The 72,089-nt window shown below is 41.8% G+C and overlaps 4 protein-coding genes and 1 pseudogene across 4 annotated transcripts; 4 read left to right on the forward strand and 1 right to left on the reverse strand.

Moving 5' to 3' along the window:
- Nucleotides 1-336: 336 nt before the first annotated feature.
- Nucleotides 337-1,260, forward strand: LOC117469012 (odorant receptor 131-2-like). The gene has a single exon (XM_034113407.1). It carries the CDS (start codon nt 337-339, stop codon nt 1,258-1,260), a length of 924 nt encoding a protein of 307 aa, XP_033969298.1.
- Nucleotides 1,261-8,355: 7,095 nt separating this feature from the next.
- On the forward strand, nt 8,356-30,233 carry LOC117469013 (annotated as a pseudogene).
- Nucleotides 30,234-31,202: 969 nt separating this feature from the next.
- diabloa (diablo, IAP-binding mitochondrial protein a) lies at nt 31,203-33,565 on the reverse strand. Its single transcript, XM_034113262.1, has 6 exons — nt 33,266-33,565; nt 33,014-33,140; nt 32,761-32,886; nt 32,296-32,406; nt 32,052-32,148; nt 31,203-31,791 (listed from the first exon to the last, which is right to left on the reverse strand). Exons 1-6 carry the CDS (start codon nt 33,400-33,402, stop codon nt 31,589-31,591), a joined length of 801 nt encoding a protein of 266 aa, XP_033969153.1. The 5' UTR covers nt 33,403-33,565; the 3' UTR covers nt 31,203-31,588.
- Nucleotides 33,566-47,787: 14,222 nt separating this feature from the next.
- LOC117469014 (odorant receptor 131-2-like) lies at nt 47,788-48,717 on the forward strand. Its single transcript, XM_034113408.1, has one exon. The coding sequence runs from the start codon at nt 47,788-47,790 to the stop codon at nt 48,715-48,717; it is 930 nt and encodes a 309-aa protein (XP_033969299.1).
- Nucleotides 48,718-65,739: 17,022 nt separating this feature from the next.
- LOC117469016 (odorant receptor 131-2-like) lies at nt 65,740-66,654 on the forward strand. The gene has a single exon (XM_034113410.1). The coding sequence runs from the start codon at nt 65,740-65,742 to the stop codon at nt 66,652-66,654; it is 915 nt and encodes a 304-aa protein (XP_033969301.1).
- Nucleotides 66,655-72,089: the final 5,435 nt, after the last annotated feature.

Consider the following 72,089-nt stretch of genomic DNA (forward strand, 5'->3'; position numbering starts at 1 on the left):
TGTCCTCTTTGTGTTGGACAACTTTGAAAAAACAGGATCAACTAAATACAATTTAAATCTGGAGTATATTCTAGTTCAATGTATAGAACTCTTTCCAGAATAGCAATGAAATGAAGGGGATTAGCAGAGAGGGATGATGACGACACTGCCGAGCAGAGATTGGTTTCATTCTGGGACGGTCTTGTCTTTAAAGTCATCTGGATCAGCCCTCTGTCAGAAGGCTCTCAGATCAGCAGAACATATTTATTTTTTGGAACAGCCTGGAGGGTTTTCAGAGAAATCTGTTTCTGTTTCTAATGATGGAGCCTTAAGCTCTTTGTATAAAAAAAACAAAATATGACCAATAACAGCTCACTGGTGGGTGGTGTGTCTTATCAGCAGCAGGTTTACCGGATCATTTTTGTGCAGATCCTGGTGGGGATTTTTGTTTACATTAACTTTTTGCTCATTTTTACCTTTTTTAAAAAGGAGTGTTTCTACACAAACGCACGCTACATCTTATTTGCTGTTACACTACTATCTGATAGCATGTTGTTGATCATTTCTACTATCACTGTCATGTTTGCCTATTTCAGGTTTGATATACAAGTTGGCCTGTGTATCATTCTCTGTATTATTTTGTCTCTGTACTCTTTTGTCACACCGATTACTTTGACAGCAATGACTCTGGAGCGTTATGTTGCCATCTGCATGCCCCTGCGACACGGAGAGCTGTCCTCCACACGCAGCGCTGTGCACTGCATCCTCATCATTCATGGCCTCAGCGCTGTTCCCTGTATTATGGTTCTCTCCGCCTTCTTTGCAACAGCCTCTCTTAGCTTTTACACAAAAAAAAGGACGTGTTCAATGGAGACCTTCAATGTGTACATATGGCAGAGTCATATGTTGTCAGCTATAAACCAGTTGTACTTTTTGCTCATGTTAATTACTATTGTAGTATCTTATGTTAAAATAGTGAAAGTGGCCAAAGCTGCATCAGGAGAGAACAAGAAGTCAACATGGAAAGGGCTCAGAACGGTCATTCTTCATGCTTTCCAGCTGCTACTGTGTCTCATCAAGCTGTGGGGCCCGTTCATAGAAGCTGCTTTACTTCCGATTGATTTACAGTTATATATTGATGTCAGGTACAATAACTACATAATGTTTATACTAGCTCCCAGATGTCTGAGTCCTCTCATCTATGGCCTCAGGGATGAAACATTGTCTCATGCATTGAAAAGCTACGCTTCCTTTGGCTTGTATAAAAAAAATAGAATTTGACAAAGTATTTTTTTCTTCAAGAAAAGCATTGTACTAAAATTTAAATTATTTTATTGAAACATATCGAAAATGACTAAATCTTTAATTCACTTTCACAGTAGCTAAGATTTGGACGGATGTTCAAAAAGTTCTAATTCTGTTTGTTGTTATAAACTGGAATTTAACTACATTGCTATACAAATAAACCCCACAATATATATCATTATTGCAAATACACTGAATGTTAAGCACTACAGAAATTACAGATGCATATTTTTTGCTTAAAGGTGGGGTAGGTAATTTTGGAGAAACCAGCTCGAGATCGCTAGAATTTGAAAATACACAGCCGGAGAAAATCTGCCACTTCCTTACAGAGCCCCTCCTCCAACACACACGAACGCGCACATGACCAATGAGGGGACGAGATAAGTTTGTGCACAGATGGAAGGCTGACAGGCAGGTCGGCCATCCAGTTATTTTAGCCGGGCCGGCTAAAATGATTGGTCGTGCTTTTTACAGTACTACGGCTTCCACAGATGACATTTTTTTATGGATTTTTTGTCAAAGCACTTAAGATATTAATTGCTATCGGGATGTTAAGAGCATTCCATGGAATATAACAAAAAGTGTATCTCGAGCCGGTTTCTCAAACTTACCTACCCCACCTTTAACTCATCAATGTTTGTTGCAGTATACCCATTCTGGTCATTCAGAAGGTTTTTTTTGTTGATGCAAAGAACATTCCTTATTTAAATTGACATGGCAATTTTGTATTTAGATTTTAGACGAGTTTGACCTAAATCAGTAGCTTTTAACAACAGCTGCTGTTGCCATTATATGATTCCCATAATATCACAAACTGCATACAGTTCACTTATGTCAAGAAAAACTTGAAAGAACACTCAAGTATATTAAAATGTAAAGAATTATGTGGTTTTAGATTTTTGATCACAAAAGGAGAATTGGGACCTGGAATCCATTTGAACTAACACAAGTTGAAAAGGGCTTTATTTTATTCTTGTGCTATTTGTTGATTTTTACCAGACGTGATTTGACTTTGTTCAACCTAGTGAGTCTGCTTGTGTCTCATCATGGCAACTATAGCAGCACAGCTACATTGGAGGTTTTGAGTCATTTGTCCATCTGTTTTGGTCCAAGCGGCCCTTTCCGCCGCAATTGCCTACTGTCTACGCAAATGGTAATATATAGTTCCTTATTTTAAAATGTATCGAAAAATTGTAATCTCCGGTTAAAAATCCTAATTTATACACAGGGTATCGGTCATCTGATTATTTTAGAGTAACCGTACCGTGTCCTTTTTTCTAGTTTCCTAAAACATTTTCCATGCATTTAATTTTTCCCCAAACCTGGTAGTAACCACAAAGCCACATCCTCTTGTTGAGGATCATTTAATATGACGAAAAATATGTGAAATGTGGTTGTGCAATGTGTCCAATGCAAATAAAAGCATTACATTTCTTTCTTTTTCAAAATCAGTTCCATATTCCTGCTGACATTTACTATGAGGTTAAGTCCCTTGCGGCTCTTTACTTTAGATCCTCTCTTTCTCTTTCTTATCCATCTTTACCTTGACGAAAAGCTTACAAATACCTATAAAAAAGATTGGACTATATAAATAAAAATGACTTGATTGAGTGACATGAGAATGAGGAGACTGTGGTCCTGTAAATGCATAAAAGTATAGTTTTAGAAATGTTTCTTCAAACATGAAAAAATAAAATAATTATTAATGATATACAGTGGAGTTAATCAAATATGCATCTAATAACTGCTTTTGCTGATTATTTTGATATCTATGATACAAATTATCACATCGGGCCTTTAGTCTCGGGTTAAAGTTTGCCCTACCAAATGTCCTCTTTGTGTTGGATAACTTTGAAAAAACAGGATCAACTAAATACAATTTAAATCTGGAGTATATTTTAGTTCAATGTATAGAATGTTAGGAATCGTGGAAAAAGGTAGGACCCAAATGTAGACTACAAAAAAAACGTAAAAAGGTCTAGAAACAAAAAGCGAGCTTTATTTTAAAAGCTGATTAACAAAAACATGGCATGAAAAACACAGGTACTGTAGCACAAGGTAGCAACAGCACAAAAACTGACCGTGACCAACATGGAGGGAGACAGGAAAGACAATGAACCGACAAGGAACACAGGGGAAGACAAGACTAAATACAAAGAGGGGTAATCACAGGACAAGACTCAGCTGGGCAGGGGAGGCAGAAACACAAGGGCAACAGGTGAACACAATGAGACAATCAGACACGGGAGGAAAAACACAGGAAGGAAGACAAGAGACAGGGAGAACAGAATAGCAAAATAAAACCCACCACAAGACAGACAAAACTAAACCTGTGACATAACACTAAGATCATGACAGAACACCCCCCTCAAGGGACGGATTCCAGACGTACCAAAAACAAAGTCCAACACTTCCAAAAGGGTGGGTGGAGGGGGTCCGGAGGACGGGTCTGGGTCGACAGCCCAGAGGCAAGGCAGAGGAACAGGAGGTGGTCTCGGGCGGACGGCCCGGGGGCAAGGCAGAGGTACAGGAGGTGATCTCGGGCGGACGGCCCGGGGGCAAGGCAGAGTTCATGGAGGGGGTCTCGGGCGGACGGCCCGGGGGCAAGGCAGAGTTCAAGAAGGGGCGAAGGCCACAGCGGGCAAACTCAGGGGGCCGGGCATGAGGGCGAAGGCAGCGGCTGGAAGAGTCAGGGGGTCGGGCTCGAGGGCGAAAGCCACTGGGGAACTCAGGAGGCCGGGCAAGAAGGCGGCGACGGGACAGCTCCGGATGACGACGTACGCCGCAATGGGACCCCTCCAGTGTCAGCTGGATTGCCGGAGCACTGGGATCGAGAGCAGGTGCTGGTGGGACCCCTGGCGGGACAGGCGTAGACGGGACCCTGGACGGAACATGGGCTGGTGTCAGTGGGACCCCAAACAGGATAGGACAAGGTGTTGGCTTGACCCCCGCTGGAACAGGTATTGGCGGGACCACCAACAGGAGAGGACAGGGAGTTGGCAGGACCCCCGGCGGAACAGGTGTCGGCGGGATAGTCACCGGTGTTGCCCGGACAGGTGTTCCCGACGAAACAAGGGCTGGTGTCGGCAGGACCCTCGGCGTAGCACGTGTCGACGGGACCTCCAACAGGACATGACATGATGTCGGCAGGAACCCCGGCGGAGCAGGTGTCGGTGGAATCACCAACAGGAGAGGACATGGTGTTGGCAGGAAATCCGGCGGAGCAGGTGTCGGCGGAACCCCCAACGGCACAGGACATGGAGTTGGCAGGACCCCCGACGAAACAGGTGTCGGCTGGACCCCCAACGGCACAGGACTCGAGAGGGGGACTTGAGGAGGGACTTGGAAAGGAACTCGAGAGGGGACTCGAGAAGGGACTCGAGAAGGGACTCGAGAAGGGACTCGAGAAGGGACTGGAGAGGGGACTCGAGAAGAGACTCGAGAAGAGACTCGAGAAGAGACTCGAGAGGGGACTCGAGAGGGGACTCGAGAGGGGACTCGAGAGGGGACTCGAGAGGGGACTCGAGAAGGGACTCGAGAGGGGACTCGAGAGGGGACTCGAGAGGGGACTTGAGAGGGGACTCGAGAAGAGACTTGAGAGGGGACTTGAGAAGGGAATTGGAAAGGGACTCGAGAGGGGACTTGAGAGGGGACTCGAGAAGGGACTCGTGAGGGGACTTGAGAGGGAACTCGAGAGGGGACTCGAGAAGAGACTCGAGAGGGGACTTGAGTCTTGAGTTGGCGGCACCCCCGAGTCGGCGGGACCCCCGACGGTGAAGGAGCTTGAGTTGGCCGGAATGCCGACAGGACACGAGGGGTTGGCGTCGGCCAGAGAGCCAACAGGAGACGGGGAGCTGGAGTCGGCCGGTACGCCGACAGGACACGGGGAGCTGGCGTCGGCCGGAGAGCCAGTACTGGGGCCGGTACTGGAGCCGGAACCATGGCTGCTGGGGCCGGTACTGGAGCTGGAACCATGGCTGCTGGGACCGGAACAGGAGCCGGGACCATGGCTGTGTGGGCCGGCACTGGAACCGGAACCATGGCTGTGTGGGCCGGCACTGGAGCCGGAACCGCTGGAGCACGGGCTGGAATCCTGGCCTTGCGTCTCTTAGAGGTCTTTTGGAGGATCCGTGGACCTCCAAACGCCAGGCTGGATCCCGAGAAAGGGTCCGAGAATGGAGACTGGCCCTCAGAGCCGCGCGAAAAAACTCTGAGCCATTCAGGCAACGAGCTCCTCAACCATGGCATGTTGGCCACCTCCATTTGTGCCTTTTTGAGGACAGCCTCTTTGTCCCTTCTAGCCGAGGTTCTACTCCACTCAGCATGATGACACCGAAGAGAGTACTCTAGATCGAACAGATCCATGTCAAGAAAAAAATCCGCTGGGTCCATAGTTCGTCGGTTCATTCTGTTAGGAATCGTGGAAAAAGGTAGGACCCAAATGCAGACTACAAAAAAAAGGTAAAAAGGTCTAGAAACAAAAAGCGAGCTTTATTTTAAAAGCTGATGAACAAAAACATGGCATGAAAAACACAGGTAGCACAAGGTAGCAACAACACAAAAACTGACCGTGACCAACATGGAGGGAGACAGGAAAGACAATGAACCGACAAGGAACACAGGGGCAGATAAGACTAAATACAAAGAGGGGTAATCACAGGACAAGATACAGCTGGGCAGGGGAGGCAGAAACACAAGGGCAAAAGGTGAACACAATCAGACAATCAGACACAGGAGGAAAAACACAGGAAGGAAAACAAGAGACATGGAGAACAGAATAGCAAAATAAAACCCATTACAAGACAGACAAAACTAAACCCGTGACATAACAGTAGATGCGTTCACACCGGAGTACTTTGGTGTACTTTTCCCACAATAGTTCATCAGAACTACGATATATTTGCGTTCACACCAAAAAGCCCCAGGAACTAAAGTAGCTCAAATTAGTTCGTCCGACCCGCTTTTCAGTCCCTGCTAGAGAGCAGGGACTGTTGTGGGAGAAAATAGTTCGTACGTCTGATTGGCTGTGCGGAATGCAAACCACGCCCGTTTGACTCTGAATTTTTTTTTGGAAGCGGCCATTGTATTTGCTCGCTTCGGGCAGCGTACCCGAAGAGATTACTTTTGTGAAAGCAGTTATTATAGCAACACTAAATAAATCATCGGAGCGGTGGAATTGATGAGGATGTCTCGGCGCTTCTGGCGATTTACTCGGAGGACGCGAAGCGCCGCATTCAGAAGCTTCTACTGAATGCAGTTTCCGGGCTCTGCAAAGTTAGCAGACCTGGCAAAGTCATGTCGGGACGACTACCAAGGTAAAATAAAATACATGCACTGCACTGTTTTAATCTGCACAATACTGGTCTTAGATGTACTTTTATTAGTGCGAATGCTGTGCCACAGCATTCCACTATAGTACTTCAAATCTTTATTAGTGCGAATGCTGTTTACAGCATTCCACTATAGTTCTTCGAATCTTTATTCTTCCCCTTATTATTATTATTAGTGCGAATGCTGTGCCACAGCATTCCACTATAGTTCTTCGAATCTTTATTCTTCCCCTTATTATTATTATTATTATTATTATTATTTCAGCCAATACTTTAGCACTCCATAGCACTCCACTTCAGTTTATTTTCAGCTACAGAAACCATTCAAATATTAAACTATTCAGTCTGTTCAGGAATCGATGGGAAACCTTCAACTTTTTAAAAATATTTTATACTTTTTGAAATATTCAGCTTTTTAAACTCTTTTTTTTAACATTGAAGTCAATGGGAGATGCCTTCAAATCCTCTTTTCCTACACTTTGCGCCAAATGCTACTCCTTCCACATACTTTCAGCTAGACACTTCATTCCAACTTTCAAATGATCACAAGACCCTCAGCTATTCAAAATAGATTTTTATTTTTGATATCTTTTACACTTTTTGAGATAATTAACTTTGTTTGGAGCTTGGCAAAGAGGCTTTCTTCAGATTTTAACATTAGTGTGGATGGAGCAGCTCGTTAAGTCTAGAGTGCTTTGATCTCAAAACAGAGTGGAGGGGTGCTTCAATTTCTCCTCAAAAAATGTTTTAAACTTGCCATAATTCCCAAACCCTACACTCTTCAGACATAATTGTTCATGAAAAACGTAGGAAAAGCTCTCCAAGGTTGGAAAATAAAAAAGAATTAAGAAAAAATATTAAACAAAATGCCTCTTGAGGGCATGAAGAGACAAAAAGTCCACCTAGCTCCCAATTGATTCCCATGTTAAATCTTTCCGGAACTTTCTTCAGAACAGAGAGAAGTACACTTTAGACAAACTGCTCCCATCTCCACATTTTACACACAAAACCAAAGAAAACAACATATATCAGTTAATTGGGGTTCCCTGATGCTCACGGTCTGGTCATTTTTTGATAGGAGCCATAGTTTTTTAACAGGTGGCAAAATTGTCAGATATAATCCTCAATGCATTCTTAATGGCACTCAGTGCTGCAGTTGGAAAATCGTCATAAGTCGTCACCATGGTAACCTTTCATCTCTGGGTTTACACACACAGGTGTTTGTAAACATTCATTCACTACTACTTACATTTAATGTCTTTATTTAACTCCTTCAGCCTAATTTCAGCTGCAGGAACCATTCAAATATCAAACTATTCAGCCTTTTCAGCACATGATGGGAAACTTTCAACTTTTTCAAAATATGTTATACTTTTTAAAGTCTTTTTTTAACATGGAAGTCATTGCAATGCATTTAAGCTGTAACAATTCACAGACAGACAGACAGACAGACAGACAGACAGACAGACAGACAGACAGACAGACAGACAGACATCTCTCTCTTCTCTCTCTCTCTCTCTCCTCTCTCTCTGATCTCTCTCTCTCTCTCTCTCTCTCTCCTCTCTCTCTGATCTCTCTCTCTCTCTCTCTCACACACTCACACACTCTCACACTCACACTCACACTCACACTCACACTCACTCTCTCTCTCTCTCACACAGACAGACAGACACACACTCTCTCTCTCTCTCTCACACACACACACACTCTCCCTCTCTTCACAGGACCCTTCAAAAGGAAGATGAGGGCGATCAAGAGAAGTGGAGAGAGGGTGATAGAAGAGTTATAGGGTGATCAGAGAAGAGAGAGGGCGATCAGAGAGGAGGGCAATCAGAGAAGAGAGAGAGAGGGCGATCAAGAGAAGAGGAGAGAGGGCGATCAAGAGAAGAGAAGAGAGGACGATCAAGAGAAGAGAGAGAGGGTGATCAAGAGGAGAGAGAGAGGGCGATCAGAGGAGAGAGAGGGCGATCAAGAGGAGAGAGAGAGGGCGATCAAGAGGAGAGAGAGTGGGTGATCAAGAGGAGAGAGAGAGGGGGGCGATCAAGAGGAGAGAGAGAGGGCGATCAAGAGGAGAGAGAGGGCGATCAAGAGAGAGAGGGCGAGCAAGAGAAGAGAGAGAGAGAGAGAGGGCGATCAAGAGGAGAGAGAGAGGGCGATCAAGAGGAGAGAGAGTGGGCGATCAAGAGGAGAGGGAGGGCGATCAAGAGAGAGAGGGTGAGCAAGGGAAGAGAGAGAGAAGAGAGAGGGCGATCAAGAGGAGAGAGAGAGGGCGATCAATAGAGAAGGGAGAGGGCGATCAAGAGAAGAGAGAGAGGGCGATAGAAGATTGAGAGGGGCGATCAAGAGAAGAGAGAGAGTAATGTAACCTCCTAATGTTAATGTATAACTCCTATGAAAATGTTTCAAAAAGTGCTCAAACTTCACATGTGTGCTAACAGTCCAGCCGTGAAGACATCTACTGGACAGTTTTGAGATTTCTTCAAATGCCGTTGCCATGGCAACACAATGCTCACCATGAAACAACGGTTTTCTCATAACTTCAGTGAAAATGCTCGAAATGGCCCAAAACTTCACAGGTTTGGTACGATGCAGCCATCAACACATCTAAGCGTATTATGGGGTGTCATCAAATGCCGTTGCCCTGGCGACAGATAATTCACCATCAAGTTAGTTCAAAAGTTTGTAGTTTCAAATATTCTGCTGCTTTTCCAGCCTTTTTACTTTCTTTTCTCATCTTAATACAAATTCATTCACTACTACTTACATCTGATATTTAACTCCTTCAGCCTATTTTCAGCTGCAGAAACCATTCAACTATTACATTATTCGGCTATTTCAGGACATCAAGGCTATACATGTTTTTTTAAACCTTTTCTTTTAAATATTAAGCTTTTTCTGCATTTTTTTTTGCTAAAAGCAGCTACCATTTAGCTAATAACATATTCAGCTTTTTCTTCATTTTCAGCTAAATTAATTCACAGTTTACAGCATTCGCACGCATTTTCTGCAGGAAATGCATTTTCTAGTTCTTCCCCTTATTATTTCAGCCAATACTTTGGTACTCCATAACTTCAGCTTATTTTCAGCTACAGAAACCATTCAAATATTAAACTATTCAGCCTGTTCAGGAATCGATGGGAAACCTTCAACTTTTTAAAAATATTTTATACTTTTTGAAATATTCAGCTTTTTAAACTCTTTTTTTAACATGGAAGTCAATGGGAGATGCCTTCAAATCCTCTTTTCCTACACCTTGCGCCAAATGCTACTCCTTCCACATACTTTCAGCTAGACACTTCATTCCAACTTTCAAATGATCACAACACCTTCAGCTATTCAAACTTGACTTTTATTTTTGATATCTCTTACACTTCTTGAGATAATTAACTTTGTTTGGAGCTTGGTAAAGAGGCTTTCTTCAGATTTTAACATTAGTGTGGATGGAGCAGCTCGTTAAGTCTAGAGTGCTTTGATCTCAAAACAGAGTGCAGCAGTGCTCCCCAAAAAATGTTTTGAACTTGCCATAATTCCCAAACCCTACACTCCTCAGACATATTTTTTCATGAAAAACGTAGGAAAACCTCTCCTAGGTTGGAAAATTAAAAAAAATTAAAAAGAAATATTAAACAAAATGCCTCTTGAGGGCATGAAGAGACAAAAAGTCCACCTAGCTCCCAATTGATTCCCATGTTAAATCTTTCCGGAACTTTCTTCAGAACAGAGAGAAGTACACTTTAGACAAACTGCTCCCATCTCCACATTTTACACACAAAACCAAAAAAAACAACATATATCAGTTCATTGGGGTTCCCTGATGCTCACGGTCTGGTCATTTTTTGATAGGAGCCATGGTTTTTGAACAGGTGGCAAAATTGTCAGATACAAACCTCAATGCATTCTTAATGGGACTCAGTGCTGCAGTGGGTAAATTGTCATAAGTCGTCACCATGGTAACCTTTCATCTCTGGGTTTACACACACAGGTGTTTGTAAACATTCACCACTACCTCTCTCTCTCTCTCTCTCTCTCTCTCTCTCTCTCTCTCTCAGACAGACAGACAGACAGAGAGACAGACAGACTCACACTCACACTCACACTCACACTCACACTCTCTCTCTCTCTCTCACAGACAGACAGACACACACTCTCTCTCTCTCTCCCACACACACACACACACACACACACACACACACACACACACACACACACACACTCCCTCTCTCTCACAGACACATCAAGAGAAGTGAGAGAGGGTGATAGAAGAGTGATAGGGTGATCAAGAGAAGAGAGAGGGCGATCAAGAGGAGAGAGAGAGGGCAATCAAGAGAAGAGAGAGAGAGGGCGATCAAGAGGAGAGAGAGTGGGCGATCAAGAGAAGAGAGAGAGGGCGATCAAGAGGAGAGAGAGTGGGCGATCAAGAGGAGAGAGAGAGGGCGATCAAGAGGAGAGGGAGAGGGCGATCAAGAGGATAGAGAGAGGGCGATCAAGAGGAGAGAGAGAGGGCGATCAAGAGAAGAGACAGAGGGCCATCAAGAGGAGAGAGAGAGAGGGCGATCAAGAGGAGCGAGAGAGGGCGATCAAGAGAAGAGAGAGGGCGATCAAGAGAAGAGAGAGAGGGCGAGCAAGAGAAGAGAGAGAGAAGAGAGAGAGGGCGATCAAGAGAAGAAAGAGAGGGCGATAGAAGATTGAGAGGGTGATCAAGAGAAGAGAGAGGGCGATCAAGAGAAGAGAGAGAGTAATGTAACCTCCTAATGTAATGTATTACTCCTATGAATGTTCAAAAAGTGCTCAAACTTCACATGTGTGCTAACAGTCCAGCCGTGAAGACATATACGGGACAGTTTTGAGATTTCTTCAAATGCCGTTGCCATGGCAACACAATGCTCACCATGAAACACGGTTTTCTCATAACTTCAGTGAAAATGATCGAAATGGCCCAAAACTTCACAGGTTTGGTAACGATGCAGCCATCAACACATCTAAGCGTATTATGGGGTGTCATCAAATGCCGTTGCCATCGCGACAGATAATTCACCATCAAGTTAGTTCAAAAGTTTGCAGTTCAAATATTCTGCTGCTTTCCCAAGCCTTTTTACTTTCTTTTCTCATCTTAATACAAATTCATTCACTACTACTTACATCTGATATTTAACTCCTTCAGCCTATTTTCAGCTGCAGAAACCATTCAACTATTACATTATTCAGCTATTTCAGGACATCAAAGCTATACATGTTTTTTTAAATCTTTTCTTTTAAATATTAAGCTTTTTCTGCATTTTTGTAGCTAAAAGCAGCTACCATTCAGCTAATAACATATTCAGCTTTTTCTGCATTTTCAGCTAAATTCATTCACAGTTTACAGCATTCGCACGCATTTTCTGCAGGAAATGCATTTTCTAGTTTGCTCAGTAGATCGAGCTAGCCATGCTAGAACTTGCTAACGTTAGGTCCAAGCTGGCTAACAACATCTAGCTAGCTAGCTATTCTCAGCAATGCCCGCTATGAACACGTTTTGACTTGTGAATAAGTGTGCAATGTTCTGTAATTTGCTTCACTAACTCATGGCACTAATCGTGTGTTTCAGGCGAGGTGCTTCTCTCAGGATTAGAAACTAGTTTTCCCCTCCGGGATAAAACGATAATATAACGTTAGCAATTAGCATGCTAGCTGGACATAATGCTACCTCTGTATTCTTAGTAGTATTACCAATCCCCTTTCAATCACATTAGTATGCATACAAAAGTGACAGGTCACACCTTCTAAGTCCCGCCCCCTAATTATGCTAATGAGCCCCCCTTTGATATGCTAATGAGCCCCTTTGTTCGAGGTGTTATCGCGTACAGGTGTTACATCCTCCCGGTAGCCCCCCACCCCTCTCAGCCCACCCCCCCTCCCCCTCACATACAGGTGTCACATCCGCCCCTGTCGCCCCCACCCCTCTCAGCCCCCCCCCCTCTCCGCCCCCACCCCTCTCAGCCCCCCACCCCTCTCACTTTACTCGCGTTTATGTCCATATCGATCAGATCTAGCTAGTTCTAGCTAATGATATGACTACCTGCTTATTAAAAGACACCTAAACAATAAGCGTCACTATGCAACGGGGTGAGGCCACAAAGTATAGCACAGCATTATGCATTTTGTTTACATGCCCACCGGAACCCTGAGGCATTACCAACAGATCAACGCGCAATCAACCCATACAGGACATCTCTTTCTCCACATTATGTGTAGACATTATAATTGACTATTCTTGTCTTCTGATGTTTAATTACATCACCCCATTAATAAAATAATCCCTATATGAAGTTATATGAGGCGGGGTGGGGGTAATATTAGAAATAGCTGCAGGTATGGAGAAAAGAGAAGAGTCTCCCCTCACACCCCCTCCCCTCCCCCCTGCCTGTCACCTCCTGATCTTGCTATCAGCCGTTAATTCTCATTCACTAAGTCACCTAAAACTTTTATTGGAATGGGGTTTTCTTTAGAGTTGTTTTCAGTGAGACAATGCAGTTTCTGATCATTTTAAGTTTTCAAGTTTCAAGGCTTTATGGCATATGCCCATCAGCTACAGTGTAGATATGTCAATGAAAAAACATAGGTCACAGGCTCCTCCAACAGTGCACATAAAACAGATAAAATACTGCAATAGAATGTTTTTGATATGACAGATTTGTGCGTAATTCTCTCGCAAAGGAACTGTAAGATACACGTTTATGTATGGAAAACTTTATAACTTGGTAAAATATTCATTCATTTGTAACGAATTGAGTTTTCTTCAAGAATCAAACTCTAATGGAGAGTTTGTGATTTTAACACTGTTTCGATGAAACAATGCAGTTTTGATAACTTGACTTGACTAACATTACTTTTTTAATATTTTTCAACATACTGTGATATTTTGTTTTTTCTCTCCTTTTTTCCATTATATTTTTGAATATACAGACATTCAACGCAATAAGTCCCACCCCAATTAGCAAATCATCCAAAACTAAGGACCCCCACTAAGACGAACAGATTTTCTTTAAGACTGTGACTCTTAAAGGCACTTTGGGATTTTAGTAAAACAATCCAGTTTTCTGGAAATAACTTAAATGATTTTCGTTTTTTCTCCTACAAAGATACTTATAGTTACACTTTAATGGATGCAAAACTTTATAACTTGGTAAAATATTCATTCATTTGTAGTGAATTGAGTTTTCTTCAAGAATCAAACTCTAAATGGAGAGTTTGTGATTTTAACACTGTTTCGATGAAACAATGCAGTTTTGATAACTTGAATTGACTAACATTACTTTTTTAAATATATGTTTTTAGATGCTTTACTTTTGATTTCTTTCATGTTATTTTAACACAACATTACTTTTTCATATTTTTCAACATACTGTGATATTTTGTTTTTTTCTCTCCATTATATTTTTGAATATACAGGGATTTTTATCAAAATACAACATGCAACTAATACATTATACAATATTACGACTTTTTTGCGATATTTTCAACACAATATACTTGTACCTTTTTCTGTGTAGGGCTTCAGGATATTTGGCATGTCATGCATAAAACCGGTGTCATCTTTCCTGAAACTGACGTGCTGTCCGTTTTACAAACAAGTTATCTTTCTGCTTCTTCACCCTCTGAATTTTCCTCCCCCGTCCCTCTTCCTTCAACCATCACAACAACAATTAAGTCAGATCTGTGAAATTAAACACCTCTTCCCAAAGCGTGACTAGGGCCTAACCCGACTGGCCAAATATACTAACATGCAGAACATATGGTATGTTTGAAAAAAGACTAACCATCTATCCAGTTCAAGCTGTATTTAAGATGTGACATTGCGCTCTGACTTTTTCCCGTAAAATCGTGACAAACTATTACTTATTAAATTTGACCTCATGCTGCTTGGTTGAAAATGATAGATGAAAAATAACTTTTTAAAAAGAGTCAAACAGCGAGGGACATTATACGGGTGAAAGAAACTCTCATTTCTACAGATGACTCCCCCCACCCAACGCAATAAGTCCCACCCCACTCAGCAAATCATCCAAAACTAAGGACCCCGCTAAGACGACCGTTGAAAACTAGCCATGGATCTGAGAAAAACCAAGTCTGATGTAGCCTTCCCTTATTATCACCAGGATAACGGATATGGGCTTAATGACTGGATGTTACAAAGTAAGGGAGAGGATGTTCCCGAAGAAGAGCTTCCCTCTATATCATATCCGTGTAAGGTCTTTAGGACAAAAGAGGACTATGATAAAATGACATATGAAGAATACCTTTCTTTAAAAGATGGTATTATAGATAACCTTTATAGAAACAATATATCTCATACTACTCGCCAAGATCGCAAACGACAATTAGCAGAAAAGAAAAGCAAAAGTAAAGAAAACCGAAGAAAAAGAAAAAGCAAAATGAAAAGGAGAAGAAAAATGAAAAGCAAACGCAGATTGCGAATGAAAAGAAAAGGGACAATAGGACGGAAAAAGACAAAAAGAAGGAAGGTGAAAAGAAAAAGGAACAAAGTGAAGAAATTTCAACTAACTATAGAGGATGCTGATAGTGTTGTAGAGCCATTACCGGATCATAATAATCTTATAGATCATCTACCGCTAACCGACTGCTGCGAATGTGTTGAACAAATACCAAAAGCAATGGCAGAGCTTTGCTTCAATATAATGAGAGAAAAAGCACGATACTATGGAATTGCCCAAATTGGCGACAGTGCCAGAACATGTATTAAAAGACTGTTGGAGGATCTCTATTCTAGTATCGGTTGTCATTACAGCGAAGGATATGCCAAAACGTGTGATGACATAGACAAAGCTTTTGAAGACAATTATATGGTACCCGTCCTTACAGCTAAACAAATCCTATGCCAGGTATTCAACAGACCACAAGAAGCACAAGAAGCCCCAGAAAGGATTACATTCAGAGCTAATAATGGTGAAACCGAAGAAGAAGCAAAGCAGATTATAATCGTTGCGGGTGAAAGGATAGAGAATTTGCAAGTGATGTTAATGCACTTATCTGATATAAAAAATGCATTCATTTACTTCCAAGAGACCCCTAAACATCTACTTGGGCAATGTGAATTGAACGATAAACCGATCACTGTAAATGAAACGCGGAGAGAAGCAGCAGTGCAAATCGTTAAGTCTATTACCTTGTATGCACTACGACATTAACTTGGTCAAATGTAATATGTCTTTCTGAAAATGTGGCGAATGGTGTGTTTTTCAATTAAGCAACCATAACAAATGAAAATGTGTTTTATTTTTGCTTTCATATATAGTAATAGTATTAACTCCTTTGACTAGACTGTACTAAAATAAGACGTTTCACTGTTAAATAAAAATGGAAGTAGAAAATCGAGATAATGATGAGGTTCGTTATGTATCCAGTAACTATGAACAGCAGTTGAAAATGTTATTTAACCCTTTAACTCTAATAGACAAATCTAAAATAGCCTCTAGCTTATCTATAAGTTTGTGATTTTAACACTTATTCACTGACACAATGCAGATTTTGGCTTTTTTCTCATGTCAAGATACTTTTTGACACACTTTGAGGTATGCAAAACTTTTAAAAACACTTGTACAGTTAAATAATGTAGGTTTTCTCTGATATTTTAGTTATTTTCATCTACCAAGATACTTTTTTGATACACTTTAATGTAGGAACATTTGGCAACTGGTAGAATGTCAATTATTTTGTAATAAAATGTATTTTCTTAAAGACCGTGACTCTAAAAGGGGAAGTTTTTTTTTTTTTTCTCCCGTTGTCTTTCACTTACTTTTTGGATACAGTTTTATGTATGACAACTTTACAACTGGTAGAAAGTTAAGTACTTTTTCTGAACAGATTTTCTTTAAGACTGTGACTCTTAAAGGTAAGACAATCCAGTTTTATGGAAGTAACTTAAATTATTTTTTAGTTTTTTCTCCTACAAAGATACTTATAGTTACACTTTAATGGATGCAAAACTTTATAACTTGGTAAAATATTCATTATTTTGTAATGAATTGAGTTTTCTTTTTTGTTTTTGTTTTTCAACATACTATTGTACACAATGACTTTTCCATATATATATATATATATATATTTTTTCAGACAAACTATACTTTTGACTTTTTCCGTAAAATCGTGACAAACTATTACTTATTCTTACATTTGACCTCTTGCTGCTTGGTTGGAAATGATAGATGAAAAAGCTACAAAGCTTAAAGAACTTTTCTAAAAACTCTCAATTCTACAGATGAATCCCCCCACTCAACGCAATAAGTCCACCCCCCATTCAGCAAATCATCTAAAACGAAGGACCCCACTAAGACGCCCGTTGAAAACTAGCCAGGGATCTGAGAAAAACCAAGTCTCCCCCCGCGAGTTGCAGCCAGGAACAAACTCCTGGACTACTATCGTCACCACCATTGTGGACACCCAAATCGTGCAATACTACAGCTGCTGATGTTACTCCTGGGGCCAAGACGTCTCTGTTTTTGAACATAGTGAAATCGGAGTTGGTTGATATTCTGGACAGGGGTGCTGCATCGGTACAGAGAAAAAATCTGCAATGGATGCCGAGTCAGTCACCCCGGCCAGAGGCAACACGATTGTGTGAATGACATTCCAGAATATTTCTTCAGAAACAATTACAACGCGTTAATGAAAAAGACTTTGGCTCGCCGACTTCATTACTGCGATTGACCAGAGTCTTAATGATATAAACATTTACACGGCTGAATGGAGGATCCAAGGCGCTTCGGAGGCTTTTCTGCACAATCTCAAAACTGCAGACGCCTCAAGGAGAGACTTGAAAAGATCCATGCCGAGCTGGATGGAGAGGAAGAAGACTAATAACCAGCGGTTGATTTTTTTTTTCCGATACTTTGACTTTTCTTTAAACTAAAATAAAAATGGGTAACTACTATGGAAAACAATCTGTATTTATCTATCAGAATGCAGTCAATACCTGTTTAATAAGTGTGTTGTTGATGACGATTGAAAACAGAATGAGTAGTGATCCCCGTGTAAACAGAACGGCTGAAGTTTGTAAACTAGAAGATATTTTGGATATCGTTCATTCTGGCAGTACTATTCCGGGTCATTGGGAAACGATTGTAAACGAAACATTTAAAGTGGTACTGGAATCTTCATTTTCCGAAACATTCTGTAACATTACCGAAGAAATGAAACAAACACCAAAAGTGTATCATGTGCTCGCATTGTATGCTCTGTTTGTAGATGTAATGCATCTTTGTGTCAAAAACAGCATACACATGAATACTTTGGCCGAAGTGCAAAAACTCCATTATAATATTTCCCTTCATCTGGGGGATTCTGTGCTGGAGAAGATCCTGGGGATGTTGCAATCATTATAAATGTATTATTGATTCCTATGGGGTGAAAACAATAAATTGTAAATATGAAATTCTGTAAATAAAAAAAGTGTTTTTTACATTTAAAAAAAACTGTTGTCTTCAAATCATAGTATAGTATTTCCTACATATCATTTAAAAAAAAGAGTCACAGTGTAGAATGTCCAAACATTTAATTTAAAAGTACTAGTATAGTCTGTTAAAAGTATCTTGAAAAAAGTCCAAGTATAGTATGTAGTTAAGAAATATATTATATAGTTTTGTCTGCAATGTCAGTATAGGATCTCTAATAAAAAAATATTAAAAAATTAGAGAAAGTCATAGTATAGTTTGACAAAAAGATCCTGAAAAAGTCATGACATTGTGTGTTGAAATGGTTTTGAATAAACACATCAGTATTTTAAAAAGTAAAATTGTATCAAGTGCATCAGACAACTCAAATTACTCCATTTGAACCATATTATAAATAAGTAAAGAATGGTCATAGTATATAGCAGGGCTGTTTAATAGTTTTCTGTGTGTCAGTGTTTCAGTGTTTCAGTGTTTTTGTGTTTCAGTGTTTCAGTGTTTTGTGTTTTTGTGTGTCAGTGTTTCAGTGTTTTGTGTTTTTGTGTGTCAGTGTTTCAGTGTTTCAGTGTTTTTGTGTTTCAGTGTTTCAGTGTTTTAGTGTTTTTCAGTGTTTCAGTGTTTCAATGTTTCAGTGTTTTGTGTGTCAGTGTTTCAGTGTTTCAGTGTTTTGTGTTTTTGTGTGTCAGTGTTTCAGTGTTTTAGTGTTTTCAGTGTTTCAGTGTTTCAGTGTTTTGGGGTGTCAGTGTTTCAGTGTTTTGTGTTTTTGTGTGTCAGTGTTTCAGTGTTTCAGTGTGTTTGTGTTTCAGTGTTTCAGTGTTTCAGTGCTTCAGTGTTTCAGTGTTTCAGTGTTTTGTGCTTCTGTGTTTTTGTGTGTCAGTGTTTTCAGTGTTTCAGTGTTTCAGTGTTTTGTGTGTCAGTGTGTCAGTGTCTCAGTGTTTCAGTGTTTTCAGTGTTTCTGTGTTTCAGTGTTTTGTGTGTCAGTGTTTCAGTGTTTCAGTGTTTCTATGTTTCAGTGTTTCAGTGTTTTCAGTATTTCAGTGTTTTGTGTTTCAGTGTTTCAGTGTTTTCAGTATTTCAGTGTTTTGTGTTTCAGTGTTTCAGTGTTTTGTGTTTCTGTGTTTTTGTGTGTCAGTGCTTTCAGTGTTTCAGTATTTCAGTATTTCAGTGTTTTGTGTTTCAGTGTTTCAGTGTTTCAGTGTTTTGTGTGTCAGTGTTTCAGTGTTTCAATGTTTTGTGTGTCAGTGTGTCCATGTTTACAGCCTTTCTTTGCTCTGATCAATCCCCAGGGATCCTCCCCTGGAAGGAATATAGCAGGATGAGAGAAAAACATTTAAAAAACGTATCTTAGAAGTGACTATAGCATTTGATGCAATTCTAAAAGATAGTCAGATTCCTAAAAAGTTACAAACGGATGCTGGAAAAGAATTATTTAACAAGATTTTTGAAGCCTTGCTGAAGAAACAAATAATTCTTTTCCAGCATCCGTTTGTAACTTTTTAGGAATCTGACTATCTTTTAGAATTGCATCAAATGCTATAGCCACTTCTAAGATACGTTTTTTAAATGTTTTTCTCTCATCCTGCTATATTCCTTCCAGGGGAGGATCCCTGGGGATTGATCAGAGCAAAGAAAGGCTGTAAACACTGACACACTGACACACAAAACACTGAAACACTGAAACACTGAAACTCTGACACACAAAACACTGAAACACTGAAACACTGAAAAACACTGAAACACTGAAACACAAAAACACTGAAACACTGAAACACTGACACACAAAAACACAAAACACTGAAACACTGACACACAAAAACACAAAACACTGAAACACTGAAACACAAAAACACTGAAACACTGAAACACTGACACACAGAAAACTATTAAACAGCCCTGCTATATACTATGACCATTCTTTACTTATTTATAATATGGTTCAAATGGAGTAATTTGAGTTGTCTGATGCACTTGATACAATTTTACTTTTTAAAATACTGATGTGTTTATTCAAAACCATTTCAACACACAATGTCATGACTTTTTCAGGATCTTTTTGTCAAACTATACTATGACTTTCTCTCATTTTTTTAATTTTTTTTATTAGAGATCCTATACTGACATTGCAGACAAAACTATATAATATATTTCTTAACTACATACTATACTTGGACTTTTTTCAAGATACTTTTAACAGACTATACTAGTACTTTTAAATTAAATGTTTGGACATTCTACACTGTGACTCTTTTTTTTAAATGATATGTAGGAAATACTATACTATGATTTGAAGACAACAGTTTTTTTTAAATGTAAAAAACACTTTTTTTATTTACAGAATTTCATATTTACAATTTATTGTTTTCACCCCATAGGAATCAATAATACATTTATAATGATTGCAACATCCCCAGGATCTTCTCCAGCACAGAATCCCCCAGATGAAGGGAAATATTATAATGGAGTTTTTGCACTTCGGCCAAAGTATTCATGTGTATGCTGTTTTTGACACAAAGATGCATTACATCTACAAACAGAGCATACAATGCGAGCACATGATACACTTTTGGTGTTTGTTTCATTTCTTCGGTAATGTTACAGAATGTTTCGGAAAATGAAGATTCCAGTACCACTTTAAATGTTTCGTTTACAATCGTTTCCCAATGACCCGGAATAGTACTGCCAGAATGAACGATATCCAAAATGTCTTCTAGTTTACAAACTTCAGCCGTTCTGTTTACACGGGGATCACTACTCATTCTGTTTTCAATCGTCATCAACAACACACTTATTAAACAGGTATTGACTGCATTCTGATAGATAAATACAGATTGTTTTCCATAGTAGTTACCCATTTTTATTTTAGTTTAAAGAAAAGTCAAAGTATCGGAAAAAAAAAATCAACCGCTGGTTATTAGTCTTCTTCCTCTCCATCCAGCTCGGCATGGATCTTTTCAAGTCTCTCCTTGAGGCGTCTGCAGTTTTGAGATTGTGCAGAAAAGCCTCCGAAGCGCCTTGGATCCTCCATTCAGCCGTGTAAATGTTTATATCATTAAGACTCTGGTCAATCGCAGTAATGAAGTCGGCGAGCCAAAGTCTTTTTCATTAACGCGTTGTAATTGTTTCTGAAGAAATATTCTGGAATGTCATTCACACAATCGTGTTGCCTCTGGCCGGGGTGACTGACTCGGCATCCATTGCAGATTTTTTCTCTGTACCGATGCAGCACCCCTCTCCAGAATATCAACCAACTCCGATTTCACTATGTTCAAAAACAGAGACGTCTTGGCCCCAGGAGTAACATCAGCAGCTGTAGTATTGCAAGATTTGGGTGTCCACAATGGTGGTGACGATAGTAGTCCAGGAGTTTGTTCCTGGCTGCAACTCGCGGGGGGAGACTTGGTTTTTCTCAGATCCCTGGCTAGTTTTCAACGGGCGTCTTAGTGGGGTCCTTCGTTTTAGATGATTTGCTGAATGGGGGGTGGACTTATTGCGTTGAGTGGGGGGATTCATCTGTAGAATTGAGAGTTTTTAGAAAAGTTCTTTAAGCTTTGTAGCTTTTTCATCTATCATTTCCAACCAAGCAGCAAGAGGTCAAATGTAAGAATAAGTAATAGTTTGTCACGATTTTACGGAAAAAGTCAAAAGTATAGTTTGTCTGAAAAAAAATATATATATATATATATATGGAAAAGTCATTGTGTACAATAGTATGTTGAAAAACAAAAAAGAAAACTCAATTCATTACAAAATAATGAATATTTTACCAAGTTATAAAGTTTTGCATCCATTAAAGTGTAACTATAAGTATCTTTGTAGGAGAAAAAAATAAAAAATAATTTAAGTTACTTCCATAAAACTGGATTGTCTTACCTTTAAGAGTCACAGTCTTAAAGAAAATCTGTTCAGAAAAAGTACTTAACTTTCTACCAGTTGTAAAGTTGTCATACATAAAACTGTATCCAAAAAGTAAGTGAAAGACAACGGGAGAAAAAAAAAAAAACTTCCCCTTTTAGAGTCACGGTCTTTAAGAAAATACATTTTATTACAAAATAATTGACATTCTACCAGTTGCCAAATGTTCCTACATTAAAGTGTATCAAAAAAGTATCTTGGTAGATGAAAATAACTAAAATATCAGAGAAAACCTACATTATTTAACTGTACAAGTGTTTTTAAAAGTTTTGCATACCTCAAAGTGTGTCAAAAAGTATCTTGACATGAGAAAAAAGCCAAAATCTGCATTGTGTCAGTGAATAAGTGTTAAAATCACAAACTTATAGATAAGCTAGAGGCTATTTTAGATTTGTCTATTAGAGTTAAAGGGTTAAATAACATTTTCAACTGCTGTTCATAGTTACTGGATACATAACGAACCTCATCATTATCTCGATTTTCTACTTCCATTTTTATTTAACAGTGAAACGTCTTATTTTAGTACAGTCTAGTCAAAGGAGTTAATACTATTACTATATATGAAAGCAAAAATAAAACACATTTTCATTTGTTATGGTTGCTTAATTGAAAAACACACCATTCGCCACATTTTCAGAAAGACATATTACATTTGACCAAGTTAATGTCGTAGTGCATACAAGGTAATAGACTTAACGATTTGCACTGCTGCTTCTCTCCGCGTTTCATTTACAGTGATCGGTTTATCGTTCAATTCACATTGCCCAAGTAGATGTTTAGGGGTCTCTTGGAAGTAAATGAATGCATTTTTTATATCAGATAAGTGCATTAACATCACTTGCAAATTCTCTATCCTTTCACCCGCAACGATTATAATCTGCTTTGCTTCTTCTTCGGTTTCACCATTATTAGCTCTGAATGTAATCCTTTCTGGGGCTTCTTGTGCTTCTTGTGGTCTGTTGAATACCTGGCATAGGATTTGTTTAGCTGTAAGGACGGGTACCATATAATTGTCTTCAAAAGCTTTGTCTATGTCATCACACGTTTTGGCATATCCTTCGCTGTAATGACAACCGATACTAGAATAGAGATCCTCCAACAGTCTTTTAATACATGTTCTGGCACTGTCGCCAATTTGGGCAATTCCATAGTATCATGCTTTTTCTCTCATTATATTGAAGCAAAGCTCTGCCATTGCTTTTGGTATTTGTTCAACACATTCGCAGCAGTCGGTTAGCGGTAGATGATCTATAAGATTATTATGATCCGGTAATGGCTCTACAACACTATCAGCATCCTCTATAGTTAGTTGAAATTTCTTCACTTTGTTCCTTTTTCTTTTCACCTTCCTTCTTTTTGTCTTTTTCCGTCCTATTGTCCCTTTTCTTTTCATTCGCAATCTGCGTTTGCTTTTCATTTTTCTTCTCCTTTTCATTTTGCTTTTTCTTTTTCTTCGGTTTTCTTTACTTTTGCTTTTCTTTTCTGCTAATTGTCGTTTGCGATCTTGGCGAGTAGTATGAGATATATTGTTTCTATAAAGGTTATCTATAATACCATCTTTTAAAGAAAGGTATTCTTCATATGTCATTTTATCATAGTCCTCTTTTGTCCTAAAGACCTTACACGGATATGATATAGAGGGAAGCTCTTCTTCGGGAACATCCTCTCCCTTACTTTGTAACATCCAGTCATTAAGCCCATATCCGTTATCCTGGTGATAATAAGGGTAGGCTACATCAGACTTGGTTTTTCTCAGATCCATGGCTAGTTTTCAACGGTCATCTTAGCGGGGTCCTTAGTTTTGGATGATTTGCTGAGTGGGGTGGGACTTATTGCGTTGGGTGGGGGGAGTCATCTGTAGAAATGAGAGTTTCTTTCACCCGTATAATGTCCCTCGCTGTTTGACTCTTTTTAAAAAGTTATTTTTCATCTATCATTTTCAACCAAGCAGCATGAGGTCAAATTTAATAAGTAATAGTTTGTCACGATTTTACGGGAAAAAGTCAGAGCGCAATGTCACATCTTAAATACAGCTTGAACTGGATAGATGGTTAGTCTTTTTTCAAACATACCATATGTTCTGCATGTTAGTATATTTGGCCAGTCGGGTTAGGCCCTACTGCCCCACTCCCCAATAGGAAGTCACGCTTTGGGAAGAGGTGTTTAATTTCACAGATCTGACTTAATTGTTGTTGTGATGGTTGAAGGAAGAGGGACGGGGGAGGAAAATTCAGAGGGTGAAGAAGCAGAAAGATAACTTGTTTGTAAAACGGACAGCACGTCAGTTTCAGGAAAGATGACACCGGTTTTATGCATGACATGCCAAATATCCTATTGTGAGGGGAGACTCTTCTCTTTTCTCCATACCTGCAGCTATTTCTAATATTACCCCGACCCCGCCTCATATAACTTCATATAGGGATTATTTTATTAATGGGGTGATGTAATTAAACATCAGAAGACAAGAATAGTCAATTATAATGTCTACACATAATGTGGAGAAAGAGATGTCCTGTATGGGTTGATTGCGCGTTGATCTGTTGGTAATGCCTCAGGGTTCCGGTGGGCATGTAAACAAAATGCATAATGCTGTGCTATACTTTGTGGCCTCACCCCGTTGCATAGTGACGCTTATTGTTTAGGTGTCTTTTAATAAGCAGGTAGTCATATCATTAGCTAGAACTAGCTAGATCTGATCGATATGGACATAAACGCGAGTAAAGTGAGAGGGGTGGGGGGCTGAGAGGGGTGGGGGCGGAGAGGGGGGGGGCTGAGAGGGGTGGGGGCGACAGGGGCGGATGTGACACCTGTATGTGAGGGGGAGGGGGGGTGGGCTGAGAGGGGGGGGGGGGCTACCGGGAGGATGTAACACCTGTACGCGATAACACCTCGAACAAAGGGGCTCATTAGCATATCAAAGGGGGGCTCATTAGCATAATTAGGGGGCGGGACTTAGAAGGTGTGACCTGTCACTTTTTTATGCATACTAATGTGATTGAAAGGGGATTGGTAATACTACTATTCTTACCTCTAACAATACATTAGTTGCTATAATTTCAAGTAATTTGCAACATTCATTCTACATGTTAATGGTAAAAGCTTAAACAGTTGATTACCTGCATGCCACAAAGACTGATGTTCTAATATTTTTGCACATTTAAGTAGAAATGTAATTGAAATTCTATTTATTTTTCCTTTTTTTTATTGATTGTTATAATTGTACTCAGCCATGTTATGTTAGATGTCAATCCACTTACACTGTAACTACTCTGGCCTTGAAAGAAGAAGAAGGTGATATAACTATTAATAAGTAAAAGTAAGTCGAAATATGTATTGTATCACCGCTGCTTAGAGTTCATGCACAAGTCATTTGCTTGATAATGAATTGATGCATTGTAGCAATAATTGTAGTCAATATCAAAGAGAGATGTAATTTCGATATTTCAGTCCAAGCTTGATTGGCCCAGCTACCTCAGTATATGTGATGTATAAATAAAAGGATTACATGAAAACGGTTTGATCTTCTATCTCAGAGTAAACTGGACTATTAATCAACATTTTGCCTCGTTGTTGCGATTAAACTGATCTTGTATCTTGCATATTTCACCTTAGGAAAGTGGGCATGCGATGACAGCTTCCTTGACACCATCATGGCGATGGACCGCCGTGCCATGGTCAGCAAGGAGAATGAGGACCTGCATGCCAAGGAGATGCACGACGAACGGCTGCTGCATTCACACAAGGCCCAGGAATCGAGGTGGAGCAACAAAATACCTTTCAGGCTGGGCTTTTGGCAGTGCTAAGCGAGCTGATTAAATCCAACAGGCCTTCAATACAAAAATTAAGAAAAACTTGTCGTTGATAAACTGTACAATGACTTGTTGGGAGGCGTGTGGTGCAGTGGTCTGGTGCGTTGGTGTTCGGATCAGGGGAGCACAGGTTCAAACCCCACTGCAGTCAGGATGTCGTTGTGTCCCTGGGCAAGACACTTCACCCCAAATTGCCTACACCTGGGACAGTTAATTTTGTATTATTGTGATTATATATATATATGCCACTGTTATTAATACTGACACCTAACTTTGCACTAAGGTGTGTCTGCTGCTGAGCCTACCTATTGTTATTATATATATATATATATATATATATATATATATATATATATATTGCCACTGTTATTATATTGTTTTGATACTACTGACACTTATTGATCTGCTGCTGATAAATAAAAGAGAACCTACATGCACAGCACTAGCATCATGACTGTCTTTGTTTAAACCAGCAGCAGTGCAGCGGTACACAGACTAACCTGTGTGTGTGTAACGTAGTTCTTCAGGTGTGTATGCTTAACATGTATGTTAACATGTATGTATACAAAAGTTTTTAAAGAGCTTTCAACCTCATCCCATTGTCTTTAACACACATTTAACATAATAATATACTAAGATCAGCTTTATTGTCAATTTACAATTTCCATGCTGTTCAGATGCCTCTCCCCAACGTTGCTTCCAGGCGAATACAGAGGAGTTGAAAAGAGCCCTTGGACATTCGGAAATCTTTGATCCACTGCACTTGTTGGCACCACCTCCCACCAGGCCGACGTTCTATTGTTCACCCAGAGTTCCGTAGTATTCGCATATCTGGAACACATACAAAGACACAAATTAGCCCTACATAACTCCATAAATCCTACATTAGATAGTATTAATGTGATTTAATGAACGTACCATTGCTGTTCTTTGGGCGTGATAACGGCCATCATCCTCAGCTGTCCTACGGCGAAACATGTCCATAGCGTGTGCTTTCGTCGTCCAATCCTTTTGTTAAGGCTTCTTAACCGCCTTCGCCTCCGACTCAGCATTTCTATTGCATTTGAATGGTCGATCTGTATTTGTATTTGTGGCTGAGTTATTGGCTTAAATAACTCAGTTACGAAGCTGTATAACACGACCACCAAAACGTCAACTCCATACCGTGTCTGAGGTCGGAAGGTAAACAGAAGCATACAGCGGAAGCGGAAGTTTTTTTTCTTCTTCTTCTCTCGGTTTTTTGGCGAATTGCAACTTTAAGGAGCATACCGCCACCTACTGTACTCGCCGTGAAGTTGTTTGCGGCCTGCCAGTAAACCCAAAGCAGAAGAAGAAGTGACGTCAGCGGCTCATTTGCCTAATCCACCCCCAGGAACTCATTTTGGTGTGAACGCGATCTGCTTTAGTTCATCAGAACTAAAGGAGCTCTCATGAACTAAAGTTCTCATGAACTACTGTGGGAAAAGTACTTGGTGTGAACGCCCCTGACAAGATCATGACATAGAACTCTTTCCAACTATGAATAGCAATGAAATGAAGGGGATTAGCAGAGAGGGATGATGACGACACTGCCGAGCAGAGATTGGTTTCATTCTGGGACGTTCTTGTCTTTAAAGTCATCTGGAACAGCCCTCTGTCAGAAGGCTCTCAGATCAGCAGAACATATTTATTTTTTGGAACAGCCTGGAGGGTTTTCAGAGAAATCTGTTTCTGTTTCTAATGATGGAGCCTTAAGCTCTTTGTATAAAAAAACCGAAATATTACCAATAACAGCTCACTGGTGGGTGGTGTGTCTTATCAGCAGCAGGTTTACCGGATCATTTTTGTGCAGATCCTGGTGGGGATTTTTGTTTACATTGTTTACCTTTTTTAAAAAGGAGTGTTTCTACACAAACGCACGCTACATCTTATTTGCTGTTACACTACTATCTGATAGCATGTTGTTGATCATTTCTACATCACTGTCATGTTTGTCATGTTTGCCTATTTCAGGTTTGCTATAAAAGTTGGCCTGTGTATCATTTAGTGGGAATGCTGATACAGCATTCCAACTATATGTTATGCTACGGACAAAATTCTTCTTATTATTCCGGCCACTTATTTTGGCCCTCTTCTCCTCCCACATTCAACATTGCAGAAACTCCGTTCAAACATCAAAACGTTCAGCTCGGTCGGGAATCACAGGCTATTACTTTTATCATTCATAACTTTCATAATTCCAGAGATACATCCCATAATTCATCCAATTTTTAACATGGAAGTCAATGGAGACATTCTTCAGCCTTTAACAAATCTTCATGCGACTTCAACTGCTAACTGTTCATTCATACTTTCACTCAGAAACCTCATTCCAACTTTAAAATGTTACACATCTTTCTGACATTATTCGTGTAACACAACTTTTAAATCTGATTCTTACTTTTAGAGATATTAAACATTGTTCAGACCTTGTTAAAGAGGTTTTCTTCAGATTTGAACAATAACTAGAGTGCGTGATGTCACAGCTAGAGTGTGGGAATTCTTGAAATGTGCCTTCATATATTTTTTTAAAACTGCCATAATTCCCAAACCCTACATTCCTGAGACATAATTTTTCATGACAAACGTAGGAAAACATCTCGTAGCTTGAAAAATGACAAATAATTAAGCAAAAATAATTCAACAAAATGCCTCTTGAGGGCATGAAGTGACAAAAATGTTCAACATGTCTCCATTAAAACCCATTGTAATTTCAGGCTGATATTTCCTCACAGCAGCAGCCGCACACCTTTAGTTAAACTGCCAAAAAGGCCACATTATTAACCCGAAAGTACACCAAAATTACACTTCAGATACTCAACTTCCTTGACATGCTTCACGTTTTGAAATTTCACAGATATCTGTTATCGTTCTTCCACAAAACGTTCACATGTAAGAGGTTTATCTCTCATTCAGAACAATGCAAAACCTTTGATCTCTTCAGAGCTCGTTAGGTCAACTATAAACACCTGTGTAATGGAACACGATGATGTCATCACTCCAACTGACAGCAGTCAGTTCTAACTGTTCATTTCATACTCACACACACACACACACACACACTCTCTCTCTCACAAACTGTCTCTCTCTCTCTCTCGCTCTCGCTCTCGCTCTCGCTCTCTCTCTCTCTCTCTCTCTCACACACACAATGTTCCAAACGGCCCAAAACTTCACAGGTTTGGTAACGATGCAGCCATCAACGCATCTAACCGTATTATGGGGTGTCATCAAATGCCGTTGCCATGCCGACAGACCACTCGCCATGAAGCACGATGTCGCTGTAAGTCCAATGGACACGGTCCGATTGTCCTCCAAACTTCGCTTGTATATCACCGGTACAGCCCTCAACAGCTCTACGTCAATTATGGGGTTTCTTCAAATGCCGTTGCCATGATAACACAAGGCTCGCCATGAAACAAGGTTTTCTCATAACTTCAGTGAAAATGCTCCAAACGGCCCAAAACTTCACAGGTTTGGTAACGATGCAGCCATCCACACATCTAAGCGTATTATGGGATGTCATCAAATGCCGTTGGCATGGCGACAGATCATTCACCATCAAGTTAGTTCAAAAGTTTGCAGTTCAAATATTCTGCTGCTTTTCCAAGCCTTTTTACTTTCTTTTCTTCTCTCAATATAAATTATTCACTTTCTTCTTACACATTACATTTCAGCATACAGTAGCAATTCAGCATCAGCTTTTCAGCATAAAGCATTCCCACTAGCAATTTCTTCAGGAATTGCATTCTCTAGTTTTCTATATTCTTCTGTCTCTGTACTCTTTTGTCACACTGATTACTTTGACAGCAATGACTCTGGAGCGTTATGTTGCCATCTGCATGCCCCTGCGACACGGAGAGCTGTCCTCCACACGCAGCGCTGTGCACTGCATCCTCATCATTCATGGCCTCAGCGCTGTTCCCTGTATTATGGTTCTCTCCGCCTTCTTTGCAACAGCCTCTCTTAGCTTTTACACAAAAAAAAGGATGTGTTCAATGGAGACCTTCAATGTGTACAGATGGCAGAGTCATATGTTGTCAGCTATAAACCAGTTGTACTTTTTGCTCATGTTTATTACTATTGTAGTATCTTATGTTAAAATAGTGAAAGTGGCCAAAGCTGCATCAGGAGAGAACAAGAAGTAAACATGGAAAGGGCTCAGAACGGTCATTCTTCATGCTTTCCAGCTGCTACTGTGTCTCACCCAGCTGTGGGGCCCGTTCATAGAAGCTGCTTTACTTCCAATTGATTTACAGTTATATATTGATGTCAGGTACAATAACTACATAATGTTTATACTAGCTCCCAGATGTCTGAGTCCTCTCATCTATGGCCTCAGGGATGAAACATTGTATCATGCATTGAAAAGCTATGCTTCCTTTGGCTTGTATAAAAAAAATAGAGTCTTTTTTTCTTCAAGAAAAGCATTATACTAACATTTAAATTATTTTATTGAAACATATCAAAAATGACTAAACCTTTAATTCACTTTCACAGTAGCTAAGATTTGGACGGATGTTCAAAAAGTTCTACTTGTAATTCTGTTTGTTGTTATAAACTGGAATTTGACTACATTGCTATACAAATAAACCCCACAATAGATATCATTATTGCAAATACACTGAATGTTAAGCACTACAGAAATTACACATGCATATTTTTGCTTAACTCATCAATGTTTGTTGCAGTATATCCACTCTTGTCATTCAGAAGGTTTTTTTTGTTGATGCAAAGAACATTCCTTTTTAAAATTGACGTGGTCATTTTGCATTTTGATTTTAGACGAGTTTGACCTAAATCAGTAGCTTTTAACAACAGCTGCTGTTCCCATTATATAATTCCATAATATCACAAACTGCATACAGTTCACTTGTGCCAAGAAAAACTTGAAAAAAAACTCAAGTGTTGGAATCCTTGAATCCATTTGAACTAACAGAAGTTCAACGGGGCTTTTATTTTTTCCTGTGCTATTTATTGATTTTACCAGACGTGACACTTTTGTTTGTTGAACTTTGTGAGTCTACTTGTGTGCAAAATGTCCTTCTGGAGACACCAACTATAGCAGGACAGCTACAGAGGAGCTTTTGAGTCATTTGTCCATCTGTTCTGGTCCAAGAGGCCATTTCCCCCCGCAATTGCCTACTGTCTGTGCAAATAGTAATATATAGTTCCTTATTTTAAAATGTATCTTACATTTGTAATCCTGTTTAAAATCCAAATGTATACTCAGTGTATCGGTCATCTGAATATGTCTGTTTTAGAGTAACCGTAACTGTAAAAAAACTTGTCCTTTTCTTGTATGCTAAAACGTTTTCCATGATTTCCATTTTTCCCCAAACCTGGTAGTAACCACAAAGCCATTTAGGACCATGTAATATGACGGCAAACAAGGACCCATAAACACGTTCAAATACTCAAAGATTTATTTTAAATGTTCTATTACATGAACAGGGAAAAATACAATAGTGGAAACGATAGCTTTAAAATACAATAAATATACAATAAACAACAATGTAATCCAATGTCGGATAAGCCCTCACTGCCATCCAATATATACAGAAGAATTTAATCATAACTTCATCATTGATCAGAAAAGGGCTGCTAATATTAACTAATCAAATAAATAGTCTTAAATAAGGATTCATGCAACATTAAAGAATTACTAATAGAACTTATTTTATTCAGTTTGTCAAATGTTGATCTTCTTTGTGTAAATCCTAACACATATAGATCTTACAGGCTCAAAAATAAATAGAGACATGATAGGGAAATCAATGAATGAATGAATCACTTAGTCCTCTCGTAGATAAGCCTCATGCACCTCATGCTCCTCTCCATCTAGAAAGGCAACATATTCTGCCATCCTTTGGATCTCTTCTGCTTTAGTCTCGGCCAACTTCTTATCTGCAGTCACTGCCAGTTTCCGAGCCTCCCCCACCTGGGACTGGGCCACCTGGATGCTTGCCCTCACTGTGATGGAGGCCTGATCGGCTCCTGCAAACACACAGATGATAACACACATTTAGTCAAAGTGCTAAGAAAGTTCAAGGGTTGACATAACACTATCATAAGTTAAAATATTAAATGTGGAACTTAAAATCATTTTTCTTTTACTGAAGCTCTACCAATGTGTACACATGGTATCATAAAAGTGATTTGAATCCCCTCCTTGTTCCATCCTTATAAATACAGCAACATTTCACAATTTTCACTAAGCATTAAGAGATGCAGCTGTCCTTAGAGATTTTACCCACCTGAAGAGTGTGCTGCCTCGGCTGCCATTTTGCACAAATTGACAGAATTGATCCAGTTTGTCTCAAAGAGTTTGCATTCTTGTAGCCTGTCACTTGCCTGTAAGGGCAGACAGATAAGAACAGAGATGAGAACCACTCAATATTATAAATGTATCTAATCTATCCTTTTTGCAAAGAGTGAAAGCTCATTTTAAGAAACCCAGAATGCTAGAGTATACATCAAGGTTTATTTTCCAAAACTAACCTCTGCACGCTGGGCATTGATTGCCGCCAGAAACGAATCCTCCTCTGATGGAGACAGTTTTCCCAGTGAAGCTAAATACCGTCTTTGGACAATGATGCGTGTTTGCACAGCCTGTTAGCAAACAGAAGAAGGACCGACAGTCAGGGACAGTTCATGGACATTTTAAAATGTAAATTAAAGTCTGGATTTGTACATATGCAAAAAGAAAAAACATAAAGAAAATGAAGTCAGTGTCATTTCTTAGTGCTATTATTCTCTGTGTAAAATCATGAAAAGATGCAGAGATTTAAATCATAATTATTGGTGATACAGCTGCAATTAAAACTAACAATGTGGACACTGATGATCTTTGTGTTGTTTAGTAAAGCCTGACAATATATTTATTTCGATTTTTCTTCTCAGACTGTGGTTGGAAATCATAAACTGTTGATATACTGTAATGCTGCACATTGGATGAAAACCTACCTTTGAGTAATCTGTGAGGGCATGTACGAGAGCCAATGAGGTCTGGGAGAGCAAAGTACTTGAACTGTCTGTAACCACAGAGGCTGCTCTTATGATCAGGGAGTCGTAAGAGAGGTTTTCAATTTTCTACAGATGGAAAAGAAAACATAATTTCAATTCCATTCTTTTTTTCTTTTAAAAACAGACTTTTTTCAAAGGTACACAATAATTGTTTAGTTGCTTTTCATTGGTCTCTGGTAGGAGACTGACCTACCTGTGTAAAAGGAACAGCAAGCCCATGTGCAACACTCAAAGGCCCTCTGTGTGCAGTATCTGTCCGTTTCTGCCCTAATTTCTGGACTCCAGGCTCCCCTTTGCTCAATAGCACACTCTCAGAAATGCTGTAGAAAAATGAGGAAAAAAAGTTGAAAGTCATGAGCTATAAAAGGCAGCACTCGGCGGGAAAAATATATAGACTGTATTGCTACTATATATTATATGTAATTTTCTAATATTCATAACCTACCTTAGGAGACGGATGCAGGCTGCTCCTCTCCTGAGAGCACTCTTGTTGGTCCGCAGCAGTGAAAAGTCGGTCTGTTTTCGCAGAAGTCCTCCAGCAGCCCGGCTGGTGCACACTGAACACTGAGCAACAGCTTGCATTTTGCAGCTGAGTTAGATCCACTGCACTTGAAGAATGTATTTAATATGATCTATGTTGACTGTAGATTTTCTGTTCTGCAATTTAATCTAATCTGCTCTCACTTTTCTTTGCAAAATCAGAGAAAGAGTCTTGTTGTTGCTTGCAATCCTTCAGTCTGAATATGACTAACTGTGGGGTCCTGCGAGTATTTGTAAGGTCCCGGGACCACTTCATTGCGTAAAAGGTATTGATCTGTTGACTCTGTCTTCATATGTACGTATTTGGCTTTATCTGAAAAAGCTAACAGAGACAGGAATTACGTGCTGGATTCTCTCTCTATCTTTCTCCATTGCGTCAAAGTGTATGCAAGGGAAAGTAAGAGTTAAAGGGCCAGTGTGTATTAAGCAGGAGCTATTAGCAGAAATAAAATATAATATGCATAACATGTTTTCATTACTACTGAATCATCTTAAACTAAGAATCATCAGGTTTAATCTTTTTCTTAGAATGAGCCTTAAATACCTTTACAGTACATATAGCAGGTCCTCTTCAACTGATTACATTCAAATTATGATCAATTTTAAATCAGATTTTAATCAGAACATTTTATTTTTTGTTTAAAAGGTTTGGATGGAACTGGGCTGCTAGCGGTTGTCCAAGTTTGCACAATCATGCATTTAATAAAAGTGGCCTCACATTTGAAATGTTGTTCAGGTAAGAGACCAGTTACTCCATGGACAGGCTGCTAATCCATGAGAAGGGTACATTATTCACACCATTTGTGATTTCTATTTTCTGCATCAAAGTCTGTTTACAGCCTTGGGGAGCACCTTATTTTGCTATATAGGGAACTGTGTTAAGGCTTATGAATTGCTGAAACTGATAAAAGGGATGTATTGTGAGGCAGCATCAGTTGGGGCTAAAGATTCCAATGAAAAAAGAAAGAAAAGAGCTTAACAGACCTCTGAATTCTCAATACTGCTAGACAACAGGCATGTGACTATTGTGTTATACTACTAGCATAACACAATATAAATGTTTTTAAAAGGAAGAAAGGAATGGGTGGAATAAAAAATACATTATCTCTTCTGCAGCAGGTCTGTATTTTCATCTGGCTTAAAATTCTACAGGAGTGCAATGCCTTTTTGTAACCCTACTGTTTTCTTTTCTCTTTTAACCCATCTCCCCATGAGTAAAAGACACATCATCAGAGTAGGCCTACTTTGCTAAAGTGGTGAAGTATCTACAACACAAAAGACAGGTTACCTTCCAATGTAATGCAAACTGTAATATCAAAGAAGGCTCTTTAATTATAGACTGGTGAATGTTAGCATATAGACACTAAACAGAAGGGTTCTCGTTTGCAAATTTCTTCCAAAAAAGGGCACACTTTTTTTCTTCAGACGGCCTATAAGTAGGAGCATTTTTATGCACACATTACTTCACCTGCACCCTGCTCTCAGCTTCACTGAAAGTAGCTTAGTAGTTTTGACACTTCTTCATGTATTTTTCTATTTCACTAAAATCCTGCTGCCAAAAATCTTGCAATAGCATCATTGTGTCTGATAGACTGCAAAAAGGTTATCTGCTGTGTTAGCATCCACTGGGGTTCAGTGGCAGAAAGTTTGTTTTGGACAAGGATTTGGTCCAATCCCCTGCAGTCCTGATTAATGACGCAGAACTTGCGTAGAGACCTGACAAGCCCCAGTGAGCCGCCCTCTACAGAGTACACTTGTTTGCCAAACAGATGCAAACTTCAGGTTGCACAATTAGACTCAGGAGCTTTACGTTAATAATCAACCTGTTAATCACTAAGCAGGGGATACGAGACGTGCTCTCTAACCGGGCTCTGGAGATATCATACAGTCACTCTCCACTGCTGCACATGTATGTTGTTTACACCAACTCTACATGGGTTTCACAATCTTCTTAAAAACAACAATGATTTTGCATGCATAAAAGTTATCTCTCTACTTTGATTACTGATTTTCGTAATGTTTTCTCAGAGTGTGGCACTGTGGCTCGGGGGGCGCCCTGTGTACTTAGATTGCGTCCTACTGCACTCCATGCTGCGTCTCCTCCCCTCTCACTACCCTTTACTGTCTACCTATATGTTCTATAAAAAAAAGAATGCAATTCACCACCATGTTTGTGTACCTTTTGGACTGCAGTTCATAAACATCTGAGCAGCCATACACAAAAGTGGATTCAGGGTAATCAGTTCTGAGATGCAAAGCTAAAAATATGCACCAAAAGGGTTCGCTTATCAAATGTTTTTTCCTTTTCATTCTCTTACCCTTAGAAATCACAGAAGCATGAAGTGTGATTACAAACAGGTAGGCCTATTCATTTTTTATTTAAAAAGAAAACCCCCATTCTGTTATATAATTTCACAATAACAAGCTACTTGTAAACTAACTGTCAGTCCTCAAATGAACAGAACTGACCTGTATGGACTGTCAACAATATTTACCTCTCTCTCTCCTCTCTCTCTCTCTCTCTCTCTCTCTCTCTCTCTCTCTCTCTCTCTCTCTCTCTCTCTCTCTCTCTCTCTCTCTCTCTCTCTCTCTCTCTCTCTCTCTCTCTCTCTCTCTCTCTCTATCTCTGGTAACATATGTTCACCCTAACAGACTTTGTAGGCAATCACAAAAACAACTTCTTTTTACACTGACATGAACCATGAACCTGTCATGCGCATGACAGGAATACACGTTTTAAGCCTAAACAACTTAATACTGTATATCAACAATATGTTTATAGAAACAGTTTTTTCAAAAATATGTTTAGTTCCTAACTTGCTTAAATAGGACTAATTTGAATTAAATGTTTGTATTGATTTTGTACTAATTCTTTCAACTATAATTTATGTAAAAATACAAAACTATTAAAATCCCCAAAGTACCAAAAGTAAAAGCACTCATTTTGCAGAATGGTACATTTCAGAATATTATGTATTTAATAAATGCCTCATAATAATACATGCATTAAAGTGTACTTTAATGCAGCAGGTGGTAACTATGGTGGTCTACTCTAGAATATCTTTGTGAACTTCCAGTACACAGCTTTTACCAACATAACACGCTGAACACCAGTTCACGAACTGCATTGAACGAGACACATCTGGAACAACTGACCCAGCCCACTTGAAAGTGTCCACTCGGCAGAATCATCACAGTGCCAACGATCAATATGAGAGATCCCTCCTGCAGCTGTGAAAGGCTCAGTGAAACTGCTCTGCGTCAGCAAAACAAATACTTAAAGTGACATTTTCAGCTTCTAGTGAGGTTGTCCAGTCTGTCCTATGGTTAGTTTTCCCCTACAACCTTAACCACTTTAGTGCATTTAATTTCACAGATGTTCACCAGATCTGAGTTCTCTGCTGCATTGTCCTTAAGAACAATTGTACCAGTATTGCATTAGGGTTTTTTGACATTGAGGCAGCTAGATATTTTCACACCAAACAGGGCTGCTTTTAATCATGTGGGCTGACAATAAGTTTGGGCAGAAAGTCAAATATTCAGCTGGTTTTTCCTATCATCTATAACCTGACCATGGCAAGTAGGTGCATCTCACACAAAGCTGCTGGTGACATGGTTGCATTGTTTTAAATATGCTGGTATAAAGCAGTGGTTCTCAAATGGGGGTACGCGGACCCCTAGGGGTACGTTGGAGTACTGCAGGGGGTACGTGAGATTTATTTTATGTTAATGAAAAAAAAATAGATAAATATACCAATTTTAGGAAAAGTAACGAAGTTTGAGAATGACAAAGATCCTCAGTGAAGCACAAGCCCATGTTTCTCACTAAATTGTAAGTGCAACTTATTAAAAAGATCAGTTCAATGCAACTAATGTCATCTTAGTGTTATTGCATGATATTAAAATTGGTTGTCCATGAATTTAGTGATGGATTGTAAACATTTGAAATGTAGCATTTAAGTGTTTCTCAGTTACAATGTTGTTGTTTTAATAAATCAGACACTGATGGTGCAAGGCTGTACTGTACTTCTTTATATAGGCTTTTTTTCCCTAACAAATAGTTTTTGCGCTGATCAGGGCGTACTTGGCTGAATTGTTTTTTCTAAGGGGGTACTTTATTGAAAAAAGTTTGAGAATCACTGGTATAGAGGGTTTTAGCAGAATGTATTGGTGCCGTTAAGATTCAATATTAAAGATACACTTTTTACCTATTTGTATTATGATAATTAATACAATTTAAATAATGGTTAATATTTTTATTTTATAGTGTGGTGTATTTGCCTTACTGTAAGTAAAGCTTCCAAATATGCAAAAACAAGAGCCATTGCAAATATCAAACCACCTGCACATGTCCAACCCACCTGGCCAGTAAGTGAGCCATAATTGCTCTGTTAGCTAGCTAGCATCATACAAACATACCTTTGCAAATTATCTCCAAATACCTACAGTTGTCCTTTGTTTTAAATCTTTGTATCTAACCAAAACAGTGTCTTTTTTTTTCTCCAATAACTGCTTAACCTAGTGACAACTAATAACTAACTAGTTTCTAACTAGATGTTGTTCATACAGAGAAATTGCAGAAAACCCAAATGTATCTTCTTTCTCTGAGCAAGTGGCACATTTTCTGTCTCTTTTATCAAACACATTGCAAAGAGTAAACAAGCAACAACTACATTTCTAACATTTGCTAATGTTCAGGGCCCAGCATCAAACAGCATGACGGTTATTGACAACATTAGCAAATAAGCTCTGGTAAATACTACTTCTAGCAAAGAGCCAGATATTCAACTCAAACCAAAGAGAAAATAAGGTTGAAGATTTTCTGTCTCCCTGCTGCCCAGGTGCACCTGGTCTGCCCCTGGCTCCGCCTCTGCCCAGGTGTTCCAAATTCCACTCAGTCGTGGAGATATAAAGAGAAGCTGGAGGAGAAGGATGTCTCGCCTATCCTGACGCCGGCCCGGGAGACACTCTCCTTAGAATATCTCTTTGCTATTTTGAGCTGTAGGCCATATTTTTACTGATGTGTTTATGTTTAGCCTGGAGAACCTGGTAGTCCAGTTTTCGCTCAGAGTATTCAGTCTTCTTGGAGACCCTGAAAAGAGTCCTGTATGGGGCTCCTGAAGGGGACTCTTTAATTTTGCTGGGAGACTTCAACGCACATGTGTGATTGGGAGTACAGTTAAAAGTGTTCACATTTTTGATTGCTTAAAGGGCCCATGTCATGGCCATTTCCACTGATCATAATTACATTGTTGAGGTATACTAAAATAGATTTATACTGTGCAATTTTCCAAACTCACATTGGTTTCGCATACAGCATCTCTGTAAAGTATGTGTATTCAGCAGTATTCACTCTCTCCACTAAACGACTCGTTGGAGCTCTTGCCCCCCCCCTCCCTGTGAGCCTAGTGTGCTCCGATTGGTCAGCTCGGCCACTCTGTTCTGATTAGTCAACCACCAGAGAGGCTCCGCCCATGTCTAACAGTGCTTTTTTCGGCTCGCTCTCGGAACATCAGTCTTATAATGGCGTCGGTACAGCCGTATATTTTATACGCTAACTAACCGAACTGTACCTACAACTGTTGTTATAGAAGAGTATGACGGCCCCAGGGCCTTTGTGCAGGTGTGTTGCAGGTCTTACGATGGGGTGGAGCTGAAGAGGCTAATCAGCGCGATCACGGACACCTGGCCGGAGCCGAGGTGCTATTAAGCCCAGCTGCCCGGAGTCACACGGCGGCCCCTATCTCTCTCCAAAGCGGCTGCAGAAGGACGAACTCGGCGATCCTCTCCCCTCGACCACCTATCTCTGCATTTACCACAATAAATGTGCCGTGGTTTTGTAAACTTGTGTTTGTCTCCTTGTCTTTCCGTTGTGGCCTACGAGCCGGTCATAACAAAGAGTAAGTTATTTTTACCTGTAATAAACTACTACTGTTTGATGAGAAATCAAATCATGGTTTGCTATATATGAATGATATGTTATAGGAGCAAATAATTCAGGGAAGAAAGGAGGCCTACTAAGTATTTCCATTAAACTTTATTTTTAGAAATGTACAAAATGAACATAAATATACATATATACACGGTATATCATCAATTCCTCCCCGTTGTCGGCATCTTGCCTATCGCAGCCGGGGCATCTTAGGACGATGCATCAGTGTGGTAGTCCCGTCCCCGGCATGTATTGTCCGGCAGGATCTGGCTGGACGAAATCAAATGCAAATCACAAAATATTAGAGAAACTTAGTTTTTTTAGATTCGTTAGTAGTAGTTGTGGTAGGAGTGTGGATCTATCTAATCCAGGGGTCTCCAACCTTTTTCTAACCGGGAGCTACTTTTGAAAAAAGAAAGTGGCCAAGAGCTACTCATGTTATTTTATATAGATTTCAGTGCACATATCACATTCGTGACTCAAGAGCAGAAACATTAACATTAACATTAACATGAATAAACTTGACTTTCTCATGAAGATAAAAAAAGACAAATAATCACCATGCAATACTGAGTTCTGCTTTAACATCAATAACTACAGTACACAGTTTTACAGATAAGAGTGCAACGTTCCTAATTGTAATAACATTTCTAGCTCTATAATTTAAATTATTTCAAGCATTTCACAAATTAGTTTCACATGTAAAAGGGGAATATGGCTTGTGCTTTTCTCAACTTGCATCAAGCAAACATATGTCTTCAAACATTCAGTCTGTCACTGCATTGTTGTCTTTCTCCTGACTCAGCTAATGTGATACCTGGCACTGCATAGCATCCACCAGAGCACTGTACTGGGGAGTGTATCCTGACAAATTCACTCTGATTGAGTCATTGAGGTGTTCATCAGTAAGTCTTGTCCTGAATTTGGATTTGATAAAGTTCATATCAGAGAATGCTGATTCACAGCGATATGTTGACCCAAATAAGCAGGACAGTTTCAGTGCAGCAGTTTGAATGTTTTTGAATTTCTCTGGGTCCAATAGCTTCCAGAAATCTTCGTCCATCTGATGTGCTTTCAGCCGAATGTCATTCTGGAGATTGATTATCTCCAGCTCCAACTCTGAAGCACTGAGACTGAAAAGGCTGGCCAGTTGCTCAGACATGTCAGTAACATCCACGATGTTGAATGGGTTAGCAAGGAAACTTGCACAGGGCTCAAGCTGCTTAAAGTCAAGAAACCTGTCCTCAAATTCCTCGCCAAGCTTAGTTAAGCAGTCACAGTACTTTGACAAGTCAAGAAAGCCAGCAGCAGCTTCATTCTCCTGCAGTACTTTTTGAACAGAGGGGAAATGATGCAATTTCTTTCCCTTTACTTGCTGGAGATATAGACACAGATTTGCTTTAAAGGCCTTTACAGCACTAATCATGTCACATACTGTTTTGCCATTGCCTTGTAGCTGGAGGTTAAGCTGGTTTAATTTTCCTGTCAGATCAGTCAAAAAGGCCAGGTCAAGTACCCAACCAGCATCAGATAAGATGGAAGTGTCCTCCCCTCTCTCTTCCATGAAGAGCTTTACCTCATTCAGCAAGGAGAGGAAGCGCTGTAGGATTTTCCCTCTACTCAACCACCTCACCTCAGCATGGAGAAGGAGATCTCCATATTCAGCTGACATTTCCTCAAGAAAAACTTTGAAGCTCCTGTGTTGTTTTGCCTTCGCTCGTATAGAGTTTATTATTTTTATCACAGGTTTCATGACATGATTGAAGTCCATAACTTTGGCACAAAGTGCTTCTTGGTGAATGATGCAATGGTAACTCAGGAAACGTGGGAAATATGGATCTGACTTACAATTTGCGATAAAACCGTTGTGGCGACCTCTCATAGCCGGGGCTCCATCAGTTGTTATGGATACAAGCTTCTCCATTTGCACGCCTTTGTTTATGAAATAATTCTTAATAGAATTATACACGTCCACACCTCTTGTTGTGGTTTTGAGTGGAAGCAGTGTCAGAAATTCCTCTTTCGCCGTAAAATCCTCAAACACCATCCGGATAAACACAGACAGCTGAGCTGTGTCGCTCGCATCCACCGACTCGTCGCACTGTATGGAGAACCACTTGCACCTGACCATGTCCCGCTCCAACTGTTCCATGGCATCCACTGACAGCGCCGACACTCTCCTCGCCACAGTGTTGGGTCCCAGTTGCACATCATCAATGGCAGACATTATCTCCGACTTGCTCTTGTGGTCTCTGAACAAAGTCTCTGCCATAACAGACATCGCTCCCTTAACCTGTTCCACTCTGAGCCTGTTTTTCAGGTCTCAGGCTCGAAAATGACATTCCCAGAACAAATGACCATATCTTCCCTTCTAAAAGGGTTAAATTAATAATCTTTTCTCAAAGTAATGATAAACCTGTGAGTTGGATGTAGAAGTGTCAGAATCAATATAAATGTTTTTTATTTTAAAGAAAATTCAGATTTTACATAGTAAAAAACTGTAAATTATAGTGTCCGTCCAAAAATAATTTTTTACAGATAGTGAAAACTACCCTTGGATGATGGGTTAGTAGACTAAAAGCTTTAGGAATCCAAAGTACAACATATAATAAGTACCCTGTATCAAGATTGATGCAAAACAAGTGAAATTTGACCTTTTTAGAGAGATTTAGCCAAAAACTGGGCCATCTGGGGTCATTTGGGTGGATTTGACCTATCTCTGGCCCCCCTTGCTCGATCTGGTTGGTTGACATACCCTTGTGACCGTTAGAGCCAATAGAATCGAAGGAGGAGGCTCCCACCCAGACAGGTTGTAAAGAAAAAATGTTGCCGCTTCGCGTGTGGAAAGCGAAACTAAACTGGAGGAATGTCTCCTTCTGGAGTTTGGAAACTAAAACGCAGTTGTATTGCTTATGGATTATCAGAAATAATTTCAAAGAAGGCACAGACACATAGGATGAACCTATGGATTAACTGCAGCATCGTTTTTTTATCGTTTTAATGCCATTGAAGACCACTTTTGACCAAGGTAAGATATATTTACATGTTTAGCTTCTTGGCTCCACATGTGATGATGTACGCTTTCGTTGATAGCGTCGCGAATGTTTATCACTGAGTGTTGAGGTGGGCACCGTTAGATTCAGTGTCTCCAGGACACCAAACAATAGTGTTTGGTTGTGCATCTAGGATAAGTAATAAGGGAGTTCTGAGTGAGTTTATGTGCCTTTGTCGGTCCCGTTTTTTCGATCGAGGCTAATTCAGAGGCTGAGTGCTAGCATTGTGGGTTTTTTTAAAAAAAAAAAATTAAAAAGATCAGTTAGCTGAGTTTCTTCCCGTTACATGGATATAACACATTCATAGTTTTATTCAATATTAAGATTCCTTAGACGTTGTTTCCTGCAAATGACGCGTTTATCCGCCCGGTACCGGGGGGAAGGCGTGAAACAGGTTAAGAACACCGCCATCAGTGAAAGCTTTTTTGTTCTTTGCCAAATACTGAGCGACTCGGAACGATGCTTCTGTAGCTAGGCTAGCTTTCTTGGCAGGCTTCGTGAACAATGACTGCTGCCTTTGTAGCGTAGCTTTTAATTGTTGTACCTTCTCAACGCGAAGGCAACTGCCGGCGGGATACTCCTTTGAAAAGTTTTCGTGAAGTTTTGTGAAGTGCCGCTCCACATTTCCCTTCTTCCCCACCGCAACACTCGAGCCACAAATTAAACACACACACTTGTCTTTGATGCTCGTAAATAAAAATTCATGTTCCCACTCGTCATGAAAGTAGTATATTTTAGATTTCTTCTTTGACGGACCTTCCTCAGTTGTCATGACTGCATCTTACATCTCTTTTTCTCTATTTTTCTTACTCTCAAAATATACTACATAAATAAATATGTCTCAACATGTCAACTGCACTTTAGCGCCCTCTGGTGAGCTACTGGGAAAACCTCCGCGAGCTACTGGTAGCTCGCGATCGACGTGTTGGCGACCCCTGATCTAATCCATCTATCTAATGAACACAGTAAGCTTGCCAGCTAATATGCTAACCTAGCTTTGTTTACTTTGGTAGCTAACACGATATGAACGCTAGCTCGGAGGAACGGCAACTATAAATGAAGTGTAATAAAACTACTATGAACAAAAGCTAGTGGTTCATATTAGGCTAGCAATAACGTGTTTATAATTGCAATCTTATACGGGTAGTCTGCTACGTTCGGTCATTCATTGTAACTGGCATGAATACATTGTTTTGCGCTAGCATGTATAGCTATCCTCGTTAGCTATACATGCAGTATGTACATGTACTGTTACAATGTACGGTAAATCACCCGGAATATACTGTATGAGTATTCCGTGTGTGACTGCAGACATTCTCCTGCCATGACAAACATGTAAGGCCATCTGCTGACATTGTAGTTGATATATTTAAACGCTAGCAACGTCGTTAGCCCAGTAAGCTGGGCTTGTTTAGTGTAATAAAACCACTATGAACAAAAGCTAGTGATTCATATTAGGCTAGCAAGAACGTGTTTACAATTGCAATCTTATACGTGTAGTCTGCTACATTCATTGTAGCTGGCATAACAAAAAAATGTTCCCGAGCAAACCCATGTCTAGCTCCGTTGGTTAGCTCGGTAGCATACACGCTACGCCAGCTATAATGTAATTACGTTTCGCGACTGACCATACGGCAAATCACCCGGAGTATACTGTCTATGAGTATTTCGTGTGTGAATGCAGACATTCTCCTGCTATGAGATACATGTATGCAAGGCCATCTGCTGATATTAGAGTTGATATATGGAAACGCTAGCAACTTAGTTAGCACAGTTAGCACTGTGTCAATGGCTTAGCAGTCCGAAACACATTTACACATTTAAACAGTCTTGTTTGATAAATACACAAATAACAATGCAAACTTACAGGTTGTGTACCCGAATCTTCCCCTGCTCCAAACGGTCCAAACAAACTAGGAATAGCATCGTCCTTCAGTTTCAAATGCTGTGCATATCCGGCCTCAAACTGGGCAATGTTTTGGAAGCTTTCGTCTGTGAAATGCCGTGCACACAGTAACGTTCTTCGAACCTCTGAAGGAACAGTGTTAAACAGACATTTCAACCACTGACTTCGTCGTGGTTCTTCCGTCAGTAGGACAAACAGCTCAGATTTCTCCTCACATTTCAGGAAACAGGTCCTTGGCATTGGCATGACTGGATCGATTGTGAACTGAACCAGAGCTTCCAACAGTAAATGTTAGGCTGGCAGAGGGTGCGGCCAGCGCCGCTGGGTGTGGCCATAGCTCTTCGGGATTGGTCCATTTCGTTCCGGGTACCGCATGATATAATGCCGTACCCGGAACTAAATGGAAGACTCAAATGGGCAGTGACGTATCTCCAACGAGGCGTTTTGGGGAGGTATTTTCTGTGTTAGAGTTTTACTCGCTACAGGGTGTACTTTGAGGGTTTTGACTCTGCACACCGTTCACATGCATAAAAACCTTCATAACACACAAGGGGACGGGTAATAACCGGAAAAGCATGACATGGGAGCTTTAAAAGCCAGTTCTTAAGATAGTGGTTAAATGTATGATAGGAGGTGTTATTCCTTATCTGTATTGGTATTGTGTTCCAAAGTGTTGATGCCCTCACAGAGAAACACTGCTTACCAAAGGAACTGGACCTAAGAGGGACTACACAGTCCCCTCTTAGGGCAGACCTTGTGGTTCTGCTGTTTGAATTTTTCTGCTGTATAAAAGTGCAGAGTGGTGGGGGTGCCTTGCCGTTTATAATTTTAAAAATGAGTGAACTGGGAACGTCTGGAGGAGGCCCAAGTTCAGGAGGCCTTCAACTCGCACCTCCGGCGGAGCTTTTCGGGCATCCCTGTGGAGGCTGGGGACATTGAACCAGAGTGAGCGGTGTTCAAAGCCTCTATTGCCGAAGCCGCAGCGGGGAGCTGTGGTCTCAAGGTCTTAGGTGCTGGAAAATTGAAGCAGGGAACCATCCAAGCTGCGTACAGTAAGGATGGGACACTGTTGACCTCAACTGATGGAGTGTTAGGGCGTTGGAAGGAACACTTTGAGGAACTCCTGAACCCAACAACTCCGCCCTCTATGGTAGAGGCAGAGCTGGAGTATGACGGGGGATCGACACCAATCTCCCGGGGGGAGGTCACTGAGGTAGTCAAACAACTCCACAGTGGCAAAGCCCCGGGGGTGGATGAGATCCGCCCAGAAATGCTGAAGGCTCTTGGTGTTGAGGGACTGTCATGGTTGACACGTCTCATCAACGTTGCGTGGAAGTCGCAAACAGTACCGAAGGAGTGGCAGACCGGGGTGGTGGTTCCCCTTTTCAAAAAGGGGGATCAGAGGGTGTGTGCCAATTACAGAGGCATCACACTACTCAGCCTGGGGCCTGGGAGTACGCTTATCCGGTCTACATGTGTTTTGTAGATTTGGAGAAGGCGTATGACCGGGTTCCCAGGGAGTTACTGTGGGAGGTGCTGCAGGAGTATGGGGTGAGGGGGTCTCTACTCAGGGCCATCCAATCTCTGTACTCCCAAAGCGAGAGCTGTGTCCGGGTCCTCTGCAGTAAATCGGACCCATTTCCGGTGAGGGTTGGCCTCCGCCAGGGCTGCGCTTTGTCACCAATCCTGTTTGTAATATACATGGATAGGATTTTGAGGCATAGTCGTGGGGGAGGGGGTCTGTAGTTCGGTGGACTAAGGATTGCACCACTGCTTTTTGCAGATGATGTGGTTCTAATGGCTTCATCGGTCTGCGACCTTCAGCACTCACTGGATCGGTTCGCAACCGAGTGTGAAGCAGCTGGGATGAGGATCAGAACCTCCAAATCTGAGGCCATGGTTCTCAGCAGGAAATCGATGGACTGTCCACTCCAAGTAGGGAATGAGTCCTTACCCCAAGTGAAGGAGTTCAAGTATCTCGGGGTCCTGTTCTCGAGTGAGGGAACAATGGAGCATGAGATGGGCCGGAAAATCGGAGCAGCGGGAGCGGTACTGCAGTCGCTTTACCGCACCTATGTTCATGAAGGACGGGTCATGACCAAAAGAACGAGATTGCGGATACAAGCGGCCGAGATGGGTTTTCTCCGCAGGGTGGCTGGCTTCTCCCTTAGGGATAAGGTGAGAAGTTCAGTCATCCGGGAGGGACTCTGAGTTGAAACGCTCCTCCTTGGCGTCGAAAGGAGCCAGTTGAGGTGGTTCGGGCTCCTAGTAAGGATGCCACCTATGCGCCTCCCTAGGGAGGTGTTCCAGGCACGTCCAGCTGGGAGAAGACCGAGGGGTAGACCTAGGACCAGGTTGGAGGGAACTGCTACCTCCGCGACCCGACCACGGATAAGCGGGAGAAGATGGATGGATGGATGGATGGATGGATGGATGGATGGATGGAGTTAATAACGTGTTTAAGGAACTTAAAGGAGGTCTTCTGTCCCCCAGGTGTCCAAACATGATTGATGCATTTGAATGTTTTCAGCAGCAGCATTAGGCCTTTATGATACAGACAATGTTGACATATCAGTAGGAAAAGCATAGATATAAATAGTGCAACTACTGATGGCTGAAGCTTTTCAGGATCCTGGTATTGTGCATACTAATTCACTGCTACTCACATTTGTCCTTTAACAGAACAGAACACATATTTCATTAGTAATCAAAATAATTACAGAAATGCCTAAATGTAGAAGGGTTTTTTGTTAACAAGAAACTAATGCGTCTTAAAACTGACTTTTTAATGTGGTCAAACAGCAACTTTAGGCTATAGGCTCAATAGTTGAGTTTCTTATAAGATCCCATTCTACTATAAACTGTGTAATTTAACAATCATATTATATTATTAGATGCAAGCCAAACCATAAGAATTAAATTAAGTCGTTTTTTCTGGGTTTATAACTTTCTTTCTTTTTTATTAGCCACTTATAAATGCTTTCACAAACTAACTGCTTCAACAAATACTGCAACAGGATCCTATGTCCCCATGCACTGAAATATGTTAATGACAGACATCATGGTGTATGACGATAGCATGTAAATAATGCATCTCTGGAGGAATCGGGCATGAATCAAAGAGATGTGAACTGGGCCAAACACTTCAGATGAGGGAAGAACATCTCAGAGATGTTGTTCATCATCAAGTTTAATGATAACAAGAACTGACATCTGATGAGCACATTCTTAGGTGAGGGGAGAGCTATTTTATTCTAAAGGTTATATGTGTATTGAATACAGTACAAATAGTCTGTTCAAATGGGTAGATACAAAGGGATATAATTGTATATTTACAAATGTGAGGTTTTACTTTAATTATCCAGCATTTACTTATTTACAGTACCCTGCTCTTTAGCTACATTGTATTCTTATTCCTTTTCAATTGTCATTGTGTTTTTTTGAGGATGTCCTTTTTTTGTGTATACAGATTTAATGTTGTTTTTTTTTCTTACAGGTTTGCGAGAGAGGTTTGCTTAATAGTGCATATTTGCAGAATGCATAATCTGACTGAATTAACAGGCAATGCAACTTCACACACAAGCCTCTCTGTGATCATCAAGATGTGTGTGGTCATCCCTTTCTTCTGCGTCTTCCTCTGTTGCATTGTTATCATGCTGCGCATCTTTGCAACTAACAGGCACTTCCTGGACACCTCCCGTTATATCCTGTTTGCCTACATGCTGATTAACGACACTCTCCAGCTCTTGTCCTCTGTGGTCCTTTTCCTCTTGGTCATGTGTCTGGTAACATTTCCTACTGTCTACTGTGTTCCTCTGCTGTTACTTTCCACTTCCACATTCATGAACACAACTTTAATCCTGGCCACTATGTCACTGGAGCGTTATGTGGCGATCATCTACCCACTGCAGTGCCCAGCCACCTGGCGCTCTGACCGTATCTGGATCATAATTCTGTCCATTTGGTTTCTCAGCTTTATTTTCCCTATGATTGAATACTCTATTGGGGAAAGAGATCCTGCTGTGGATATCCTCTCCACACCTGTGCTCTGCAAAGCCATTTATATCAACTCATCTCCAATCCAGGCATTGTTCCAAGCTGCTGTTAATATTCTCTTCTTTGCAGTAGTATCTGTTGTTATCCTCTTTACATACATACAAATCCTGCTGAAAACAAGAAAGATGAGACAGGATAAGGTTTCTGCGAGCAAAGCCAAGCACACTGTGCTGCTGCACGGCTTTCAGCTGCTCCTGTGCATGTTGGCCTTCACTCTTCCCATCACTGAAAGTATCATGGCGCCACATGTCAGCTGGCCACCAGAGGATATCGCCTTTTTTAATTATTTCTGTTTCATCCTTATACCACGCTTTCTCAGTCCACTAATCTACGGCTTTAGAGATCAGACGCTCAGGGACTGCTTTGGGAGAACCTTTCTCTGCTGCTCAAACAAAGCCAACCCAGTGTAAGGGGCAGCTGCAGAACAATTTACCTGTTTCTTGAGCTGGCTTATTTAGTTTTGAGTTCTCAAATGTAAAGCACAAATGTAAAAATATGTATTTGTGATGTTTAAACAGGGTTTCTGCAGGTTTTTGGATCATCATCATTGAGAAAAGTTCCATAAAAAGAGTTTTAAATCCTATTTAAAAGTCTTCTATTCAATTAACCAATGTAGTAATTAACAATACTTTTGAGAAGCTGTAGAAAGCTCATGTGCAAGTGCTGATTTTTTCAGAAACTTCAATACATTTGAATGAATTACTCTTTTTTTCAGTCTGATAAATCCATTCATCCATTTTATACTAATGTTCTGTATCCAAGTCACATTCATTTAATTAATTATAAGAAATTATTTTACACAAATCTGGGAAATTAACCTCTGGTAACCTCTAAAAAGCAAACATTGCAGAAACCTTGGCACTTTTGCTGACAAGATCAACAGCTGGTTATAGATTGACTGCTGTTAAACATAAACCAGGCACTGACTGTTTTTGTGCCAACTGCATCAGAAAAGAGAATTAAATTGTATGACTGAATTTTAGATATCTTACATAAAGTCTGGCATCTGCTGCTGGTATTCAATCTCTTATCTTTCATGAGCATGCAGCACTGAGCATGCAGGACTGTGTGTGTGGTTGGTTGCACGTTAGCTAATGGTTCAGGCCTTCTGTAGGGAGTAAACTGTTTCACAGATATTTAAAGTCATAAAATCACAAAAAGATAACATTTCCTTGCAGAATAGTACACTGCATGAAGAAATCAGAGTCCTGTCGCAGGTGAAAAACTTTAGTTTGAATACATACTGTATACAAATAAGAAACATGTCATAATTGTGTGTCAGCCCTCATGTATATTTCAAAAATATTTCCATTGCATGGTGGTGACATTATCCATATTAAAATAATAGGAAATACAAAGTTTAACCCTGCAAACTACTGTCCCAAATGTGCAAATGACACCTGTGAATGTGTCATTAAAGTATGTTAAAATAATGTTTTGTACTAACTCAATATTTTCATTCCATAAGAAAATAATAAATAATGTATTAAGATATTTGCATTGTGGTGCATTCATATCACTAGGTCTATAATAATATGCTATGAGAAAACTAAATCCATTTGTAGGAAAATATTAAAGTGGTCACTTGTAAATCCTTTGGCCTATGTATTTGTGACTTTGGAGTACACACCATATACTATATTTCATTTAAAACTATTTATATATCAATAATATGTTATGATTATTACAAAATATTCACCACAATGAATTCATCTGCAGCTTGTTAATGGCAGTTTGGTTGTTATGCATGTCATTCACCTACAGGTGTCGCACTGACTCCAAACTTAATATCTAATGCATTACAGTTTTTCTCGATTGCTAACACACTAAAATTATACATAAAGCACAATTATTTTAACTGACACTCAAAGAGCAAAACATCGGCTCAAATCTCCAAAACTCTAAACACGTTTTCAGCTTTTCACACAATTTGCAAATCAACATTGCACTTTTTGCAAACCACTGCACACGTTTCTCCACGTAAGACACAGGAATCTGACATAAAGTCACGTGTTAGCAGGTTTAAAACACTGATATTCAAAATGCCTCACACATGGACCAATAATCAAGAAACACGTTCCACCTGACCAAACACCTGATAGCATAATTGTTGGCTCATCAATCAGGATGTTAGCACTATAAAAAGACCACAGGTGAGTACTTTCTTACAGCAACAATGGAAGCCAACATGGAAGCAAGAGCAAGAGGAAGAGGAAGAGCTGGGCTGAGAGTGAGAGGAAGAGGAAGATGTGGGTGAGAGTGAGAGGAGGAAGAATGAGAGGTAGAGGTAGAGCTGGAGGGAGAGGACGTGGACAAAGAAGAATACTCTCTAATGAAATGAAATGTTATCAACCATGGTTTGACGATGAGAGAGGCTGGACAGAGGGTTCAGCCTAATCTAAGCCGATTTACTGTTGCCTCTGTAACCCGGACACTTAGACTTGAAAACAGGTTAGTTACCAGTTTTTAGCTCTGCATAATTCATGATATATCAGTGCTTATATCTGTTGTGTGAAACGTATTTACTTAATTACTGTAATTGAATTGTTGGCATGTTGCATACTATAACTGTACGAAAATCCTGCACAATTGACTGTGGTAGACTTACTTTTATGCAACACCAACCACTATATCTTTGTTGTTTATCTGAAGGACTGAGAAAAAAAGAGGTGCAGGTGGAAAGCTAAGGATTTTCAATGAGGCACAGGAAGCAGCAGTTACAAACTAGGTTTTGTTTTTAGCTTGTCGGTTCATTTGAAGATATTTGAAAAATTAAATCAACTGATTCTTCCCTCAGGCTATTCTGAGATATGCAGAAATTAGCTTTTTTTGAAAATCAATTGGTTCTTTAGAGACTAACGGCTCCCAAATAGTGGGTTGCAATGTTGTGAACTGTGTGTGTTGGGGAAGATAGGTCTGTAAGTGTGTTTTTGGGGGGGTTACTGCAACACTGGAATTGTGTTTGTGTGCTGTCTGGAGGGGGTTGTGGATATAATCTGTGATGGGGGAGACACATGGCACCCTGTTTTATGTGGGTGCTGTCAAGCCTGTAGTCAGCACCTACTTCATCAAGTCAAGTCAGATACAAAACAGGTTTCAGACCGAGTAAAGAGATAGACTGTAGCCGGTGTTCAAGACTTTCTCGGTGTAAAAACAATCAAGGTGTTTTATCAACAGACATACAGCTCTATCCACAATGTAGTTGCTTGAGATCAGACAGGTGTACTCTCTTAGATTGACATGCTCACTGTGGAGCAGTTTGACTATTTAAAAAAAACACAAATCCAGAGCTGCATCAATTAGTCGACAAAATGGACTAGTTGATCCAAAAACAATTCATAGTAAATCAACATTCTTTGGCTTTGGACTATTGGACCGACTATTATAAACTTTATTTAAACCGCTAATCTCATCATCATGAAGATCAATATTTCTTTCGTAAGGTTACAGCAGAATAAATAACAACAAAGATACACAAAAAAATACAGCACCCACAAAAAGCATCAAAACAAATCACAGACATCACTAAGTAGGTACTCAATAAAAGGATTATATTCATCTAATGGCATAGTTTCATGTTTTAAAGTTTTATATTGGCTGTAATTTAGGTCACATTTATGGATTCCTCCTACCTGCCATCAGTGGAAGATGCCAAGTCTTTATGTAGCAGCCAAAATAGTTAACCCAAATAAATCAAGCTTGGCAGGATGACAACATTACACCAGCTGAATGAACAGATACAACTGGTTAAAGAAACTGGTCTGATAAAGCTGCTGCCTAGGGCTTTAACTTACGCTAACTGACTACTGCTAATTAGATGTGACTAAAAAGAGGTCCATAATCAAACCTGGAACCCATGAGTGCATATGGACCAGAGCTAGGTGACATTAAGTTATTAAGAGCCTGAAAACTACCAAACATGACGAATACTTTAGCCACCGTTTGAATGACTGGCTGTAACCCTGACGTTATTTTACCCAGGTGGCCTACGAGCAGCAAGACTCACTCGGTGCAGTGGTTGGAGGAGTCGGTGCGTCTCTTCAGGGGCGCAGGAGGCGAGTGGATTCCAGAGAATGCAGGTCTTCTCTCATTTTAAAGTAAGTAGAAGGACACTTTGGGGAATTCATCCACAAAAAACACACTGGACGCTGCACTAGGTCAGAAACCAGAGGAGACTGTGAAGTCCACCGGCGCAGACGGACCACTTTTGGACAAAATGTCCTTTCCATTAAAGGCAGCTCATTGTGGAATAGCCTCCCAACTGAGATACGGGATTGTCCCACTCTCAATAGCTTCAAAGGTCAACTCAAAGAATGGTTGAGAAACAAACATCCGTGCAATCACCGCTAAATGCACTTTAATACAGGGGTAACTCCTCTTGCACTTTATGTATCTCTTGTATCTTCTCTTGCACTTTATATGTCATTGCTGCTATATTGTATTACCATGTCATAAATACTTGTGTGCTGCTCTTGCTCTTTTGCACCTTTTGCATATCATGTATTTTGTTTTTGCTATGTTTGTAAAATGTAAACTTCTTAAATGTTTTATGTGAGGGGCTGTGGATGGAAATTAGCTCAAAGCTAAATCTGGCACTGTTACGCTTGACACATTTGAATGTTTTAAGTGTTCATTACTGTGCATTGTCCCTGCAAAATAAACGATTAAATAAATAAATCAAATAATACTAATTTCATTCAGTTTGTGAAATGTGGTTGTACAATGTGTCCAATGAAAATAAAAGCAATACATTTCTTTATTTTTCAAAATCAGTTCCATACTCCTGCTGACATTTACTATGAGGTTAAGTCCCTTGCGGCTCTTTACTTTAGATCCTCTCTTTCTCTCTCTTATCCATCTTTACCTTGACTATAATAAAGAATTAACTAAATGTTATGAATGTCACAAGGCTCAGGACCCAAACGCACGACAACAGAAGCAGGTCAGGATTAACAAAGTATTTAATAAAAAGGCAAAAACACAAAACGCTCACTAGGAGGATCAAAACGGAGAAACTATAAGATCAAAAACACTAAACAAAACATCTACTTGGATTATCAAAAAACGTAACACAAAGAGTCTATCAAAAATATACTTAGCAAGGTCAAGGGATGACTGGCAGACTTGGTGAGACAAGACGAACTGGCACAGGACAAGGGGAGACGCAGACTATATATACACACAAGGTAAGGGGACACAGGTGGCAACAATTAAGGGAGGAGCTGACAATCACACTGGAGGGAAAACACACAAGGGCAGGAACTGAAGTTACCTACTGTAACTCCAGCTTCTATGAGTATTGGCGTAGCCCTCTAAGGCTATCGCTATTGGGTAATCCCCCTGCGCACCCGCGCAGCACTGAAACACTTGTAGTCCACGCCCGCCCGCAAGGTGGGCCCCACCCTCGGGCTCCCTTCCGGTATAAATAGGAAGGAGGCCCGACAATCTGCTCCCACACAAAACAACTTTTCTTCTGCTATTCGTGGAGCCAGTGGGGCCCAGAACTTAGAGGGCTACGCCAATACTCATAGAAGCTGGAGTTACAGTAGGTAACTTCAGTTCTATTTCGTATATGGCTTTGCCCTCTAAGGCTATCGCTATTGGGTTAAGGGCGAAGCAAGATGTAGTCTGCGCCCCACTGGGTCCCCCCGGTACAAGAAGCACAGACACACCTGCTCAGATAACAACCCATGCCTATTGCGCCATGCGAATGGCGCATCACAGTCCCTGGAATATAGCATAACATGAATATTTACCATGAGGGGACGAAGGCTGGGAATAATACATACCTGCCGCTGTGAGAAAGTAGAGACGAAGGTCACACTTTGCCCAGTGACAGAAAGGAGGGGGAATAGCAGCTCTCTGCGTGCAGACAGGCAGGAGAGCGCACAGCTGGGTCCCCAACATCACTCACTCTGACTAGACATTCCGTACGAAATGTGTCAGGGGAAAAAGGGGGACGTCCCTCTCATAAAAGGGAAATACAGGCCACTCTCCGTGTGCCGAGGCAGGAGAGAGGCGCACAGCTGGATCCCTGACGTCACTCACTCTGACAGGACACTCAGCACAGGGTGTGTCAGAGAGGAATGGGAGACATCCCTCAAATAAAATTGAATAAATGAACAGGGAGAAGACCAAGATGCTGCAGTGCAAATGTCTTCCACTGACATTCCTCTGTGCAAAGCCGTGGAGGAGGAAACATTCCTCTGGTGGAGTGCGCATTGATGTTCTCCGGGGGATCCACCACAGCGGAGACATATGTGACACAGCTTCACACAGCCAGTGTGACAGCCGTTGTGCAGATAGAGACTGCCCTATCGAGCGCTCTCTATAATGCACAAACAGGCGCTGAGAACGGCGCAAGGCAGCCGTGCGCGCCACATAGCAGGACAGCTGAGATGAGATGTGGCTTCTTCCTCCGACCTGTGAGGAGGGGGAAAGAAGCCAGCCAGGGTGATCACTCTTGACCTAAAAGAGTTTGTGATGACCTTAGCCTTAGGCATGAAGCCGGGTTAGCATAAACGGCTGTCCTCCCTGGCGATTGAGGTAGGCTGCCGTGGCCTGTTGGCTGGGCGAATCAACACATGTTTGATTGTACAGCAACGGGGCGAAGTGCTGGAATACTTCCCAACCCGGAGAACAGCTCCAGCACATTTACCTCTGACGCACGGGGTCAGTGCGTGGGCGAATGAACCACCTCTGGAGACCCCTCCTGTGGGGGAGACCCCAGGGAATCCCCACGTGATCAGCTGACGTCATGCTGAGCAGCTGTATCACGGAGAGGGCTGTCACCACGCTGTGGGATGTGACACGCTGGATAGGGAGCTGTCAGTTCCTCCACTCGCTGCAGCGAGAGCCGCACTCTGCTGGCTGAGTTTTATTCCACTCGCAGATAAATGAAAGTCTGGGGGGGAAGAGGACAGCTCTTCTTCAAATCCATTATGGAAACCAAGCTTTGACAGATGCGATACGAGATGTAACGTCTGTAAAGCGACTTCCTCCCTGGAGCGAGCCAGCAATAGCAGATCGTCCAGATAAAACCACACTCTCTCATCCATCCTCTGTGTAGTGGCTCCAGCCTTCTATACACTTTGAAAAAATGCGAGGAGCCAGGGAACATCCGAACGGCAGACGATTGTCTGGTCTGATATTTCCCTGAAAAGAGAAACGCAGGAATTTCCTGAGTTTCGGGATGATGATAGGCTACATGGAAGTATATGTGCTTCCGGTTTATGGAAGTGAACCAGTCGTCCTGGTGAACACATTCCAGCACCTGTTTGATCGTCAGCATGGGAATACTGACAGATCAAGGATGGGTCTCACTCCCCCGTTGGAGAGGCTTCTCTGTGATATGCTGTAATGGTCGTCATGACCGTGCTCTGTAGGAGGCATATCTGGGACAGAGGAATGCCGCGAGCTATGCAGTTTATAAACCAATAGGTTAAAACAGCAGGCTTCTGCAGCGAATGACCCACCTCTGGAGTCTCCTCCTGTGGGGGAGACCCATGGGGATCACCGCGTGACCAGCTGACGCCAATGCAGAGCAGCTGCGTCACGGAGAGGGCTGTGCGGGTTTAGACACGCCGGAGGAGATCTCGCTGCAGTTCCTCCACTCGCTGCCGCAAGAGCCGCGCTCTGCTGGCTGAGTTTAATTCCACTCCCAGATAAATGAATGTCTGAGAGGGGAGAGGGCAGCTCTTCTCCAAATTCATTATGAAACCCAGGCTTTGACAGATGCGATACGAGATGTAACGTCTGTAAAGCGACTTCCTCATGCTGGATCGAGCCAGCAAATAGCAGGTCGTCCAGAGAAAAAACCTCATTCTCATCCCTCCTCTGTGTAGTGGCTCCAGCCTTCTCTACACAAAATGTGAGGAGCCAGGGAACATCCAAACAGCAGACGATTGTCTGGTCTGATATTCCCTGAAAAGAGAAACGCAGGAATTTCCTGTGTTTCGGGATGATGGGTATGGAAGTATGCATCCTCCTTCAGGTGGAAGTGAACCAGTCGTCCTGGTGAACACATTCCAGCACCTGTTTGATCGTCAGCATGTGGAATACTGACAGATCGAGGATGGTCTCATTCCCCCAGTCTTTTTCCACTCCCCGTAAGACTGTTCCTGGGATGACAGGAGTGTTTCCTGTGTCCCATTGAACTGTGGGGGGGGGGGGAGAGGCGAACTGCAGGGTGTACCCTCTGCTGATCAGCCTGCTCATCCATCTGTCCATCAGACACACGCGCTACCACTCTGAGAAACACTCTGAGAGCGGGCGCACATGCTCGAGATGTGTTGTGGTCGTCATGGCGACGAGCCACGTCAGAGCCCTCGCCGCCGCAGCCCGTGAGGCAACCCAAGGTGGGCCTGGAGCAAAAGGGCTGTGAGGGAGCCTCCACACGCTGCGTTTCACTCCGGCTCTCATCATGAGGCGTGTACACACTCAGGGGATGAGTGGAGGTGTGTGCCGTGACGTCCACATGAGGCGTCATAACTGCGCTCATGGGCTTATTATGTGTGGAGGAGACGTATCTCGGACAGAGGAATGCCGCGAGCTCTGCGGTTCATTAACCGATAGGTTAAAACCAGCAGGCTTCTGCAGCGAGCCCTGCTGTCTACTAATCAACAGATTGGTGGCAGCTGGCTTAATTAGCGAACTCTGCAGTTTATTAACCGATAGATTAAAAACTGCAGGCTCTTACACAGAGTGGGGGGTGAGAAAACACTTGATACTGATGACTCAGACAAAAAGTTGGAAAATGAACTCTCCTTTTATTTTCCACACAACCCCAACACGTCAAAAACGTCTCTGCTTCCTCGGAGGCTCTGGTGGAGCAGACCAAGAGTGGGAGTGCCTCACTCCCCGTTGACCCACCGCTGGAAGACCCCTTTGTCTGGGGTGGCGGGGGAGCGGAGACGTGGGACGGAGCCCCTGCAGCCGCTGAAGGACCCTGACGCCGCGGCTGTGGGCGTCTCTCCGCCTGCCGCTGTGGCCGGGTCGGACGCTGCGGCTGCTGCGGGCGTTGATGCCGCTGTGGCCGCCCAGCAGGCTGGAGCCAGCTGACGTGCTGGCGGATGTCGTCCGCCTGTTCTGCAGCAGACTTCATGGACTCCACCATGGCGTGGAACTGGGGTCCGAACAGCCCGTCCGGGCTGATTGGAGCGTCCAGAAGCACCTTCCTGGCCGTCTCCGTAAGTGACGCCTGCTGCAGCCAGAGGTGGCGCTGAATCTGCGTCACCCACGCGGCCATCCTCGCCTGGGAGACAGCGACGGACGCGCACAGTGTGAGCGCCGTGCTGGCCGCCTTGCCGATCTCCTCCGCTTCATCAGCGGCCAAGGTGGTGGACCGCTCCACCAGCGTCACCACCGAGTTTGAGAGCAGCGCGATGTTGTTCACCGCCGCCGACGCCTGAAAGGCACACTGGTGCACCCGGTCGGCCTGGCGGGCGACATACTGGTCTCTGGGGGAGGCCAACGTAGGGCGCCGTCCGGCGATCACGTTGGCCTGTCTCACCCCAAAAAACGCCTGTCAGGCTCGGCTCCAAAGAAGGGGTGGCTGGGAAACCAGCATCTGTGAACCCCTCCACCTTGGTGAGGGGAACAAATGTGGCCACCGGAGCCTTCAGGGTCCTCGGATTCGCCGCCGCCCCCTCCTGGTACTTCCTGATGGCGGGGAAGCGTGGCCAGACCGGGTCACTCCTGACCGTCTGCACCCGCGAAAAAACTCCGGCCATATCGTCCGGAGCACACCTCTCCTGAGCTGGGGGAACGGGGAGACCTCTGCAGGCGGCCGCCTTGCATATGATCTCCGGTAGTTCCCCCAGGATGCCACCTATCACCGGCAGCGCCGTGGTGACGGAGAAGGGGACCGTGTGCTCGTCCGCCAAGCCGGCACCCTGCTCCGACTCTGTCTCCCCCGTCCGGGGGAGGGGAGGGAGGGGAGAACCGTACGGTGAACCGTGGAGGGAGGCGGGGTAGGAGTCGTCCGACACCTGCCCGGCACTCGGCTCCAGGGACATGAGGCCGCCGTCCACGGGCTCGAAAGCCTGGACGGGCTAATCGTCCTCCTCGGCCGCAAGAGACGGGCACAGTGTGTGCATGCGACCTGCTGGCTGAGAGCCACGTATGCGTGCTCTGGCCCCAGGCAGGATTCGCACATCGTGTGCTGGTCGTAACTCATAATGTATCCAGAGCCACATGAGGGACAATCTCTCACACAATTGCTGCTCATGATTGCTCTGTTAATGAAAGTGTCTCTTGTGCTTCAGTAACGGGGTGCTGAAGAAAAAGAGGGAGCAGATTGTCGGGCCTCCTTCCTATTTATACCGGAAGGGAGCCCGAGGGTGGGGCCCACCTTGCGGGCGGGCGTGGACTACAAGTGTTTCAGTGCTGCGCGGGTGCGCAGGGGGATTACCCAATAGCGATAGCCTTAGAGGGCGAAGCCATATACGAAATAGAAGGGCTCTGAAACGAGAGGGAAAGGTTACTACAAAATAAAACAGGAAGTCACAAGACAAGGCAAAAGACAAAGGATTGAACTAAATGAATTAACTTAACATAAATGTCTAGACACTACAGTACCCCCTCCTTTACGGACGGCTCCGGACGGCCCAGAGAGTTCAGGATGGCTCTTGTAAAAATCCTCTATCAGGTCCCGGTCCACTATGAAGCTGGATGGGATCCACTCATGCTCTTCTGGTCAATAACCCTCCCAGTCCACTAAAAACTGCCGACCCTTTCCTCATTTCCAACATTCAGCAGACGCTTGATGGTGTAGACTAGACCTCCGTCAATGATCCTCGGAGGAGGGGGGGGGCTTGGAAGCGGGAACCATCTAGCTTTCCTTGACCGGCTTGAGTTTGCTTACATGGAACGTTGGATGGACTCTGAGTGACCTAGGCAGGTGCAAGCGAACAGACAAAGGGTTAATACAGTTGGACACAGCGAGGGGCCTACAAATCTTGGTGCCAGCTTCCTGGAGGCTACGTTCAGGTGCAAGTCTCTGGTGGATAACCACACTTTGTGACCCGGTCTGTAAACAGGAGCAGGACGGCGATGCCGTTCAGCCGCTTTCTTCATGCGGGCAGAAGTCCTCAGGAGGACCCGACGTGCTGAAGCCCAAATGCCATGACAGCGCCTGACCAGCGTGTGTGCCGAGGGAACCATTACTTCTTTCTCTGTCTCGGAGAACATGGGAGGTTAGTAACCGTAGACGCACTGGAACACTTTGGATAAAAGCGTCTAACAAGTGACATGTAATAACGGGGTCAAACCGGTGGCAGAGGTGGGCAATGAGTTGTGGGCGTATTCTACCCACGTGAGGTGTTTACTCTAAGAAGCTGGACTTTGGGACACCAGGCACCGGAGACAGGTCTCCAGTTCTTGATTAAGTCTCTCCGTTTGTCCATTCGATTGGGGATGGTAGCCGGAAGAGAGGCTGGCAGAGGCCCCGATGAGGCTGCAAAACTCCGTCCAGAAACGGGAGACAAACTGAGGGCCCCGGTCCGACACGATGTCCCTGGGAAATCCGTGGAGACTAAAACATGGTGCAACAAAACCTCAGCCGTTTCTTTGGCCGATGGTAGCTTAGGCAAAGCAATAAAATGTGTCATTTTAGAGAATCTATCCACCACCGTGAGGACAGTGGTGTTACCTTTGGATTCTGGCAGTCCGGTGACAAAGTCCACTGAGATGTCGGACCAGGGCCGACTGGGGGTAGGCAGCGGCTTGAGCAGACCCATCTGGGGCCTGGAAGAGGTTTTATTCCTGGCGCAGATGGTGCAGGCGGCCACATACTCCTTGACATCCCTTTCCATAGATGTCCACCAGAACCGTTGCTTGATGAAGTACATGGTTTTATTAACCTGTTCCACTCTGAGCCTGTTTTTCAGGTCTCAGGCTCGAAAATGACATTCCCAGAACAAATGACCATATCTTCCCTTCTAAAAGGGTTAAATTAATAATCTTTGTTCTCAAAGTAATGATAAACCTGTGACTTGGATGTAGAAGTGTCAGAATCAATATAAATGTTTTTTATTTTAAAGAAAATTCAGATTTTACATAGTAAAAAACTGTAAATTATAGTGTCCGTCCAAAAATTATTTTTTACAGATAGTGAAAACTACCCTTGGATGATGGGTTAGTAGACTAAAAGCTTTAGGAATCCAAAGTACAACATATAATAAGTACCCTGTATCAAGATTGATGCAAAACAAGTGAAATTTGACCTTTTTAGAGAGATTTAGCCAAAAACCCCCACTTCTGGGGTCATTTGGGTGGATTTGACCTATCTCTGGCCCCCCTTGGTCGATTTGGTTGGTTGACACACCCTTGTGACCGTTAGAGCCAATAGAATCGAAGGGGGAGGCCAACTCACACACTCGTTGTAAATAGAAAAGGTGGGGGCTACGCGTCTAGAACTGAAACTGGATTTGCAGATTTTCTCCTTCTGGAGTTTGGAAACTAAAAATCCGTTTTATTGCTTATGGATTATCAGAAATAATTTCAAAGAAGGCACAGATACATAGGATGAACCTATGGATTAACTGCAGTATCGTTTTTGTATCGTTTGAATGCCATTGAAGACCAGTTTTGACCAAGGTAAGCCATATTGGCGTTTTTAGCTACTTAGCTCCACATGCTTTCGTTTATAGCGTTGCGAATGTTTATCACTGAGTGTTGAGGTGGGCACCGGTAGATTCAGTGGTTGTGTGGTTGGTTTTGCATCTAGGATAAGTAATAAGGGAGTTGTGAGTGAGTTTAAGTGCCTTTGTAGGTTACGTTTTTTCGTCGAGGCTAATTCAGAGGCTGAGTGCTAGCATTGTGGGTTTTTTTTTTAAAAAAAAATTAAAAAGATCAGTTAGCTGAGTTTCTTCCCGTTACATGGATATAACACATTCATAGTTTTATTCAATATTAAGATTCCTTAAACGTTGTTTCCTGCAAATGACGCGTTTATCCGCCCGGTACCGGGCGGAAGGTGCGTAACAGGTTAACCCCTGGATGGCAGGTGAGCAGCGATGTGTGAGCCCATTGAATGACCTTAGGACGCACAGATACAGGAACAAACAACCTACTTGGGGGGCAACCACTAGGTGCCCGGCTCTCACCGTTAGCTCGTTTCACCTTTGTTTCTATTGGCCAAGTTACCGCTCCTGCCACACAGTTCAGTGGAAGGATGGGCTTTGGTTCCTTGGCCGAAGGTTCAGGATCAAAAACACGAGAAAGTGCATCTGGCTTGGCATTTTGTGAACCGGGTCTGAATGACAAGGAAAAATTCAAACGGGTGAAGAACAAAGCCCATCTTGCCTGACGTGAGTTCAGTCTCTTAGCTTTACGGATGTACTCAAGGTTTTTATGATCCGTCCAGACTATGAATGGTTGCTCTGACCCCTCCAGCCAGTGTCTCCATTCCTCAAGTGCTACTTTAACTGCCAAATGTTCTCTCTACATCATAGTTGCGTTCAGCAGGTGTTCATTTACGTGACAGAAATGCACATGGGTGCAGTTTGCTGTCCTTGGCTGAACGTTGTGACAACACAGCCCCAACTCCATCATTGGAGGCATCCACCTCCACCACAAACTGCCGTTGTGGATCAGGAATGATGAGAACAGGAGCGGAGGTAAACAGTCTTTTAAATTCCTGGAAAGCTTCGTCGGCCTGTGGAGTCCACACAAACTGAACATTGGTAGAGGTGAGTGCGTGGAGAGGTGCAGCTATGGAGCTAAAATTCCTTATGAAGCGTCTCTAGAAGTTATCAAAACCGAGAAATTGCTCGGGTGTGGGCCAATTTGCGACAGCACTGACCTTGCTTGGATCCATCTTGACCTGGTCCGGAGCAATGATGAAGCCCAGGAATGAGACAGAGTTTTTGTGAAATTCACATTTTTCAGCCTTCATGAATAGCTGGTTTTCCAGAAGGCGTTGGAGGACCTGGCAGACATGCTGAACATGGGACTCTTCATCAGGAGAGAATATCAATATATCATCCAGGTAGACAAACATAAAATGATTCAAAAATTGTCTGAGCACGTCATTCACAAGGGCCTGAAATACAGCAGGAGCATTAATTAGCCCAAATGGCATTACTAAGTATTCGTAGTGGCCACTGGGGGTATTGAGTCCAGTCTTCCATTCATCCCCTTCCCTTATCTGTATTGGTATTGTGTTCCAAAGTGTTGATGCCCTCACAGAGAAATACTGTTTACCAAAGGAACTGGACCTAAGAGGGACTACACAGTCCCCTCTTAGGGCAGACCTTGTGGTTCTGCTGTTTGAATTTTTCTGCTGTATAAAAGTGCAGAGTGGTGGGGGTGCCTTGCCGTTTATAATCTTAAAAATGAGTGAACTGGGAACGTCTGGAGGAGGCCCAAGTTCAGGAGGCCTTCAACTCACACCTCCGGCGGAGCTTTTCGGGCATCCCTGTGGAGGCTGGGGACATTGAACCAGAGTGGGCGGTGTTCAAAGCCTCTATTAACGAAGCCGCAGCGGGGAGCTGTGGTCTCAAGGTCTTAGGTGCCTCAAGGGGCGGTAACCCTCAAACCTCCTGGTGGACACCGGTGGTCAGGGAAGCCGTCCGACTGAAGAAGGAGGCCTTCAGGGTTATGTTATCCCGGGGGAGTCCTGAGGCAGTTGCAAGGTACCGACAGGCGCGAAGGGCAGCAGCCTCAGCCGTGGCCGAGGAAAAGCAGCGGGTGTGGGAGAAGTTCGGAGAAGCCATGGAAAAGGACTTTCGGGCGCCACCAAAGTTCTTCTGGAAAACTTTCCGACACCTCAGGAGGGGGAAGCAGGGAACCATCCAAGCTGTGTACAGTAAGGATGGCACGCTGTTGACCTCAACTGATGGAGTGTTAGGGCGTTGGAAGGAACACTTTGAGGAACTCCTGAACCCGACAACTCTGCCCTCTATGGTAGAGGCTAGAGATGTCCCGATCCGATCACGTGATCGGGGATCGGAGCCGATCACGTGATTTTCAAAAGATCGGAATCGGGAGAAAAAAATTGGGGATTGGGAATTTCTTTTTTTTTTTTTTTTTTTTTTTATAAAATATTTTCATTATTTTATTTAATGTTACAAAACAAAAATGACCAAGTTCACATCTTGAAGTCATCCTGAGGCCTTAGTTTTGGTTTAAAATTACACAACATCATGTATGTGTTGCTTCTTTTGGGCTTGTTTTCATAGACCTGGTTGCTTATTTCTCTCAAATCTGGCAACAGAGTGGGCAGGGCGCAGTGTCTAATAGTAGCAGTAAGCTAACAAGAGGCTACGTTCAGCTGGTGCCTCGGGAGTCGGGACAGAGAAAATGTCAGGAGTTTGGAAGTATTATAAAATTGAAAGCGAAGGCAGTGTAACAGCCAGATGCAATGTTTGCAAGGCGGAGGTTCTGCGTGGTGGAAAGAACAGAGCTACGTTCAACACGACCAATCTAATACAAACACCAACAACAACACAACGAGTACACAGCGGCCACTCAGGTAACGGCACTGAAACAACCGACACTTTCAGAGACTTTTAAAAGGAAAGAGAAACTGCCCCAGAACAGTGAAAAGGCCAAAAAAATAACAGCCAAGATAGCTGAATTCATCGCGTTGGATGACCAGCCGTTATCTGTTAGCTTTTTTTTCTCTTAATGCATTGCATAAAGATCGGATCGGGAAAAATCGGTATCGGCAGATTGTCAAAATCAAATGATCGGGATCGGATCGGGAGCAAAAAAAGGTGATCGGGACATCCCTAGTAGAGGCAGAGCTGGAGTATGACGGGGGATCAACACCAATCTCCCGGGGGGAGGTCACTGAGGTAGTCAAACAACTCAACAGTGGCAAAGCCCCGGGGGTGGATGAGATCCGCCAAGAAATGCTGAAGGCTCTAGGTGTTGAGGGACTGTCATGGTTGACACGTATCACCTATGTTCATGAAGGATGGGTCATGACCGAAAGAACGAGATCGCGGATACAAGCGGCCGAGATGGGTTTTCTCCGCAGGGTGGCTGGCCCTTAGGGATAAGGTTAGAAGTTCAGTCATCCGGGAGGGACTCGGAGTTGAACCGCTCCTCCTTCGTGTCGAAAGGAGCCAGTTGAGGTGGTTCGGGCACCTAGTAAGGATGCCACCTGGGCGCCTCCCTAGCGAGGTGTTCCAGGCACATCCAGCTGGGACCAGGTGGACCAGGTGGAGGGATTATATCTCTTCGCTGGCCTGGGAGCGCCTTGGGATCCCCCAGTCAGAGCTGGTTGATGTGGCCAGGGAAAGGAAAGTTTGGGGCTCTCTGCTGGAACTGCTACCTCCGTGACCCGACCACGGATAAGCGGGAGAAGATGGATGGGTGGATGGATGGATGGATGGAGTTAATAATGTGTTTAAGGGACTGAAAGGAGGTCTTCTGTCGCCCAGGTGGCCAAACATGATTGATGCATTTTAGTGTTTTCAGCAGCAGCATTAGGCCTTTATGATACAGACAATGTTGACATATCAGTAGGAAAAGCATAGACATAAATAGTGCAACTACTGATGGCTGAATCTTTTCAGGATCCTGGTATTGTGCATACTAATTCACTGCTACTCACATTTGTCCTTTAACAGAACAGAACACATATTTCATTAATAATCAAAATAATTTCAGAAATGCCTAAATGTAGAAGGGTTTTTTGTTAACAAGAAACTAATGCCTGTCTTAAAACTGACTTTTTAATGTGGTCAAACAGCAACTTTAGGCTATCTCGGCTCAATAGTCGAGTTTCTTATAAGATCCCATTCTACTATAAACTGTGTAATTTAACAATCATATTATATTATTAGATGCAAGCCAAACCATAAGAATTAAATAAAGTAGTTTTTTCTGGGTTTATAACTTTCTTTCTTTTTTATTAGCCACTTATAAATGCTTTCACAAACTAACTGCTTCAACAAATACTGCAACAGGATCCTATGTCCCCATGCACTGAAATATGTTAATGACAGACATCATGGTGTATGACGATAGCATGTAAATAATGCATCTCTGGAGGAATCGGGCATGAATCAAAGAGATGTGAACTGGGCCAAACACTTCAGATAAGGGAAGCACATCTCAGAGATGTTGTTCATCATCAAGTTTAATGATAACAAGAACTTAAATCTGATGAACACATTCTTAGGTGAGAGCTATTTTATTCTAAAGGTTATATGTGTATTGAATACAGTACAAATAGTCTGTTCAAATGGGTAGATACAAAGGGATATAATTGTATATTTACAAATGTGAGGTTTTACTTTAATTATCCAGCATTTACTTATTTACAGTACCCTGCTCTTTAGCTACGTTGTATTCTTATTCCTTTTCAATTGTCATTGTGTTTTTTTGAGGATGTCCTTTTTTTGTGTACACAGATTTAATGTTTTTCTTTTTCTTACAGGTTTGCGAGAGAGGTTTGCTTAATAGTGCATATTTGCAGAATGCATACAGGCAATGCAACTTCACACACAAGCCTCTCTGTGATCATCAAGGTGTGTGTGGTCATCCCTTTCTTCTGCGTCTTCCTCTGTTGCATTGTTATCATGCTGCGCATCTTTGCAACTAACAGGCACTTCCTGGACAACTCCCGTTATATCCTGTTTGCCTACATGCTGATTAACGACACTCTCCAGCTCTTGTCCTCTGTGATCCTTTTCCTCTTGGTCATGTGTCTGGTAACATTTCCTACTGTCTACTGTGTTCCTCTGCTGTTACTTTCCACTTCCACATTCATGAACACAACTTTAATCCTGGCCACTATGTCACTGGAGCGTTATGTGGCGATCATCTACCCACTGCAGCGCCCAGCCGCCTGGCGCTCTGACCGTATCTGGATCATAATTCTGTCCATTTGGTTTCTCAGCTTTATTTTCCCTATGATTGAATACTCTATTGGGGAAAGAGATCCTGCTGTGGATATCCTCTCCACACCTGTGCTCTGCAAACCCATTTATATCAACACATCTCCAATCCAGCCATTGTTCCAAGCTGCTGTTAATATTCTCTTCTTTGCAGTAGTATCTGTTGTTATCCTCTTTACATACATACAAATCCTGCTGAAAACAAGAAAGATGAGACAGGATAAGGTTTCTGCGAGCAAAGCCAAGCACACTGTGCTGCTGCACGGCTTTCAGCTGCTCCTGTGCATGTTGGCCTTCACTCTTCCCATCACTGAAAGTATCATGGCGCCACATGTCAGCTGGCCACCAGAGGATATCGCCTTTTTTAATTATTTCTGTTTCATCCTTATACCACGCTTTCTCAGCCCACTAATCTACGGCTTTAGAGATCAGACGCTCAGGGACTGCTTAGGGAGAACCTTTATCTGCTGCTCAAACAAAGCCAACCCAGTGTAAGGGGCAGCTGCAGAACAATTTACCTGTTTCTTGAGCTGGCTTATTTAGTTTTGAGTTCTCAAATGTAATGCACAAATGTAAAAATATGTATTTGTGATGTTTAAACAGGGTTTCTGCAGGTTTTTGGATCATCATCATTGACAAAAGCTCCATAAAAAGAGTTTTAAATCCTATTTAAAAGTCTTCTATTCAATTAACCAATGTAGTAATTAACAATACTTTTGAGAAGCTGTATAAAGCTCATGTGCAAGTGCTGATTTTTTCAGAAACTTCAATACATATGAATGAATTACTCATTTTTTTCAGTCTGATAAATCCATTCATCCATTTTATACTAATGTTCTGTATCCAAGTCACATTCATTTAATTAATTATAAGAAATTATTTTACACAAATCTGGGAAATTAACCTCTGGTAACCTCTAAAAAGCAAATTGTAGAAACCTTGGCACTTTTGCTGACAAGATCAACAGCTGGTTATAGATTGACTGCTGTTAAACATAAACCAGGCACTGACTGTTTTTGTGCCAACTGCATCAGAAAAGAGAATTAAATTGTATGACTGAATTTTAGATATCTTACATAAAGTCTGGCATCTGCTGCTGGTATTCAATCTCTTATCTTTCATGAGCATGCAGCACTGAGCATGCAGGACTGTGTGTGTGGTTGGTTGCACGTTAGCTAATGGTTCAGGCCTTCTGTAGGGAGTAAACTGTTTCACAGATATTTAAAGTCATAAAATCACAAAAAGATAACATTTTCGTGCAGAATAGTACACTGCATGAAGAAATCAGAGTCCTGTCGCAGGTGAAAAACTTTAGTTTGAATACATACTGTATACAAATAAGAAAAATGTCATAATTGTGTGTCAGCCCTCATGTATATTTCAAAAATATTTCCATTGCATGGTGGTGACATTATCCATATTAAAATAATAGGAAATACAAAGTTTAACCCTGCAAACTACTGTCCCAAATGTGCAAATGACACCTGTGAATGTGTCATTAAAGTATGTTAAAATAATGTTTTGTACTAACTCAATATTTTCATTCCATAAGAAAATAATAAATAATGTATTAAGATATTTGCATTGTGGTGCATTCATATCACTAGGTCTATAATAATATGCTATGAGAAAACTAAATCCATTTGTAGGAAAATATTAAAGTGGTCACTTGTAAATCCTTTGGCCTATGTATTTGTGACTTTGGAGTACACACTATATACTATATTTCATTTAAAACTATTTATATATCAATAATATGTTATGATTATTACAAAATATTCACCACAATGAATTCATCTGCAGCTTGTTAATGGCAGTTTGGTTGTTATGCATGTCATTCACCTACAGGTGTCGCACTGACTCCAAACTTAATATCTAATGCATTACAGTTTTTCTCGATTGCTAACACACTAAAATGATACATACAGTAAAGCACAATTATTTTAACTGACACTGAAAGAGCAAAACATCGGCTCAAATCTCCAAAACTCTAAACACGTTTTCAGCTTTTCACACAATTTGCAAATCAACATTGCACTTTTTGCAAACCACTGCACACGTTTCTCCACGTAAGACACAGGAATCTGACATAAAGTCACGTGTTAGCAGGTTTAAAACACTGATATTCAAAATGCCTCACACATGGACCAATAATCAAGAAACACGTTCCACCTGACCAAACACCTGATAGCATAATTGTTGGCTCATCAATCAGGATGTTAGCACTATAAAAAGACCACAGGTGAGTACTTTCTTACAGCAACAATGGAAGCCAACATGGAAGCAAGAGCAAGAGGAAGAGGAAGAGCTGGGCTGAGAGTGAGAGGAAGAGGAAGATGTGGGTGAGAGTGAGAGGAGGAATAATGAGAGGTAGAGGTAGAGCTGGAGGAGGACGTGGACAAAGAAGAATACTCTCTAATGAAATGAAATGTTATCAACCATGGTTTGACGATGAGAGAGGCTGGACAGAGGGTTCAGCCTAATCTAAGCCGATTTACTGTTGCCTCTGTAACCCGGACACTTAGACTTGAAAACAGGTTAGTTACCAGTTTTTAGCTCTGCATAATTCATGATATATCAGTGCTTATATCTGTTGTGTGAAACGTATTTACTTAATTACTGTAATTGAATTGTTGGCATGTTGCATACTATAACTGTACGAAAATCCTGCACAATTGACTGTGGTAGACTTACTTTTATGCAACACCAACCACTATATCTTTGTTGTTTATCTGAAGGACTGAGAAAAAAAGAGGTGCAGGTGGAAAGCTAAGGATTTTCAATGAGGCACAGGAAGCAGCAGTTACAAACTAGGTTTTGTTTTTAGCTTGTCGGTTCATTTGAAGATATTTGAAAAATTAAATCAACTGATTCTTCCCTCAGGCTATTCTGAGATATGCAGAAATTAGCTTTTTTTGAAAATCAATTGGTTCTTTAGAGACTAACGGCTCCCAAATAGTGGGTTGCAATGTTTTGAACTGTGTGTGTTGGGGAAGATAGGTCTGTAAGTGTGTTTTTGGGGGGGTTACTGCGACACTGGAATTGTGTTTGTGTGCTGTCTGGAGGGGGTTGTGGATATAATCTGTGATGGGGGAGACACATGGCACCCTGTTTTATGTGGGTGCTGTCAAGCCTGTAGTCAGCACCTACTTCATCAAGTCAAGTCAGATACAAAACAGGTTTCAGACCGAGTAAAGAGATAGACTGTAGCCGGTGTTCAAGACTTTCTCGGTGTAAAAACAATCAAGGTGTTTTATCAACAGACATACAGCTCTATCCACAATGTAGTTGCTTGAGATCAGACAGGTGTACTCTCTTAGATTGACATGCTCACTGTGGAGCAGTTTGACTATTTAAAAAAAACACAAATCCAGAGCTGCATCAATTAGTCGACAAAATGGACTAGTTGATCCAAAAACAATTCATAGTAAATTAACATTCTTTGGCTTTGGACTATTGGACCGACTATTATAAACTTTATTTAAACCGCTAATCTCATCATCATGAAGATCAATATTTATTTCGTAAGGTTACAGCAGAATAAATAACAACAAAGATACACAAAAAAATACAGCACCCACAAAAAGCATCAAAACAAATCACAGACATCACTAAGTAGGTACAAAATAAAAGGATTATATTCATCTAATGGCATAGTTTCATGTTTTAAAGTTTTATATTGGCTGTAATTTAGGTCACATTTATGGATTCCTCCTACCTGCCATCAGTGGAAGATGCCAGGTCTTTATGTAGCAGCCAAAATAGTTAACCCAAATAAATCAAGCTTGGCAGGATGACAACATTACACCAGCTGAATGAACAGATACAACTGGTTAAAGAAACTGGTCTGATAAAGCTGCTGCCTAGGGCTTTAACTTACGCTAACTGACTACTGCTAATTAGATGTGACTAAAAAGAGGTCCATAATCAAACCTGGAACCCATGGGTGCATATGGACCAGAGCCAGGTGACATTAAGTTATTAAGAGCCTGAATACTACCAAACATGACGAATACTTTAGCCACCGTTTGAATGACTGGCTGTAACCCTGACGTTATTTTACCCAGGTGGCCTACGAGCAGCAAGACTACTACCACTCGGTGCAGTGGTTGGAGGAGTCGGTGCGTCTCTTCAGGGGCGCAGGAGGCGAGTGGATTCCAGAGAATGCAGGCACTTTAGAGGATGCTCTGGATCACCTGGTCTTCTCTCATTTTAAAGTAAGTAGAAGGACACTTTGGGGAATTCATCCACAAAAAACACACTGGACGCTGCACTAGGTCAGAAACCAGAGGAGACTGTGAAGTCCACCGGCGCAGACGGACCACTTTTGGACAAAATGTCCTTTCCATTAAAGGCAGCTCATTGTGGAATAGCCTCCCAACTGAGATACAGGATTGTCCCACTCTCAATAGCTTCAAAGGTCAACTCAAAGAATGGTTGAGAAACAAACATCCGTGCAATCACCGCTAAATGCACTTTAATACAGGGGTAACTCCTCTTGCACTTTATGTATCTCTTGTATCTTCTCTTGCACTTTATATGTCGTTGCTGCTATATTGTATTACCATGTCATAAATACTTGTGTGCTGCTCTTGCTCTTTTGCACCTTTTGCATATCATGTATTTTGTTTTTGCTATGTTTGTAAAATGTAAACTTCTTAAATGTTTTATGTGAGGGGCTGCGGATGGAAATCAGCTCAAAGCTAAATCTGGCACTGTTACGCTTGACACATTTGAACGTTTTAAGTGTTCATTACTGTGCATTGTCCCTGCCAAATAAACGATTAAATAAATAAATCAAATAGTACTAATTTCATTCAGTTTGTGAAATGTGGTTGTACAATGTGTCCAATGAAAATAAAAGCGATACATTTCTTTATTTTTCAAAATCAGTTCCATACTCCTGCTGACATTTACTATGAGGTTAAGTCCCTTGCGGCTCTTTACTTTAGATCCTCTCTTTCTCTCTCTTATCCATCTTTACCTTGACTATAATAAAGAATTAACTAAATGTTATGAATGTCACAAGGCTCAGGACCCAAACGCATGACAACAGAAGCAGGTCAGGATTAACAAAGTATTTAATAAAAAGGCAAAAACACAAAACGCTCACTAGGAGGATCAAAACTGAGAAACTATAAGATCAAAAACACTAAACAAAACATCTACTTGGATTATCAAAAAACGTAACACAAAGAGTCTATCAAAAATATACTTAGCAAGGTCAAGGGATGACTGGCAGACTTGGTGAGACAAGACGAACTGGCACAGGACAAGGGGAGACGCAGACTATATATACACACAAGGTAAGGGGACACAGGTGGCAACAATTAAGGGAGGAGCTGACAATCACACTGGAGGGAAAACACACAAGGGCAGGAAGGGCTCTGAAACGAGAGGGAAAGGTTACTACAAAATAAAACAGGAAGTCACAAGACAAGGCAAAAGACAAAGGATTGAACTAAATGAATTAACTTAACATAAATGTCTAGACACTACAGTACCCCCTCCTTTACGGACCGCTCCGGACGGCCCAGAGAATTCAGGATGGCTCTTGTAAAAATCCTCTATCAGGTCCCGGTCCACTATGAAGCTGGATGGGATCCACTCATGCTCTTCTGGTCCATAACCCTCCCAGTCCACTAAAAACTGCCGACCCTTTCCTCGTTTCCAACATTCAGCAGACGCTTGATGGTGTAGACTAGACCTCCATCAATGATCCTCGGAGGAGGGGGGGGGCTTGGAAGCGGGAACCATCTAGCTTTCCTTGACCGGCTTGAGTTTGCTTACATGGAACGTTGGATGGACTCTGAGTGACCTAGGCAGGCGCAAGCGAACAGACAAAGGGTTAATACAGTTGGACACAGCGAGTGGGCCTACAAATCTTGGTGCCAGCTTCCTGGAGGCTACGTTCAGGTGCAAGTCTCTGG

Source organism: Trematomus bernacchii, unplaced genomic scaffold, assembly GCF_902827165.1.
Source record: "Trematomus bernacchii unplaced genomic scaffold, fTreBer1.1, whole genome shotgun sequence".
Classification (NCBI taxonomy): Eukaryota; Metazoa; Chordata; class Actinopteri; order Perciformes; family Nototheniidae; genus Trematomus; species Trematomus bernacchii.

Bases quoted from the DNA above. Each gene is read 5' to 3' on its own strand.
- LOC117469014 (XM_034113408.1), top strand. From the start codon at position 47,788: ATGCATAATCTGACTGAATTAACAGGCAATGCAACTTCACACACAAGC.
- LOC117469012 (XM_034113407.1), top strand. From the start codon at position 337: ATGACCAATAACAGCTCACTGGTGGGTGGTGTGTCTTATCAGCAGCAG.
- diabloa (XM_034113262.1), bottom strand. From the start codon at position 33,402: ATGCAAGCTGTTGCTCAGTGTTCAGTGTGCACCAGCCGGGCTGCTGGA. The intron at 33,141-33,265 runs GTAGGTTATGAA...ATTTTTCTACAG, and splicing joins GCCTGCATCCGTCTCCTAAG to CATTTCTGAGAGTGTGCTAT. The intron at 32,149-32,295 runs GTTAGTTTTGGA...CTGCCCTTACAG, and splicing joins TCAATGCCCAGCGTGCAGAG to GCAAGTGACAGGCTACAAGA.
- LOC117469016 (XM_034113410.1), top strand. From the start codon at position 65,740: ATGCATACAGGCAATGCAACTTCACACACAAGCCTCTCTGTGATCATC.